General features: G+C 38.6%; 4 protein-coding genes, 1 long non-coding RNA gene and 2 pseudogenes across 7 annotated transcripts; 6 read left to right on the top strand and 1 right to left on the bottom strand.

The window, feature by feature from the left end:
* Positions 1–3586: 3586 nt before the first annotated feature.
* Positions 3587–11336, top strand: LOC146636134 (uncharacterized). Its single transcript, XM_085349468.1, has 8 exons — positions 3587–3641; positions 4258–4439; positions 4853–4986; positions 7541–8680; positions 8769–9005; positions 9104–9328; positions 9609–9672; positions 10264–11336. The coding sequence occupies exons 2-8, from the start codon at positions 4262–4264 to the stop codon at positions 11334–11336; spliced, it is 3051 nt and encodes a 1016-aa protein (XP_085205594.1). The 5' UTR covers positions 3587–3641; positions 4258–4261.
* A 3506-nt stretch (positions 11337–14842) lies between these two features.
* LOC146636133 (uncharacterized) lies at positions 14843–19725 on the top strand (annotated as a pseudogene). Its single transcript, XR_014905460.1, has 8 exons — positions 14843–15060; positions 15711–15841; positions 15989–17134; positions 17207–17443; positions 17537–17761; positions 17899–17950; positions 18148–19317; positions 19535–19725. The product of XR_014905460.1 is annotated as an uncharacterized LOC146636133 (transcript).
* A 4182-nt stretch (positions 19726–23907) lies between these two features.
* On the top strand, positions 23908–30905 carry LOC146636132 (uncharacterized). Of its 2 annotated transcripts, none has more exons than XM_085349463.1 (7): positions 23908–24126; positions 26109–26224; positions 26424–27563; positions 27652–27888; positions 27987–28211; positions 28466–28529; positions 28920–30905. In XM_085349463.1, the coding sequence occupies exons 1-7, from the start codon at positions 23991–23993 to the stop codon at positions 29990–29992; spliced, it is 2991 nt and encodes a 996-aa protein (XP_085205589.1). In that variant the 5' UTR covers positions 23908–23990; the 3' UTR covers positions 29993–30905. The 2 variants fall into 2 exon arrangements, with proteins under 2 accessions (XP_085205589.1, XP_085205588.1); XM_085349462.1 differs by having other exon boundaries at positions 23908–24165; positions 28920–30688.
* A 111-nt stretch (positions 30906–31016) lies between these two features.
* Positions 31017–36091, top strand: LOC146636131 (E3 ubiquitin/ISG15 ligase TRIM25-like). The gene is made up of 7 exons (XM_085349465.1): positions 31017–31714; positions 31990–32349; positions 32505–32600; positions 33068–33301; positions 33507–33654; positions 33759–33818; positions 33916–36091. The coding sequence occupies exons 1-7, from the start codon at positions 31463–31465 to the stop codon at positions 34443–34445; spliced, it is 1680 nt and encodes a 559-aa protein (XP_085205591.1). The 5' UTR covers positions 31017–31462; the 3' UTR covers positions 34446–36091.
* A 3943-nt stretch (positions 36092–40034) lies between these two features.
* LOC146636130 (uncharacterized) lies at positions 40035–41789 on the top strand. The gene is made up of 3 exons (XR_014905477.1): positions 40035–40080; positions 40459–40554; positions 41317–41789. It is a non-coding gene; the product is annotated as an uncharacterized LOC146636130 (long non-coding RNA).
* Positions 41790–43617: 1828 nt separating this feature from the next.
* Positions 43618–57993, top strand: LOC146636129 (solute carrier family 12 member 3-like). The gene is made up of 27 exons (XM_085350730.1): positions 43618–43849; positions 44165–44315; positions 44460–44576; positions 44697–44772; positions 45254–45349; positions 47539–47678; positions 47814–47924; positions 48062–48173; positions 48870–49000; positions 49095–49179; positions 49361–49518; positions 50383–50490; positions 51179–51302; positions 51395–51496; positions 51825–51983; positions 52123–52222; positions 52477–52588; positions 52765–52899; positions 54091–54197; positions 54688–54770; positions 54861–54929; positions 55028–55132; positions 55531–55642; positions 56037–56123; positions 56406–56541; positions 56637–56704; positions 57733–57993. Exons 1-27 carry the CDS (start codon positions 43773–43775, stop codon positions 57869–57871), a joined length of 3000 nt encoding a protein of 999 aa, XP_085206856.1. The 5' UTR covers positions 43618–43772; the 3' UTR covers positions 57872–57993.
* A 2267-nt stretch (positions 57994–60260) lies between these two features.
* Positions 60261–70586, bottom strand: LOC146636128 (uncharacterized; annotated as a pseudogene).
* Between the last annotated feature and the right edge of the window lie 201 nt (positions 70587–70787).

Below are 70787 nucleotides of genomic sequence, written 5' to 3'. Positions count from 1 at the left end.
GTGGAAATCCATAATGTAAAGTAGATTCCCCATTTACATGAACAAATTGGAGACTATTAGATAGATAGATTCAAACCACTGCAGCGTCGTACCTTCAATACCTACAACATGCTATAATCACTGTAATAAATTAACAGAGATGAGTCCACTGTCAGAGGCCATAAGAAGATCATTTATAACTTTGACTAAAGCTGTTTCTGTACTGTGATGAGCTCTGATACCCGACTGCAACTCTTCAAATAAACAATTTCTCTGCAGATGATCTGTTAGCTGTTTTACATCTACTCTTTCAACAACTTCTGAGATGAAAGGAAGGTTGAAAATTGTCCTATAATCATAATTAGTTTTGCATGTAGACATACAACTCATCTCGCAGGATCAAACCTTCAGTCTCATGAGAGAGTGCAGAGCTCTTACTAATTGCTTTGTATTTTATGAAAATATTTCCATATTCACCACAGTTTAGGAGACCACTATGAGAATGAGAGACAAAATCTACTTTACTGCTTTCAGAAATCAAAAAGATATGTTCATCATGCATTGTAATCCAATCCAACTTTATTTATATAGCACTTTAAAAAACAACAGTTGACCAAAGTGCTTTCCAATAATTAAACAGAGATAGCAGTTAAAAACCATACATAAAGCAGACAAAAAAATAAATATAAATAACAATGAAATAAATACATAAATGAAAAAGAAGATAAAAATAAATCAGTATATATATATATGAAATATTAAAACATTAGTAAAATAGGCAATAAGATCTACAATGAACAAAATTAACAAAATAAAAAGATTAAGAGACCAACAGCTGACTAAAACTGACTACAAGCTGACTCTGATAATACTCCTAAAAAGCCTTTGAGAAAAAGTGTGTTTTTAAAAGTGATTTAAACATTTCAAGTGTTGGGGCCAGCCTAATATGGAGGGGCAGTTTGTTTATGGAGGGGGCCACAACAATGAAAGCTCGGTCTCCCCGGTGTTTCAGTCTCGACATGGGGACAGCAAGGAGTGACTGGTCAGCTGATCTATGAGACCTTTGTGGAGTGTATCGGTGTAGAAGGTCTGCAAACAATAAAATTTTAAAATGAATTCTAAAATGGACAGGCAACCAGCGTAAAGAGACAAGAACAGGGGTAATGTGCTCATGTTTGCATGTCACTGTCAACAGGCGAGCAGCAGCATTCTGGACCATTTGAAAGCGTGATAGTGAAGCTTTATTATACAGGGAGTGCAGAATTATTAGGCAAGTTGTATTTTTGAGGAATAATTTTATTATTGAACAACAACCATGTTCTCAATGAACCCAAAAAACTCATTAATATCAAAGCTGAATGTTTTTGGAAGTAGTTTGTAGTTTGTTTTTAGTTTTAGCTATTTTAGGGGGATATCTGTGTGTGCAGGTGACTATTACTGTGCATAATTATTAGGCAACTTAACAAAAAACAAATATATACCCATTTCAATTATTTATTTTTACCAGTGAAACCAATATAACATCTCCACATTCACAAATATACATTTCTGACCTTCAAAAACAAAACAAAAACAAATCAGCGACCAATATAGCCACCTTTCTTTGCAAGGACACTCAAAAGCCTGCCATCCATGGATTCTGTCAGTGTTTTGATCTGTTCACCATCAACATTGCGTGCAGCACCAACCACAGCCTCCCAGACACTGTTCAGAGAGGTGTACTGTTTTCCCTCCTTGTAAATCTCACATTTGATGATGGACCACAGGTTCTCAATGGGGTTCAGATCAGGTGAACAAGGAGGCCATGTCATTAGTTTTTCTTCTCTTATACCCTTTCTTGCCAGCCACGCTGTGGAGTACTTGGACGCGTGTGATGGAGCATTGTCCTGCATGAAAATCATGTTTTTCTTGAAGGATGCAGACTTCTTCCTGTACCACTGCTTGAAGAAGGTGTCTTCCAGAAACTGGCAGTAGGACTGGGAGTTGAGCTTGACTCCATCCTCAACCCGAAAAGGCCCCACAAGCTCATCTTTGATGATACCAGCCCAAACCAGTACTCCACCTCCACCTTGCTGGCGTCTGAGTCGGACTGGAGCTCTCTGCCCTTTACCAATCCAGCCACGGGCCCATCCATCTGGCCCATCAAGACTCACTCTCATTTCATCAGTCCATAAAACCTTAGAAAAATCAGTCTTGAGATATTTCTTGGCCCAGTCTTGACGTTTCAGCTTGTGTGTCTTGTTCAGTGGTGGTCGTCTTTCAGCCTTTCTTACCTTGGCCATGTCTCTGAGTATTGCACACCTTGTGCTTTTGGGCACTCCAGTCATGTTGCAGCTCTGAAATATGGCCAAACTGGTGGCAAGTGGCATCTTGGCAGCTGCACGCTTGACTTTTCTCAGTTCATGGGCAGTTATTTTGCGCCTTGGTTTTTCCACACGCTTCTTGCGACCCTGTTGACTATTTTGAATGAAACGCTTGATTGTTCGATGATCACGCTTCAGAAGCTTTGCAATTTTGAGACTGCTGCATCCCTCTGCAAGATATCTCACTATTTTTGACTTTTCTGAGCCTGTCAAGTCCTTCTTTTGACCCATTTTGCCAAAGGAAAGGACGTTGCCTAATAATTATGCACACCTGATATAGGGTGTTGATGTCATTAGACCACACCCCTTCTCATTACAGAGATGCACATCACCTAATATGCTTAATTGGTAGTAGGCTTTCGAGCCTATACAGCTTGGAGTAAGACAACATGCATGAAGAGGATGATGTGGACAAAATACTCATTTGCCTAATAATTCTGCACTCCCTGTATGTGGACTGGTATCTTCACCTAAACATCCTACAGTGGTAGAAGTATGCAAATGACAATCATGAAATTATTATTATTATTATTATTATTACCATCTCAGTTAAAGACATGCCATGAAATATCCAAAAGAGAAGGTTTAAGCTTGAGTAACCGGAGCTATATGCAGATACAAAGCTAAATAAAAACGTGTCCATCCTGTAAGACAGGGCAGCCATACAAGTTTGCAGTTAATGACACATCACCTGCTATTTGCTGTTAGTTCCTGAGTGATCCTGTCTTTATTAATTCACAAAGTCATTTCGGTTTTCTTGTGCATAAATGCATGATGTTCCCTGGATTAGGAAAAGCTATGGAAAACTGCTATATGTAAAATGCTAAAAACAAACAAACAAACAAACAAACAAAAAAATCTAGAAGCAACAAATTAACCCTCAGATCGTGTTAATATTTATAACATGGAGTATAATCATTTCTGGTGAGTCCTGTTGATTCAATCAGTTACAAACTTTACAAACACAGACCCATGAGAATGACTCAAAACCCAGCGGACCCCCCCCACACACACACACACAACCCATATCTGGATGACATACCACTTACCATGCCAGAAGTCAGCCAGCAATGCCGGCTTGACACCAGATCCAGGCAAAACCTGTTTGCTATGTGGGCATAGGGATCAAGGTCCAGCGAGCCCCAGACCCAGGCCTACTCACACACACAGAAACTGCACAGACACACTCATCTATCCACATCCACCCCACGGACGAATGCCTCTCGACCATAGCCAGCAGCCCCGTTGTTCGAAATGCAGTTAACCCGTCCCCTGATCATCACTCCACCACAGCGTCAGGTAGGACGTAGGAAATAGGGATGTAAGGACCGGCTTGTCCATGTTAAAATGGTCTGTTGGGTGCATATGTTGGTGTGCGTGAGTGAGTGAGTGAGATGTAAAAAGTGAATATGACGTGTGAAGAGCGCTGTTAAAATTCAGCGGAGAACTGTGGCACGATAATGAATGGCTTTTCTAAAGAGAGAGCATTGTTCTTACCAAAACATGTTGATATCTTTGGCAAACTCTATTTAGAAGCAGCATGTGTTTACCTCTGCGGATGTCTGATTTTTTTTGTAGTATCCTGCTGTTCTGGCTCTTGTGAACAACTAGTTTTAAAAGTGTTAAAAAACAAAATTAGTAATTACAGAGGCATTTAATAAACGTACTTGGATGAAGAAACTGGTTTTAGATGGTTTCGGTATGGGGAGCTTTGGAAGACTGGTTTACCACAAAGGTGTAGTTATTACTGTTCTAAATTTAACATCACCTGCAGGCGCGTTTGTTTAGTCATGCGACCTTTATGACGCACAAAGGTGTTTGTGCACATTGAGGAAGCTTGCAGGATCACTCCTTTACTCCGATCAGAGAGTGCTGCGCTCTTACAAATCGCTGCTTATGTTTGGTTCATTTACAGCGGGATGATGGAGGATCAGACCCAGCACCCGGTTTTCTTTGAGTGTGAGAGTATTAAAGAAGAACATCTGACGAGAGTACAAAAATACTTCGGTATTCGCCGCAAATCGGGCGGAGGAGAGTGCGGACCGGTGACCACAGTGGACGAAAACCTCTACAGTGTTGCTTTCCGAAATAAAAAAGGTAGGTTTGTTATGAATTTTAATAGGTAAATATATTTACCTATGTTTATAATGTACGGACTTTCTTATGCACGAAATATCATACAGTAGTCGACGTCTCTAAATGACCATTTATTATTTTCATCAATAATTATATTTTGCCTCAGTAACCGTATCAGAAAGTTTTGGCTGTTTAGGAACTATTATACTTTCACAAGTGAGTTACTGGTGGCAATGGGACACGTAAGAAAGGAAAACAAAAGTCTGTCCGGAAAGCGAAACTTAATATTACACAACATTTGATGATCAGCCACCGACAGTGGGTGAAAAGATAAGATTAAAGAAGAAGGAAAAAAGAAACATAAAAACGAAAATAAGTCATATAAAAATAAATTCTACATGAAACTCAGTTTGTAACTTGAGATCTATTTATAGATCAGCAGCGAGTTCTTCAGAGATCAGAGCATGTTTTGGATCTTGAAGATTGTCGTTTGGTGTTCACTGTCCGAGAAAGTCTGCAAAATTCTACCTCCTCTCACTTCACCACCCCCACTTCTGCTCCAGCAGAGGTAAATTTCATGTTTTGATTTAATCAAGATCTTTGACAGTTTTATGGATCCATATAGAATCAGCATTGTCCATCTATCTATCTATCTATCTATCTATCTATCTATCTATCTATCTATCTATCTATCTATCTATCTATCTATCTATCTATCTATCTATCTATCTATCTATCTATCTATCTATCTATCTATCTATCTCAGAATCAGAATCAGAATCGTGTTTATTGGCCAAGTATATGTGCAGACACATACAGGGAATTTGGTTCCGGTAGATGGTGGCTCTCAAGCACAGCAATGTAAATCTCACACACACAAGTGTCTATATATACACATTACACATACATACACAAAGCTATGTAAACCAACTATAAATAACGAATCTAAACTTATATACATAAAATACAGAAATGAATGAGGTGGAATGAATACTACAAAATGTACATAAGGTGCAGTTGCAGTCTGGCAGTGGGAGCAGTGTGACAGGTCAACTGTTAAGAAGGGAGATGGCGAGGGGAAAGAAACTGTTCCTGTTTCGGGTGGTCCTGGTCTGCAGGCTTCTGTACCGTCTGCCAGAGGGCAGCAGATCAAAAAGTCTGTGTGCAGGGTGTGAGGGGTCTGTGATGATTTTCCCTGCCCGTTTCCTGGTTCTTGAGAGGTACAGATCCTGGATGGAGGGCAGGGGGGCGCTGATTATCCTTTCTGCTGCCCGTACAGTCCGCTGCAGTCTGCTCCTGTCCTGTTTAGTGGCTGCTCCATACCAGACTGTGATGGAGGAGCACAGGACAGACTCAATGACCGCAGTGTAGAACTGGATCAGCAGCTCCTGTGGGAGACTGTACTTCCCCAGTTGTCTCAGGAAGTACATCCTCTGCTGGGTCTTTTTGAGGATGGAGTTGATGTTGGTCTCCCACTTCAGGTCCTGGGAGATGGTTGTACCCAGGAACTTGAAGGTCTTCACAGTTGACACAGGGCTCTCTGATATGGTGAGGGGGAGCAGAGTTGAGGGATGTCTCCTGAAGTCCACTGTCATCTCTACAGTCTTAAGAGTGTTCAGCTCCAGATTGTGCTGACTGCACCAGAGTACCAGCCGCTCAACTTCCTGCCGGTATGCAGACTCATCACCATCTTGAATGAGGCCAATGACAGTGGTGTCATCTGCAAACTTTAGGAGTTTGACAGCAGAGTTATTGGAGGTGCAGTCGTTAGTGTAGAGGGAGAAGAGTAGTGGTGAGAGGACACATCCTTGAGGGGCACCAATACTGAGGGACCGGGTTTCAGAGGTGATCTCCCCCAGCCTCACTTGTTGCTTTCTGTCTGTCAGGAAGCTGGTGATCCACTGACAGGTAGCTGGTGACACGCTGAGCTGGGAGAGTTTGGAGGAAAGAAGTTCAGGCACAATGGTGTTAAAAGCCGAACTAAAGTCCACAAACAGGACCCTGGCATAAGTTCCCGGGCGGTCAAGGTGTTGCAGGATGTAATGCAGCCCCATGTTCACTGCACTGCATCTATCTATCTATCTATCTATCTATCTATCTATCTATCTATCTAATTATTTTACTGTATATTTTACAGTTTTGTACTGTTCTTCTAAAATATCACTAAATCTACATAAATAGGCTGTGATTTTACATTTCAAATGTAAATTAAAGTAAAATCACTGTAAATGCAATAAAACATAATTTTCTTGTTTTTTAAATGTATTTGTCTGTAAATATGCATATTTAGATTGTTAAAATACATTCACAAATCTATCATAATTTCACAAATATTTGTCCGTTATTTGAAAGAAACTGTTAAATTCAAATGTAATGCTATGGAAAAATATATAAAATTATTCTTATGAACTTTTTTTTTTTACATCAAATAATAATAATTATTATTGTTATTTAGGGCGATCGTGGCTCAAGCATTGGCAGATTGCCTTGTAATCAGAAGGTTGCCGGTTCGAGCCCCGGCTCGGACACTCTCGGTTGTTGTGTCTTTGGGCAAGACACTTCACCTACCACCTACTGGTGATGGCCAGAAGGGAATTGTAAAGCACTTTGAGGGTCTCAAAAAGCACTATATGAATGCAGTCCATTATTATTTAAACCAACTGGTAACTGTATATTTCTGTACATTTAAGTATTATTATTCATATTGCCGCATTCATTGACCTTGTTTATAGGTAATTTTATTGTTTGATCATGTTAAAATGGACCTAATTTAATGTTTAAAAGCACTTGAAAAAGGCAAAATCCCATGTATAATTAGGGCAACAAACTGTTTTGTCATTACTGAAAATAACCGTATTTTTATGAGAAAGTTATTTTCTGTTATTATTTTGGCGCCCCAGCTGCCGGAATATTACAGTTTGTTTAGTTTTGGGTTTTTTTTACGGTGTGTGTGTGTGTGTGTGTGTATGTGTATATATATATATATATATATATATATATATATATATATATATATATATATATATATATATATATATATATATATATATATATATATAAGGTAAGGTGGTCTTTGTTGCCGATTGATACCTCCTCTCATTTGCATTTCTTCCCAATCACAGACTCCTGAGAACATTCCCGCCTCGTCTCTTCCACCAAGTGATGAAGAGTATGAACTACACGTTGATAATTATCTCCTTCGTTACCTGAAAGAATGTCCACATGCTCAGCAAGAACTTGAGAACATGCTTGCCTGTTTAGCCTGCTCTGCTGATCTTTACTGTGAGGAGGGGAGAGTTTTAGTCAGGAGGCTCTCTCAACCTGGTGCTGCAGATGAAGTTAGCGATTGGAAAGCTGAGGTAGACGCTCTCTTTGGTGGCTACTTTTGCCATCATGAGGTAAACCCTGACAAAGTTGAAGCTTTGGTTCAGTCCAGCAGCTCTTGTCAGACTGCAGGTGAGGTGAAGGTGTACACAGATGAGTCTGGGATGGCTGTTGTTGTTGGAGAACAGTCTCTGGTTCATGCCAGGTTGTTAGACATTGAGCAACCTTCAAGTTTACGTGACGATATGGCATCTCTGAGTTTAAGAGAGGAAAGCACAACCATTGCTAGCTACAGCCTTTGTGATGGGCTCCAGGTGTTTGTGTGTCAGGGTGACATCACCAAGCAACACGCTGATGCTCTGGTAAATGCAGCCAATCAGGACTTGGAGCACTCTGCAGGTGTTGCTGCTGCACTGAGTCGAGCTGGTGGTCCTGAAATACAGAGAGAGAGTGATGAATTAGTGAAGTGTTTGGGGAAAATTCCCATAGGAGAAACAGTAGTGACCACAGGGGGTAACTTAAAGTGCAAGAAACTGCTTCATGCAGTTGGGCCTGTAGGTGGAAAAGCAAGTGACAGAGATAAGATGTTACTGGAGAAAACTGTGCATTGTGCTTTAAAGTTTTCAGAAATAATGGAGTTTCAGTCCATAGCCATTCCTTGTATCAGCTCAGGTGTGTCTGGGGTTCCTCTCACTGTGTGCACTGAAGCAACTGTTGCTGCTGTGAAGGACTTTGGCAGTGTGGGAGGTCGAAGTTTGAGGAAAATCATCCTGATTGATAACAAAGAGGAGGCAGTGAGGGCCATGCAGGAAGCATGTGACAGGCTTCTCCAAGGGATAGATGCACCTGATGAAGATACAGCAAGAGGAGCCACTGCCAGAGCTCCTGGAGGCAGAGTCCACATGGAGGTTATTCAGGGATCGATCGAGAGCCAACAGGTGAGAAATGTTGCTGTAATTAAAATAAACAACACCTTGCAATAAAACACATTTTCTAAGCCCACTAAATCTCCTGCTCTTCTCCTAGGTGGATGCTTTGGTGTCTCCTATGGTTGGCCATGATCCTCTCTCTACCCGTGTTGGAAATGCTTTGTTTGAAGTAGCTGGACCACAGCTGACCACAAGGTTTAGAAAGGAAGCAGAAGATGAAACAATGCCTGGTGACTCAGTACTGCTGGAGGGCTTACCTGGACTTCAGTCTAATGCAGTCTTCTTCCTCAATCTTGTTCCCTTTGATGGTGACCCAGAGGGTGTTGCAGTCCAGGTGAGATAGTAAAGGAGGGATTTTATTAGTCTGCCTGTTTGTGAGGACATTTTTTAATGAAGCCATTTGTCTTAATCCAATATTGTTATGTTCTATAGGTTCTTCGAATGAGCATCAACACAATACTGTCTTTTTGTGAGAAGAAAGGATTCAGATCTGTCGCTCTTCCCGTCCTCGGTGCTGGGATGGCCCTGCAGTTTCCTGTCAGTGAAGTGGAGAGAGTGTTAATGGAGGAAGTTTATGTATTTGAAGAGGAGCGAGCATGCATCACACCATTTCTGATCCGCATCGTCATTCACCCCGATGATGAGGAGACACACGAGGTTATGACATAGCACTTTTCCCTAAAAATCAACTATTGACAATTACGACGCTGAGAGTTGAAGAATGCCACCAACACCAAACTCTTATATTGATTTGTGCTTAAAAAAAGAAACTCTGAATATAGTAATCAAATATGTTCCAATAGTAAGCTCATTTACCATCTCATTTGCCAATATCAGTCAGCAGGGACAGTCTCATCTGACCCCAGTGTAATTCTTATGTGTAATAATATACTGTACAGAAATTGTTACTAATGCTGTTAATTTGTTGTCTTTACAGACATTTGGCTCTGTCCAAAATGGCAAATTCACTGAAGATTTTCACCACAAAGACCCAGACCAAGGTGAGTGTAGGAAAATATATACAACTAAGAATCAAAACTGGGTTTTTTTTTTATCTGTTTTTTCTTTTCTTTTCTTTTCGGGCACCTAAAAATCTCGAGTTAAAAAAGAGACAACATCTAAAACATCAACAGGGAATTACTACATCAGTTAGAGAATATAAAAGACATTCAGTCCATCACAGTGTACAAAATACACAGCATTTGGACAACAGCTCAAATACCTGAAAGTTTGGAGGATTCAGACAACCCTCCAAAGACTGAACAAAAGCTTGACCTAATTATCATTTAATGTTCAGGTCTCATATTATCCCTCCTGCTACAGACCCATCTGTTCTCATACCAACAGTGACAGTGGTCAACAACCTGAAACCCACAAGTTGTACTCTGGATATTTATAATAACCGACCAAAAGCTTGGCCTAATAGCAAACTGCATTCTCCTCTTATTCTTTAGTATTGACTCTGTGTCTGACTAAGCCTATACTGTAAAATCTGCTTCCTATTTTAAACCTCAAACCATGACCAAAAAATATTTCAAAGGCAGCAAAAGTAAGAAACAAATGTACTTAACAGAGTCAACTTTCTCCTCTAGATTCAACAACGATGAGGTTGGTCCTGCTGGGAAAAACTGGATCTGGGAAAAGTCACCTGGGTAACACCATTTTTGGAGAGGAGCTCTTTGCCACTTATGCCTCTCCAAACTCTGGAACAATGAAATGCCAAACAGAAACCAAAACAGTCAATGGAAGAAGCATCACTCTGATCGACACCCCTGGTTTCTTTGACACAGGAAGGTCTGAGGAAGATCTGAAGCCTGAGATAATGAGCTGTATGACAGAGTGTGCTCCTGGGCCTCATGCTTTTCTCATTGTGCTTCGAGTGGATAAATTCACAGAGCACGAGCAGGCTGTCATCGCTAAGATATGTCAGTGTTTCTCAGATGAAGCTCTAAAATATGCTGTCGTTGTTTTCACTCACGGTGAACAGCTTGACAAAAAATTTAAAATTGAAGATTTTGTCAGTGAGAACAAAAATCTGAGTGATCTGGTGTCAAAGTGTGGTGGTCGGTGTCACGTCTTTGATAACAAACACTGGAACAACAACCAGCCAAACAACTACAGGAGCAACCAGTTTCAGCTGGAGGAGTTGCTGAAATCAATAGAAAAAATGGTGGCAGAAAGAAACGGAGGTTACTACACAAATAAAATGCTGCAACATTTGGAGACAGTAATACGAGAACAGGTAGAGCACATTAGGCAGTCAATGCCAGATAAAACCCCAGAAGAGATCAGAAAGCAGGCTAAAACTAATGTGAGGAGTAGGTTTCTGATCCAAATGGCAGGGACTGGAACAGGAGCCTTGCTCGGTGCTTTTTTCGGTGTAGTAACATTGGCTGAATTTGCTATCAAAGCTGTGAAGAACCCACAATTGATGAATGTCACAACAAAGCTTTCCAGATTTGTGCCAGCTGCACAACAACAGAATGCATTAGTAGCTGCTGGAGCAGTAGGCTTGGTTGGAGCAGCAACTGCAGGAGGAATAATGGGAGGTGTAATTGGAAATGAAGCAGCTAAAGATTCAGAGTCACTTTCAGAAGCTGTACAGAAAGCATATAAGGCTGTACAGGAGGAAAGAAAATCTCTTACTCATGTAAGATTTTCATAATAACCAGGTACAGTAGTCCCTCGTTTATCGCGGGAGTTACGTTAAAAAAATAATAATAGCCAACTTTAATTTTTTACAGTTATTATAGATGTTTTAAGGCTGTAAAACCCATCACTACACACTTTATACACTTTTCTTGTTGTGTTTGACATTTTTGTGTTTGTTGGGAGAAAACTTACAAACACACAGGACAGCTCTTCAGAGTCACGCTGCTAGTGATCGAAGATTTATGTAGATTTGACTACCTGAACTCATTCTGTACTGTACAGGAGACACGGCACGAGATTGATTGGCAGTGGTCTACAGGACGCAGAACACAATGCATTGTTAAAATTTAAAAAAAGAAAAAAAAGAAAGCCATAAAAGGCGTTGCACAAAATTAGTATTTATTTGAAATCTGGTTTTTGGCAAACTATCATATATTTAGTCAGCAGTTTCCCTCCTTCATGAAGGAGATTTTGTTCTTCAGCCACTTTAGCATTTTATCTACTAACATTTTGTTTTTTCTTACTTCCCTTTGGTGGTGGGAACATATTGTTTGGTGTATTTATGTTCAATAGGTTTGTGATCCATAAACAACTAAAACGTTGAGCTTAAAGATTCTCACAAGATCTATGAGTGGGATAGCTGTGTTTATGGGGTTGTTGCTTGAACTACCTAGTGCCTTGATTCACTGTGATCATAATTTTTCATACAGATGTGACTAAAGTGGACGAATGTTTGAGACCATGAAACACATCAAACTTTAAAAACAATAACAAAACACAACAACACACTTAAGATTGAAGAAATTAGGTTTTGTTTGATTTTTCCCTGATATTGTCAAATCTCTATTTTTACTTAATTGTAAAGTATCTAATAATAATAGAACTACCTGATATGTGTATGCTATATTGCTGATATGATTGACAGATCAAAGATGTCTTATTAAGCAAATAAAAGCTATAATCTCTGACAAGGTTTCCCATTTCCCATGCCACGGTTTTGCTGTTGTAGTACTACACTTACATGTTGTGATCAACAAGAGACACTCTAAGAAAATGCTTTGATTCATGTGATGCCATTACCAGCATTAACATCAATTTTATTCATATAGTCCCAAATCACAACAGCAATCTCCTCATTGTGCTTTGTAAGGTAAAGACCCCACAATAATGCAGAGAAACCCCAACAATCAATGTGAGCAAACACATGGCAACGGTGGTTAGGAAAAGTTCACTTTTAACAGGAAAAAAGCTCCACAAAAACCCGGCTCAGGGAGAGGGCATCCATCTCCTGTGACCATTTAAGGGTTAGGAGAGGTAGACACCTATTAATAAGAGCCAGAGACTATTAATAGCTAATGATTAAATGCAGAAAGATGTATAAATTAGGGATGGCACAATACCACTTTTAATGTCTGATACCGATATCATAAATTTGAATATCTGCCGACACCGATATGAATCTGATGTAGTCTGTTTATGATCAATAAAAAAAATTAAATTTATTTTGCTGAATGTTGTAAAAGTTCATACTAAACAAAACACTAAACACTATTATACTTGTATTAAAAAATAAACTGCACCCAAAATATTTTACAGTTCAACATTATTAATCTTTTTATTTGAACTTTTAGCAGAACTTTAAATGTAAATATTTAAAGTAATATTCAAAAGTAATTTAAAATGTGATTTTATGCAGATTTCAAAAACTCTTTGGTTCTGAAAAAAAGTGCAATATTAGCACAAAATAATGTTTATATTCAACAACTTAGAAAAAAAAACAAGTTGTAGAATGGATTCTTTTATACTTACAGCTTAACATAAATAGACATCCAGAGTGGAAAGCAGTGCAAATAAATGCAAACATGGCTTATTGTGACACTCATCTTTTATCAAGATGGATGTCAGTGTAAGCTCTTTCTATCAAATTTAACCTGAGATTGAATTTTTTTGTAATTTTGATACAAAACTTAATACAAGTATGAAAAAAGTCTTTTGTTTTGTTTTTTATTGTTGTTTTTTGGAATCATGAAACTATTTAGCCTGCAACATTGCATTTTGCAATGTAAAACTTGAGTCTATCTATTGTAAGGTCAGACTTAGCAACCACAACGCAGAGACGTCCAAAATGTTGAGTAAAGAAGAAACACTGAGTGCGGGGCTGTGCAGAGATTTTTGAAGGGGCATGTGCTACAAGTTTAAAAGGAACAAACAGAACTGGGGTGACCCACATGTCCCAATGTGTGAAATGACTCTCAAGTCATAGTAACCTTAGGTTTGTCTGTCTGTGACCCATTGTTCTGCTTGGGAAGTAGACAGAGAGAGGGAAAAGGAAGGCATAGAGGTCAGAACATCTCTTCCCCTACAACGTCCCTAAATGGGTCAATGCAATCATTGAGGAAATGGAAATACTTTTAGGTTCTATTTCTCTTAATCGATGTTTATGGATGTTTGTCTATGTTTGCTAAATTCTTACTCAAATAAACTTTTTTAAAATGTTCATATCAATACACTAGGATGGACAGCAGCTCCAGATAGACTAGAGAAGGCAGCCAAAGGTTTGGAGAGATGAGAGGGGGCTGCACCTGTGACATCTAGTTTTGTGAATCAGTTTTCCTGAACACTTTTTAATCTTGCTAAACATTACTAGCTTGCTCAATCTAATAAAGCAGTGTTTTCGACACAAGTCACTGTTAGAATAATGTTCGAATGCCCGGTATGCCCGAAGACCAGTCCAGCCCTGACTCAAGCTGCATCATAGTGTAACGCGTGGGTTCACTAGATGGTTTGGAATCTCTCTGAATAATTAAGAACAGCAAGATGAAGACGGATAACTTTTTAGCAGCCTCTTTACTCTCGGCACACAGCAACAACCACCCACACTTCCTGTGTGCCGCCCTCATGAATATTTCACTGGCCTCTCAGAAGCCAGGAAATCTTATACTCAGATCAAAACAGGGAAAACAACCAGGTAGATATAACACATACTTATTACTGGTTTGAACATGCATGTCTAAACATTCAAACGTGTAAACATGTAAATATCAAAACACTAACCACCAAATAGCTACATAACTAGCTTTATGACCTTTGTAAACACCTCTTTGTATATCAAATTATATTTAAATTTACTTCTACACTTTACAATAGCAAAAGCTTCACAAGATTAATGTGTCACTGCAATTGTTAACTTAGTTAGTTTCTGCTTTCAATTAGATGAAATTGACTTTTTCATAGAAGGAAATGGAAAGTTGCACGGGTACAATGTGATGATAATAATAATAAATATCAGTAATTACAGTAATTACAGAAGTCCAGACTTGGATAAAAAAAAAACAACTGGTTTTAAAATGTTTTCGTACAGGGACCTTTATAAAGTCTTTAATGTGCAGACTAGTTTACCACAAAGGCGTTGTTATTACTGTTCTAAATGTATCATTAGCTACATGCACGGATGCTTAGTCATGCACCCCCATGTGACGCATAGACGAGAGAAACCTGTGGTAGACATACAATGATCAGTGAGTGCTGAGCTGCTTATATTTGGTTCAGTTACAGCGGGATGATGGGTGATCAGACCCAGCACCCTGTTTTCTTTGAGTGTGAGAGTCTTAAAGAAGGACATCTGACGAGATTACAAAAATACTTCGGTATTCACCGCAAATCAGGCGGAGGAGGGTGCGGTCCGGTGACGAGAGTGGACGAAAACGTCTACAGTGTGGTTTTCCGAAATAAAAAAGGTAATTTTATCATGCCTTTGAACGAACTTTGTTATGCATGAAATATCCTACAGTTGTCGAAGACTTACAAATGACCATTAGTTAATTTACTATTCTCTTTCGGTTAAAATAGCCGTAACAGAAAGGTCTCAGCTGTTTAAAAGATCTTATATTTCCACTGTGATGTACTGTTGGAAGTGGGTGTAGTGAAAAAGGAAACGTAATCGAAAGTTTGTCTGGAAAGCGAAACTTAATGTTATACAAAGCATTTGGTGGTCAGCAGCTACGAGTTCAGGAAAAACCTCTCATTTTTGAAGTCTTTCCCCTGTAAATGGGCTGTTTAGACAGAGGCAGAGAGCTACCCAGATATCTCTGCATATGCAGTTTTTATTGTATTTGCTGTTTGTACGAGTTAGTAGAGGAAGTAAAATAAGCTGTACAAGCCCTTAAGCAGAGGTAGACTTTGAAATCATCTGCATGCTTTCTCACTGGTGTAGTCAGGGAAACATTGTGCGTGTGACACATTTGATATTAAATTAGACGTTTTATATTTTTGTCACTCAGTGAGAAGAGAAGAAAAAACACGATGAAGAATGGCAAAGGAAGAAAAATAAAAAAATACTTAGGTTATATAAGGAATTCAGTCTGTAATTTGCAATATCTGTCTACAGATCAGCAGCGAGTACTTCAGAGATCAGAGCATGTTTTGGAGCTTGAAGATCGTTGCTCGGTGATCTTTGTCCGAGAAAGTTTGGAAAATGACACCTCTCACCTCACCAGCCCCACTTCTGCTCTAGCAGAGGTAAAGTTCATACATTAATTTAATCATGTTTTTTTTAATAGTTTTATGTATCCACATTAAATGAATGTTGTAAATTCGATTATATTATTAATGTAAGGACAATTTGCTATATGTTAATAGCCATTTGTATTTGCATGTCTTTCTCAGGCACAGACTCCTGAGAACATTCCCGCCTCGTCTCTTCCACCAAGTGATGAAGAGTATGAACTACACGTTGATAATTATCTCCTTCGTTACCTGAAAGAATGTCCACATGCTCAGCAAGAACTTGAGAACATGCTTGCCTGTTTAGCCTGCTCTGCTGATCTTTACTGTGAGGAGGGGAGAGTTTTAGTCAGGAGGCGAGCTCAACCTGGTGCTGCAGATGAAGTTAGTGATTGGAAAGCTGAGGTAGACGCTCTCTTTGGTGGCTACTTTTGCCATTATGAGGTAAACCCTGACAAAGTTGAAGCTTTGGTTCAGTCCAGCAACTCTTGTCAGACTGCAGGTGAGGTGAAGGTGTACACAGATGAGTCTGGGATGGCTGTTGTTGTTGGAGAACTGTCTCTGGTTCATGCCAGGTTGTTAGACATTGAGCAACCTTCAAGTTTACGTGACAATATGGCATCTCTGAGTTTAAGAGAGGAAAGCACAACCATTGCTAGCTACAGCCTTTGTGATGGGCTCCAGGTGTTTGTGTGTCAGGGTGACATCACCAAGCAACACGCTGATGCTCTGGTAAATGCAGCCAATCAGGACTTGGAGCACTCTGCAGGTGTTGCTGCTGCACTGAGTCGAGCTGGTGGTCCTGAAATACAGAGAGAGAGTGATGAATTAGTGAAGTGTTTGGGGAAAATTCCCATAGGAGAAACAGTAGTGACCACAGGGGGTAACTTAAAGTGCAAGAAACTGCTTCATGCAGTTGGGCCCTCAGGTGGAAAACTAAGTAAGAGAGATAAGATGTTACTGGAGAAAACTGTGCATTGTGCTTTAAAGTTTTCAGAAATAATGGAGTTTCAGTCCATAGCCATTCCTTGTATCAGCTCAGGTGTGTCTGGGGTTCCTCTCACTGTGTGCACTGAGGCAACTGTTGCTGCTGTGAAGGACTTTGGCAGTGTGGGAGGTCGAAGTCTGAGCAAAATCATCCTGATTGATAACAGAGAGGAGGCGGTGAGGGCCATACAGGAAGCATGTGACAGGCTTCTCCAAGGGATAGATACACCTGATGAAGATACAGCAAGAGGAGCCACTGCCAGAGCTCCTGGAGGCAGAGTCCACATGGAGGTTATTCAGGGACTAATCGAGAGCCAACAGGTGAAAAATGTTGCTGTAATGACGACACTTCACAATAAGACACATTTTCTAAATCTCCTGCTCTTGTCCTAGGTGGATGCTTTGGTGTCTCCTATGGTTGGCCATGATCCTCTTTCTACCCGTGTTGGAAATGCTTTGTTTGAAGTAGCTGGACCACAGCTGACCACAAGGTTTAGAAAGGAAGCAGAAGATGAAACAATGCCTGGTGACTCAGTACTGCTGGAGGGCTTACCTGGACTTCAGTCTAATGCAGTCTTCTTCCTCAATCTTGTTCCCTGGGATGGTGACCCAGAGGGAGTTGCAGTCCAGGTGAGATAGTAAAGGAGGGATTTTATTATTCTGTTTGTGAGGACAACTTTAACTTAGCTATTTGTAATAATGCAGTATTTTTACCCATTATAGGTTCTTCGAATGGGCATCAACACAATCCTATCTTCTTGTGAGAAGAAAGGATTCAGATCTGTTGCTCTTCCCGTCCTCGGTGCTGGGATGGCCCTGCAATTTCCTGTCAGTGTAGTGGAGAGAGTGTTAATGGAGGAAGTTTATGTATTTGAAGAGGAGCGGGTGGGAATCACACCATTCCTGATCCACATCGTCATTCAATCTAATGATGAGGAGAGACACGAGGTAATGTCAAAGAATTTTACCCTAAATATTGGCTCCTGAGTGTTGCGTGTTGAGAAACACTTTGGCAAAGAAAAGATACGTCCATATCAGTATTTTTTTAAAACTTTTCATTGAATGTTCGATTATTTTCTTCGCAGGCATCTGATGTTGTCCAAACTGACAAATTCACTCAAAAAGTCCGAGATCCAGGTGAGTATAGAATACTGAGAAAGAATGAAAAATAATAATACCCAAAGTGCTGGAGTAATGCATCTAAATTTACTAAATTAACAGCCTGAGGGCAATAGCTCAAACTCAAATTATTCAGACAGTCCAATATTTCATTATCCTTCCTAATGATTGCTTTTAGTTAAACCCCTTTGGCTCTAACTCTGTTTTTCATTTAGGAGTGGGGTTTTTTATTGCTATAACTATGAACCATGTACTGCTTACTGTTCAGAGTCAACTTTCTCCTCTAGATTCAACAACGATGAGGTTGGTCCTGCTGGGAAAAACTGGAGCTGGGAAAAGTCACCTGGGTAACACCATTCTTGGAGAGGAGCTCTTTGCCACCTACCCCTCTCCAAACTCTGGAACAATGAAATGCCAAACAGAAACCAAAACAGTCAGTGGAAGAAGCATCACTCTGATCGACACCCCTGGTTTCTTTGACACAGGAAGGTCTGAGGAAGATCTGAAGCCTGAGATAATGAGCTGTATGACAGAGTGTGCTCCTGGGCCTCATGCTTTTCTCATTGTGCTTCGAGTGGATAAATTCACAGAGCACGAGCAGGCTGTCGTCACTAAGATAGTTCAGTATTTCTCAGAAGAAGCTCTAAAATATGCTGTAGTTGTTTTCACTCACGGTGACCAGCTCGACAAAAAGATGAAAATTGAAGATTTTGTCAGTCAGAACAAAAATCTGAGTGATCTGGTGTCAAAGTGTGGTGGTCGGTGTCACGTCTTTGATAACAAACACTGGAACAACAACCAGCCAAACAACTACAGGAGCAACCAGTTCCAGGTGGAGGAGTTGCTGAAAACAATAGAAAAAATGGTGGTGGAAAAAAACGGAGGTTACTACACCAATAAAATGCTGCAACATGTGGAGACGGCAATACAGAAACGGGTCGAGCACATTTCGTACTCAATGCCAGATAAAACTGCAGAAGAGATCAGAAACCAGGCTAAAACTGATGTGTGCAACAGCTTTCTGACCAAACTGACAGGGATTGCAACAGGAGCTTTGCTTGGTGCTTTTTTTGGTGTAGCAGCAATGGTTGGATTAGCTGTCACAGCTATGAAAAACTTAATGTTAATGAACGCTGTAAAAAAGGCTCCAGCATTAATGGGAGTGTCGGCAGCAGCAGCAGGACAAACAGCATTAGTAGTCGCTGGAGCCACAGGTCTGGGGGCAGCAACAGCAGGAGGAGTATATGGTGGCTTGCTTGGATATGAAGCAGCTAATGATGCTAAGTCACCATCAGAAGCTGCACAGAGAACATATGAGGCTATAGTGGAGAAAGGAAAGTCCTTTATCCGGTTTAAGTGAGATTTTTTTAATAATTATTATCCAGGTAGTGAAAAGGAAAAAAGCATCTTATTTTTTCTTGATGTTCTTACACTACACATATTAGTACTACATACATCGAAGAAAACATTTTAATTATCTGGAGTCAGGTTTGTTGGCAAATAGCTGAAAAGATGAGAAACCAGGCTAAAACTTATGTGATGTGAATGATCTAAATGACAGGGACTGAAACTAGGCCTTTGCTAGGGTTTTTTTCGGTGCAGTAATGCTGGCTGAATTTGCTATCAAAGCTGTGAAGAACCCAGAACCGGTGAATGTTGCAACAAAGCGTTTCACATCAGCACATGTGCCAGCTGCAGAAAATCAAACAACACTAGTAGTTGCTGGAGCAGTAGGCTTGGTGGGAGCAGCAGCAGCAGCAGGAGGAGGTGTAATGGGAGGTGTTTGGAAATGAAGCCGCTAAGGATGCAGAGTCACTTTCAGAAGCTGTACAGGGAACATACAAGGCTGTAGAAGGAAAAAGAAAATCTCTCACTCAGTTAAAGTAAAATTTGTTTTTACAATAATCAGATATTCCTGTAAACATTTGATTATTTCATTTTCTTTTGATGTTGTTACATTACAATTAATGTTTACATTTTAAAAGGTGGTACACATTACATAACACTTTATTCAATAACAAATGTTTGCCTGATAGCGGTGGTGGGAACATATCGTTTGGTGTGTTTATGAGAAATTTTTGTTTAATATGTTTGCGAGCCATAAAAAAATTAAAACGACGAGTTTAAAGAGGCTCACAGGGTCTATAAGTATAGTTGTGTTTGTGAGGTTGTTCCTCAGTCCACTGTGATCATAATTTTTCATTCAATTGTGACTAAAGGAGAAGACTGTTTGGGACCATAAAACACATCAGGCTACTGAAGACTGAAGAAATTAGGTTGTGTTTGATTTTTCTGAAATTGTCAAATCTCTATTTTTACTTAATTGTAAATGATCTGATAATGATAGAACTACTTGATATATGTATGATATATTGGTGATGTGATTGAAGGATGAAAGATGGCTTATTAAACAATAAAAACACTAATTTTCCAAAAGTTTTCAAAGTTTTTCCATTTATCTATTTTCTTTTGTTTTCAGACAGGTTTTCCCAGGTCATAGTGTGTGTGAATTTGCATGAGCATACACTCTTTTTCCATTTTACATATCTATTTTTACACATATTCACATTTTTTTTAAAAGCTCTTTAGAGAGCTGTCGACAATCTTTAGGGCCACTTGGTGCCAGTACATGATTTTGAAGGTTTATAAAAATGTTGCCATGAAGTGCAATTTTTGCCTCTATTTGTTCCTGTTTACGGTCAAGTTCAATTTCTGTCACACTGTTGCATGACAGTGTAATGCAAACTGTGCAAGATTGAGGAACTAGATACCACTCAGGCTATTAGTTCTTTCCCGTAAATATAGGTGAGGCCAAGCACACACCTATTTATTATTCATGCTTTCCATATTCTTAGTATTGACAGCATGCAGCTGTCCTTTCTGTCCTTTTGGTAATCTACTGTAACCTTTGTACTGGTAATGAGGTTTTAATGTACTAAAACTAGAAGAAACTGAAGAAACTTAAAAGCTTTGTTTATGATGGCTTAAAAAGTGGAAGCTTTATATCTTCCAAGTGCGGTGGAAAATTCTTTCTGGAGTTCCCCTGATAAGTGTGTGAATGCAGCATGAACACTGACTCTTCAACAGCTTGGTTATAAGCGACACCTGTTCACTTAGTCTCTCTATACTTGCCTTCAGCTGAAGGAAGGTGATTCTTGGTGTTATGCCAGAGTGAAGAAATTATATCATCTTTGTCATATTTACCACATTGAATAACAGCTTTGAAGTGTTAATATATGCAGGTAGTTTAGTGATAGTGCAACAGTTCAATCTGTGAGTGCCACTGTTAAAGTTGATTTGGTGAGCTTGTTTCTATTCTTGTATTTACATCTAATTTTCAGCTGTGCCTCAGGCTTCAGTGTTTCAGTTCACTTTGTGTTTTTTTAACTGCTGATTGATGTATTTATTTTAGCTGTTACATGCACCACTGTGGTCGCCAGGCTGTTGATCCTCGAGTGTTAAATTTGTGGAACGTGTGCTTAAAGTGGCTGTTCTGAGGCTGTTCATCAGTTGCTATGAGCCACATATTCTTAGCACAGTTCAACAGTTTGCCTGATAAAATAAGTTAATAAATATAGCTCTTTTTTTTTTTCTTTGGGCATCAAACTTATGGTAGAACATTTAAAGACCATATTGTGATTAATATTTCATAATATATGGATTTGATGGAGATTGCAAAAATTAATTGGGTGAAATAAATCTTATCAGATATCCATACTATAGTACACACTGGAACACACACAACTTACTTTCCTAATTCTGAATGGCTACAGATGAATCCAGTCACTTTACCATATCCAAAAATAGGGGACAGCCAGCAGACTGTAGCCAACAGATCTGCTGTGTTGGTGTGGCTGCCAAAGACTAGCAGGGTGAATGCTTGCCAGTATGAGAACATGAACTCCTGTCCTTTCTCAGATTAGTCTGATCCTTGTTTTTGATATAGAGTCATTTGTCACTTTACATGTGTGCTTTCATAAATGTTGTTGGTTCAGGGAGCTGCTGATAAGCTTCATGGCTGGTTTGTGTTGGTGTTTACTTAGTATAACTGTGGTTTTACTCATGCATTCATGCTGCATCTCAATACAAGCGTCCAAAGTTTGTAGATGAATAAAAAGTTTACTTAAGTCTCGCCTTGATTTTTTTCCTGCTTCCAGTCAAGTTGATTAACTCTGCCAAGGAGGTTATATTATTGGCAGCATTTGCCTGTGTGTGTGTGTGTGTGTGTGTGTGTGTGTGTGTGTGTGTGTGTGTGTGTGTGTGTGTGTGTGTGTGTGTGTGTGTGTGTGTGTTTCATTCCTTCTGTCTGTAAATGCCATACCTTGAAAAGGTTTAAATAAATTCTGATAAATCCGTGTAGGAGTGTAGTATGGGGGGTCATGGTAACCATTAAAATTAGACTTCCGGCCCACTCTCCAAAGCCATCTTAAGGATTTATTGTTGGAAACTTAACCAAAATTGTTACAAATTAAAAACTATGTAACTAAATGTGGTGTGTATTGTTAACATATCAAAAGCACTATACAAAGATCTAAAATATGTCACATGTGATGTTAGACCTCTTCTTCAGAGTCAATAGACTGATCTGGTCAAAGTGAGTTTATTACTGCCACTGTTTAACAACACATGGCCATACAGGTAATGGGGGTTGTAAATATCACATTACTTTGGATCTCGGACCTCTTCTTCAAAGTCAAATAAGGTCCACCTTCCACAAAACATTAGGGAAATGATAACGATATATGAGGATTTTAAATATCAAATTATAATTTGGAGGTCACATTTGACCTCTGACATCAGTTTTACATTTCTCACATGCCTTTCTTTCAAGTTGACCCCAAAATGTGTTGCAGCTGTAAAAATAAAGAGAATGAGGCAGTTAAAAACATGCTATAACATTATATAACAAGCTCGAGTTATTCATGTCCACTTATTTACAAATAACTCATTTTATTTCAAGAAGGAGAGATTATTAGAAAGAAATGAACATGATTTATTGATGTACAGAATTTAGATAGCGGTATTTGGCGGTTAGAATTCAATGGCCCGTCTCGAAGGAAAGGAATCCCAGCGGTGATAGAGATTACAGCAGGGCACCCTGGAGTCTAGACGCTGGTGGTGGAGATAAAGATGGAGATGTAAATGGAGCCTGAGTGATAAAAGGTGGTGATGGGAGGAGGTGGGATGCATGAAGGCGTTTGCAAAGGAGAATGACAGAGCTATGCTGCGTGAATGCTGACTGACCTGAAGAAGGCCAGGAAAAAGATGATTGGACTAGACCAGTGTTATTGCAAACAGCTTGACAGTGTGGGGAAGAGGAAGTGATGTGAAGCTTAGATTTAGCAGGCTACACCTGAGAGCAGACAGATGTTAGAGGTTTCATCTTCCTTACTGAACTTACCCATAAGCTTCGTTACTAAACATTTAAGGAAAACATTTTATTGATATAAAGGAATGCCCCACGTGAACTATATTCACAAATAAAAATTCATAGAAATAACAGAATTATACTCAAATGAAATAACAAAAGCATGCACTTTTGCTCTTGTTTTTACTGCATTACAAAGTTTTTAAAGTATCTTTTAAAATCACAAAGAAACGAAAATGAATGTGTGCAAAACCACAATACCATTTCTTTAAAAGTAAATACTGCGCAGAGATTGAGCTGGTTGGTGAAGGTTTGCGCAGCTGTACAAGGCAGAGAAACAACACAGTGTAGGGCATCTGACCTTCAAACAGTTGTTTCTCTTAAGGAAAAAAAAGTGAATAGGCTTGAAGAAGGGAAATCAAAGTGAAGTTTAAGAAGGCTTAAAGGGTTTATTATAACTTCCACTGCTTGCCAAAGGCTACGCATTCAGTCCAGTGATGTGCCCTGGAGCTGTTTACTTGCTGCTGTTCTAAATTTATCACGAATTTGATGCAGTTGTTAGGTCACGTGGCCCCCGTGACGTACCAGCACTCATTTTGCGCCCGTATCATAACGGCACAACTCATCTCTCAGGATCAGCTGTAGATCTGATGCCTGCTACACGCTCTACATAACTTTAGTTACAGCGGGATGATGGGTGATATGTACCATTACCCGGTTTTCTTTGAGTGCTACGGTCTCCGCGAAGAGCATATAAAAGGAATAGAAACATATTTCCGTCGCGCCATCTCGGGCGGAGGAGACTGCGGCCCACTGATAAGACTGGGTGAGGACGTCTATGGTATTGCTTTCAGATATGAAAGGGGTAGGTAAATCATTAATTTTAATATGGGTACATATATTTAAATATATTTCGTATGCTTTTTCACGAGACGTCATATAGTTGTCGAAGTATGCAAACGGCCAGTCGTAATTATTTGTTTATTATTTTCTTTTTTGCTAAGATTTGCTAAAAACAGTCAGAACAACGAGGTTTAAAATTTTGAGGGAAAACATAATGATGAGCTGCATGAAAGAAAACCTGAACAGGAAGAGTCTATAAGGGTCTATCGAAAGTGAAAGTTAACCATTCAGTTAAGGCTGTGCGACAGAACTGAAACGACCAGTTATTATGTAACTGGTGGTATCTTCTTCTCTATGGATGAGCTGTTAAGGAGAAGACTGGAATATTGCAGTACACTCAAATACAAATGCAGTTTTTGTTGCATCAGTGGAACAAATGTGGGTTGACCGAGGTAGTAAAATCAGCAAGTAGGGGAGACCGGGGATAGTTGTAACATTTTTGACATTTCTGTCTGTAAATTGGAGCTCTTTTAAGGTGGTGGATTCAAAATGTAATGCAAAGTATTTACATGTCTCTGCTATTAAACAGTGCAGCTATTTTCTCTGCAGCACAATTACCCATTGCATGGTGTGGCCTCAAACACGAAGAGTGAAATGTTACAATTAACCCCGTAGTCTGGGTGAGTTGTAACATATCCTGGGGTGAAATGTAACACAATGAAATAAGGGTACTAACAAAACATTAACATGTAATCTTTTTTATTCAACACATGAATGCACTTAGAGCCATTTGTGTAGCTATGTGTGTGTGTGTGTGTGTGTGTGTGTGTGTGTGTGTGTGTGTGTGTGTGTGTGTGTGTGTGTGTGTGTGACAGAATGCAGAAATCTAGCTTTTGAACATATTCCAACCCCCCAAAAAAGACAAATTATGGAATTTTCTGCAACTGAATATTTCATTAATTTTGGTTGGTCTTCCTTGAGTTTGGCCTCATTGGCTCAGTGGGCATTATAACCTACAACTCTTGCACCAATTTTGAACATAACAATGAAGCTGAAAAAATGTAGTTGTTCACCAGCATCGCAATTCCATTACTTTTTATCATGGCTTACCTTGGTGTGGTTTGCAAAGTGCTTCAGAAAGATGAGGAAATCTGTTTCTTGCACCCATCCTGATTTATTTCCACTACCAGTACTTCCTACTGGTCCATCTCTGACACAGTGGTCTGCATAATGTATGTGTGGGAACACAAACAGTGAAGTAGTTGTGTTGCTAATGGCATTAACCGCATATACAAAAGCGACCAGTGAACCTCTCTCTGCTGATGTCATTGCCCCAACTTGTTTAATATAAGTTAAAGTAAAAGTGTGGTAAGTTGTAACATCTGCATTATTGTTACAACTAACCCAGACTGTTGCTGTTACAACTGACCCAGACTCCTATAGCCATGAACTAGCTAACATTACAGCCAACGGCTAAAACATTAGCTCTATAGACCTACACAGAATATATCCCCATAGACATACAAATAACATAATTTAAGTTTGATGAGTTTAACTGCAAAGCAGATAATGCTATTAGAAATTGAAATAAAGTAGAAAAACTTACTTTTTGGCATACAAATTACTTTTTTTCATGTTAAATTGTCTGTGTTTGACAAAATGTGCTGATTTTTCACATGTGATAGCAGAACTGAATTGGGCATGCACAGGATGAGTCACATCATTTGAAACTTAGCCCTGATTGGAGAAATTGGAAGTGTTACAACTGACCCATGTTACAACTATCCCAGGTCAAGTAAAATCGGCAATAAATCCAAGGGCAAGTTGTTGAAAGGCATTTGTAACATATGACAGGCATGAGATGTAAAGAATAAAAGGAAGGAGGCTTTAAAGAAAATAATTTACTATATATATAATTTAAATGTAAAACAAATCCACTGTATAACTCCAGATGTCTGTCTACAGATCAGCAGCGAGTCCTTAAAAGATCAGAGCATGTTTTGGAGCTTGGAGATCGTCATTTGGTGATCACAGTCCGAGAAAGTCTGGAAACTTACACCATCCCCACTGCTACAGTAGCGGTACATTTTGTATATTAATTTAATCAAGGTTTTTAAATGTGGAATAGCTAATAAATTTATAACTATAGGAACACACACAACACACACACACATCATCAAATCATCAATTTATATATACACACATATATATATAAGGTGGTAAGGTGGTCTTTGTTGCCGATTGATACCTCCTCTCATTTGCATTTATTCCCAATCACAGACTCCTGAGAACATTCCTGCCTCGTCTCTTCCACCAAGTGATGAAGAGTATGAACTACACGTTGATAATTATCTCCTTCGTTACCTGAAAGAATGTCCACATGCTCAGCAAGAACTTGAGAACATGCTTGCCTGTTTAGCCTGCTCTGCTGATCTTTACTGTGAGGAGGGGAGAGTTTTAGTCAGGAGGCGAGCTCAACCTGCTGCTGCAGATGAAGTTAGTGATTGGAAAGCTGAGGTAGACGCTCTCTTTGGTGGCTACTTTTGCCATTATGAGGTAAACCCTGACAAAGTTGAAGCTTTGGTTCAGTCCAGCAGCTCTTGTCAGACTGCAGGTGAGGTGAAGGTGTACACAGATGAGTCTGGGATGGCTGTTGTTGTTGGAGAACTGTCTCTGGTTCATGCCAGGTTGTTAGACATCGAGCAGTCTTCAAGTTTACTTGACAATATGGCATCTCTGAGTTTAAGAGAGGAAAGCACAACCATTGCTAGCTACAGCCTTTGTGATGGGCTCCAGGTGTTTGTGTGTCAGGGTGACATCACCAAGCAACACGCTGATGCTCTGGTTAATGCAGCCAATCAGGACTTGGACCACTCTGCAGGTGTTGCTGCTGCACTGAGTCGAGCTGGTGGTCCTGAAATACAGAGAGAGAGTGATGAATTAGTGAAGTGTTTGGGGAAAATTCCCATAGGAGAAACAGTAGTGACCACAGGGGGTAACTTAAAGTGCAAGAAACTGCTTCATGCAGTTGGGCCTGTAGGTGGAAAAGCAAGTAACAGAGATAAGATGTTACTGGAGAAAACTGTGCATTGTGCTTTAAAGTTTTCAGAAATAATGGAGTTTCAGTCCATAGCCATTCCTTGTATCAGCTCAGGTGTGTCTGGGGTTCCTCTCACTGTGTGCACTGAAGCAACTGTTGCTGCTGTGAAGGACTTTGGCAGTGTGGGAGGTCGAAGTTTGAGCAAAATCATCCTGATTGATAACAGAGAGGAGGCAGTGAGGGCCATGCAGGAAGCATGTGACAGGCTTCTCCAAGGGATAGATACACCTGATGAAGATACGGCAAGAGGAGCCACTGCCAGAGCTCCTGGAGGCAGAGTCCACATGGAGGTTATTCAGGGATCGATCGAGAGCCAACAGGTGAGAAATGTTGCTGTAATTAAAATAAACAACACCTTGCAATAAAACACATTTTCTAAGCCCACCAAATCTCCTGCTCTTGTCCTAGGTGGATGCTGTGGTGTCTCCTATGGTTGGCCATGATCCTCTCTCTACCCGTGTTGGAAATGCTTTGTTTGAAGTAGCTGGACCACAGCTGACCACAAGGTTTAGAAAGGAAGCAGAAGATGAAACAATGCCTGGTGACTCAGTACTGCTGGAGGGCTTACCTGGACTTCAGTCTAATGCAGTCTTCTTCCTCAATCTTGTTCCCTGGGATGGTGACCCGGACGGAGTTGCAGTCCAGGTGAGATAGTAAAGGAGGGATTTTATTATTCTGTCTGTTTGTGAGGACATTTTTTAATGAAGCCATTTGTCATAATGCAGCATTGTTATGTGTTATAGGTTCTTCGAATGGGCATCAACACAATCCTATCTTCTTGTGCGAAGAAAAGATTCAGATCTGTTGCTCTTCCCGTCCTCGGTGCTGGGATGGCCCTGCAGTTTCCTGTCAGTGAGGTGGTGAGGGCTTTAAAGGAGGAAGTTCATGTATTTGAAGAGGAGCAGGTGGGCATCACACCACTCCTGATCCGCATCGTCATTCACCCCGATGACGAGGACTCACACAAGGTAATGACAAAGCACTTTTCCTTAAATATTGGCTCCTAACCATTAGTGTGCTGAGTGTTGAAAAACACTTTGGAAAAGTAAAGTTACGTTCCATATCAATATTTGTTTCATTTTACTTTGTAATGAATCGTTTTTTCTTCACTCTATTACATGAACTACACAAGATAATAATAATTACTTTTTTCATCTGCATTTCCATCTGATGAGTTTTTACAAGGATTGCTGTTGATGTTGATACTTTGTTGTCTTTGCAGGCATTTGATGTTTTCCAAAATGACAATTTCACTCAACATGTTCACCAAAAGGTCCACAATCTAGGTGAGTATAGAATACTGAGAAAGAATGAAAAATAATAATACCCAAAGTGCTGGAGTAATGCATCTAAATTTACCAAATTAACAGCCTGAGGGCAATAGCTCAAACTCTTAATGGAGTGGATTATTCAGACAGTCCAATATTTCATTATCCTTCCTAATGATTTCCTTTTATTAATTACCAGATACTTCTTCCAGTAAACCCCTTTGGCTCTAACACTAGTTTTTCATTTAGAAGTGTGTTTTTTGTAAGTAAAACTATAAACTATCTACTGCTTTCTGTTCAAAACCTCAAACCACAAAGAAACGTCTCTCTTTGCAGCAGCAAAAAAAAAAAGAGAAAAAAAACAAGAGAGAAACAAATGTACTTAACAGAGTCAACTTTCTCCTGTAGAGTCAACAACGATGAGGTTGGTCCTGCTGGGAAAAACTGGATCTGGGAAAAGTCACCTGGGTAACACCATTCTTGGAGAGGAGCACTTTACCTTTTATGACTCTCCAAACTCTGGAACAATGAAATGCCAAACAGAAACCAAAACAGTCAGTGGAAGAAGCATCACTCTGATCGACACCCCTGGTTTCTTTGACACAGGAAGGTCTGAGGAAGATCTGAAGCCTGAGATAATGAGCTGTATGACAGAGTGTGCTCCTGGGCCTCATGCTTTTCTCATTGTGCTTCAAGTGGGTAAATTCACAGAGCACGAGCAGGCTGTCATCACTAAGATAGTTCAGTATTTCTCAGATGAAGCTCTAAAATATGCTGTCGTTGTTTTCACTCACGGTGACCAGCTCGACAAAAAGATGAAAATTGAAGATTTTGTCAGTCAGAACAAAAATCTGAGTGATCTGGTGTCAAAGTGTGGTGGTCGGTGTCACGTCTTTGATAACAAACACTGGAACAACAACCAGCCAAACAACTACAGGAGCAACCAGTTCCAGCTGGAGGAGTTGCTGAAAACAATAGAAAATATGGTGGTGGAAAAAAACGGAGGTTACTACACAAATAAAATGCTGCAACATGTGGAGACGGCAATACAGAAACGGGTCGAGCACATTTCGTACTCAATGCCAGATAAAACTGCAGAAGAGATCAGAAACCAGGCTAAAACTGATGTGTGCAACAGCTTTCTGACCAAACTGACAGGGATTGCAACAGGAGCTTTGCTCGGTGCTTTTTTTGGTGTAGCAGCAATGGTTGGATTAGCTGTCACAGCCATGAATAACGTAATGTTAATGAACGCTGTAAAAAAGGCTCCAGCATTAATGGGAGTGTCGTCAGCAGCAGCAGGAGAAGCAGCTGTAGGAGTTGCTGGAGCAGCTTGTGTGGCAGTAGCAGCAGCAGGAGGAGTATTTGGTGGCTTCATTGGAAATGAAGCAGCTAATGATGCTAAGTCCCCATCAGAAGCTGCACAGAGAGCGTGTGAGGCTATAGTGGAGAAAGGAAAGTGTCTTATCAGGTTTAAGTGAGATTTTTATAATTATCATCCAGGTAGTGGAAGGGAAAAAAGCATCTTATTATTTCTTGATGTTCTTACACTTCACATAATAACTGCATAATAATACTACATACATCGAAGAGAACATGTTAAATTATTTGGAATCAGGTTTGTTGGCAAATTGTTGAATACTTATCTAGCAGTTACCTTTTTTGTGGACTTTTTGCATAATCTTCTGAGGGCCTTAATGCATTGTAGTCATATTTTTTTTCCTGTGGACGAATGTCTCAGACCGAGAAGCATCACAGACAAACAAGTCAACAAGTAAGTCAAAAAATTGTGGTGGGAGTTGGTTTTGTTAACTTGTCATGGAATATTTAGTCATGTTACATATTTCTAAGATATTGTTGACCCTGTTTTGTCCCTGTTGCTTTTAAGCAATAAAAAAAACTAATTTCTGGGGAGTTTTCCATTTTGTCCAGTTCTTCTTTCGTTTTGAGAATACTGCTTTTAGGCAGGATTGTCATACTGCACTTACATGCTCTGATCAATGGGGGGAACTCTAGCAAAGAAATGTATGTGTGTCATGAGATGCCACTACCAGCAATAAGAAGGTCTATTAAGTATGTTTGCATATGTGAAACACCCACAAGGCGGTGAGAGGTCAAGTTCTGGATCTTAAGAGTAAAGAAAGGCAAGAGCAGTGTGTTAGTACTACATGAAATGTTGGATGTTTGTGGTTTGTACTCGTAGTCCATATATTTACTGTGCAAGACTTGGATAGTTACCTTATTTTATTAATGAGCAAATCTGTCCTGGATGTACAGTTTGGGTCATCCCGCATTTACATTGTTTTATTGTATTTTTAGCTTAATCTACCAGCATTTAATCTCATTGCAGATTTAGTTTTTCTCCAAATCTGTTTTGCTAGCTTTTTTCACCCTTACAGACTTGGCAACCGTCAGTCTTTAGAACGACTCCTTTGTGAACTTGAGAAAAAAAAAGAGCGAGTTTGCATTTTTTGCATTTTCTTGTTACACATGTTTTAAAAACATGCAGTTGATTCTTGGTTATTTTAAGGTTACTTTGTGGTTAATAGTAATGTGTAGGAGATGACACAACGATGAATGGACAATACAAACAAGGCAACAAACAGTACTACAGTGTAAAACTACAATGTAAGCCTTGTTATTCTTCCCCAAGAGCATTCCTCAGACTCTGAAAGATGCAAATGCAGCAGTGAATTATAGACTCTGTATGCTCGCTAGTCTCTATGACTGATAAACTGATTTGTTCTATCTTCCCCTTTAAAATGAATCATTAACGCAAATGTGACGACAATTAAAGTGGGTGGACATTGACTGCACTTCAACACTTGACCTGTTTCCACTTCTCCACTTCTGCTGAAAGCAGACAGTTGCTGCTTTCTTTGCCAAGATCTTCAGAGATATGTCAACTCAGGGACAGTCCAGTTCTGTTTCTTAATAATACCACAATTAAAATGTCTTGCAAGCAGCAAAGTCAGCAAGATGAGCCACATGGAGTTGACCTGGACTGCATTCAGTTTTCCTGTTCAGTGTGTTTGGATCTTCTGAAAGAACCCGTCACCATTTATTGTGGACACAGTTATTGTAAAAGCTGCATTGAGCATTGCTGGGATGGAGAGGAGGAGAAGGGTGAATACAGCTGTCCTCAGTGCAGGGAGACATTCAGCCATCGGCCTGTTCTCAGGAGGAACAACATGCTGGCCGAGGTGAGGGGACAGAAATGAACTTAGCACAGACTCTGTAGTTCACAGATAACGTATTAGTCGTATTGTTACATAAGAAATCATCCCCCCCTTTTTCCTGTAATTGTGTAAATAATTAAACAAGTGGAACTGGTTTTGTACCAGTTTGTACCAACATATTTATTTGAACTCCAGAGTTTAACCATTTTTATGTGAACACACTTCCTTATGAAGCCAGCCTCAAAAACATTCTATTTCTATTTACAGCACATCCTAACAGTTTCTGTCTTTCTGTCTAGGTTGTGAATAAGCTAAAGAGCACAAAGTCAACATGTCCTTCTCTGGTCTATGCCAGCCCAACAGATGTTGCCTGTGACTTTTGCTGTGGGATCAGAATCAAAGCCACCATGTCATGTTTGACCTGCTTGGCATCTTACTGTCCCACTCACCTCGAGCCTCACTACAGTGTTGCTGTGTTGAAGAAGCACGAGCTGGTGGCAGCTACAGTGTCAATACAGGAGAAAATGTGCACGAAGCACAGCAAGTTAAAGGAGCTCTACTGTGAGCAAGATGAGCAGCTTGTTTGCTCTTTGTGCACAGTGGATGAGCACAAGGGCCACGGATGTGTTTCCGCTTCAGCACTCAAGGATAAGGCAAAGGTGGGGGCAAGGAGTCGAGCACATAATGCTACCTTTCAAAGTCCAAATGTTTCTGTGCTCCCAAACGACACGTGGCCATCAGACGTACTCATTAATTACATTACTGATTACTAATATTTAAATGACTCACTGGATGCAACCATGCCTTCTTGCAGAATCAGCTGGCTTTAAATCAAAGGAAAATCCAGGACAAAGTCGAAAAGAAAGAGAAGAAGCTGAAAGAACTGAGCCAAGCTGAGGAGAGTCTCAAGGTGTGGAAAAGCAATGTTTTCAGATCTGATATGTGCATTCAACTGCTGGGTGAATGAGATAGCTGCTGAAATGAGCTTTAGTGTGTTAACATAGTCTCAGTATTTAGCTCTGATCAAACTTGCAATAAGATTTTTACCCACTTGAGGGCACAAACAAGCACTGCTCTCAGCATTTGTTTTTGATTTGCTCTTTTTACCTTTACTTTGAGAGACGTGCTGTTGATCTGCAAATTCATTAGCATCATCAACAAACATGAATCCTCTCATCTGATGACTTTTAGTTTAGCATTCTGTCTTTAGGTGTGATTTGTGCACCACAGGTGGTTGTTAACTTAGCGTCTTTTAATGCTTAACATATCCTCTACAATTGTCTCGGTCTGTGGGGTTCAAAGATCAAGTCGGGTTGTTGTTTTAACTGAATAAAGACAAACTTTTAAACTAAAAACAGATCTGCGATGTGCCAACAGAGTTCTGCTCTGATTTCCCTGAACGACTGTGACAAGATCTTCGATGAGCTCATCTCTTCCATGCAAAGAAAACAGAGTGAGGTGAAGCAGCTGATTAAAGCCCAAGAAAAAACTGCCACCGCTCAGGTGGAGGACCACCAGTCTCAGTTGAAGGAGGAGATTACAAAGCTGAAGAGAACATACGCTGAACTGGAAAAAGCTTCGGATGCAGATGACCTCATATATCTGATGCAGGTATAGCTGCTTACAACATAGCAAAGGTTTTCCTGTAAAATACCTGATTTCAAAGGCCTAAAAAAAGAGAGAACTGAACACAATTCAATCCAAATGGCCAAAATGAACATTACACCAGATATTCTAGACCTGCATGAGATCGTTTAGATTTATGATGGGTTGCTTAAAAAAATTAACATTTTTGTCTTCTCCTTATATTTCACAGCATCTCTCCACTTCCTGGGATTCTCCAGATGGCTCACCTGGAGCTCCTCCTCAACGCTCCTTTAAAGACATAACCGAGTGTTTGTCTGAGCTCAAAGATAAACTGGAAATGTCACTGAAAGAAACATGGCCCATGATCTCAGCCACAGGTAACAGTTGGAAATGTAAAAAGGAAAAAGAAAGCATTGTGGATGAGTTGCTTCATAGATACCCAGTGATTTTTTTTTAATAACTCCAGTTTGTTTCTTCACAGTTTCATATGTTGACTTCTCACTACCTCCGGCCCCCAGCAGCAGAGAAGAGCTTTTACGTTGTATGAAATTCACTTGAAACATTATAAAATCATATAGTAGTCCGTTACAGTTGAAAATAGTGGTAATATTGATCGTACTTGCTATATTTTTTGCCAGATGTTTATCCCCTCACACTGGATGGGACCTCAAACTATCGTTATCTCCACCTGATATGCGAGAATCGCAGGATGAGGCCTTCACCCGGCCAGGCTTCAGCGCATCTGGACAGGTTCACTAAATTTCCCCAGGTGCTGTGCAGAGAGGGTTTGTCCGACCGGTGTTACTGGGAGGTAGAGGGACATGCTCGCATTTTGTCTGTAGCAGTGGCTTATAAAAACATCAGCCGGACATCAGATGAGTCACAGTTTGGCAAAAATGACAAGTCCTGGAGTTTAGATTGCACTGCAGATGGCTTTTTATTCTGTCACAATAATGTAGAAACCAAGGTGCCCAGCTCTGGTCTCTGCAAGATTGGAGTCTTCCTGGATTATAAAGCAGGTACTCTGTGTTTTTATCGTGTCTCTGACCCAATGATTCTAATCCATCAAGTCCAGACTGCATTCATCCAACCTCTTTATCCTGGGGTTGGGATAAATTATGAATGGTATGATACTGGAGTATTTGCACAGCTGGTTAAGTTATGGTAAATCTTTTCGAAGTGATAGAGATGTTAAATATTTTAAGATCCCATCTCTAAAGGATTTTGTCATCCATCGCAAAAGCGTAGCACACAGAAGTGGGAAGTATAAAAATACAAATTCTTCGTTACTATACTTAAGTAGAATATTCAGGTATCTGTACTTGAGTAGTAGAGATACCTGTACTTGAGCTTCAACTTTTTTAAACAAATATTTCTAGTGTAATTTCTAGTCTTATACTCAGGGATTAAAGCCGGAACGAGTGCAGGTCCTCGTAAATTGTGGCTGTGGTACCTCAGCATATATTTAGTGCTACTGAAAAGCAGCAAATATAATGAAAGTATTTTTTTAAGTGGTAGGTAATTTCAAATGCAACATTTCTATTAGCTCAACAAACGTCGGCAAAACACACACAAACTGTTTTAGCGCAGTGTGTTAACCCTAAAGGTTCAGCTGCTGTATCTCACAGTGTGACAAAGTGGGTTAACAGTTGGAATACTCATTACTTGTCTCATAAGTATTAACTTTTTACACATTAAGCACATTATTCTCCACATGTTAGTGATGGCCATATGGCACAGATTCAAGTGGCTCTGCATATTTTTGGCTGCCAGATGGCACCAGATAGGACTGTGTTGAAAAGCTTCTAGTGTTGAATCATGTTTTGATAAAAGCTTCAGTTTTTTTTTTGTTTTGTTTTTGAAAAAATAAATAAATAAACAAATAAATGCCTGTCTAGAGTTTCTGGACTTCAAAGGGGTGATGAGGTCATGTCTGATGTACCCAGGCTAAACCAACACGTGCAGCATTAGGAATGTTTTCTTTTGTTTGTTTTCAGGTAACGAAGTGATTTTTCAAGACTATCTTTAACTTTAACAGAGCCATTTAGCTGTATTTATTCAATTCAATTCAATTTCATTTAAATAGCACCAAATCACAACAAAAGTCGCCTCAAGGTGCTTTATATTGTACAGTAGCTCCTACAATAATAGATACAGAGAAAAACCCAACAATCAAATGGCCCCTATATGAGCAAGCACTTTTGTGACAGTGGGAAGGAAAAACTCCCTTATAAACAACTGAATCAGGTGCTGAGCCTGTGATATACTGAATGAAGGTTCAGACGTCACTCATCATGTGGCTCTCGCCAAACGAACCAAGCCTCGACACAGTGCTTCTGAAGGAGTGTGTTATTTTTTTGGACACATGCGCTTCAACTTCAAATGGACCATCACTGCTGTAAACCCAAAATGTCTGCTGATTCTTCTTATTTACACCCTTCTTTGACACTTGAGCCAGACTACTTCCCACACAAGGAGAGAAAAGAGTGTGAGAGAACTTTACTCAGAGATAGAGAAAGATGTAACAAAAGAAAGGACAGGAAAGGAAGCCGAGAGCTTAGATTTAAACGTAAGGAGTGCTCATTCATGCTTGATAAACTGCAGACTTAAAGATTACATGTCATGTTGTCATTTGTAATCATATACTGGATCTGTATGTGACATGTGTTTAACCCTAAAAGATCGTTGGGTTTCCCCACCTGTGAATCGCACTTTAACCCTGGACTATACTAGTTTTGTGATTAGATGAGGTTTAAATCAGACAACAGAATCTTTTTGTTTCTTTTACTGCTTGGTTCCTACATAACGCTTCACTCTGACCACTTTCATTAGAAGTACAATCCAGATTTAAATAACATTTGTATTCTTGTATACTAAAATTGTTTTGTTTTTATATTAATATAGCACAAGTTTCACATACATGTGCTTAAAAACAAATGGTAAAAATACTTTTAAGGAGCTACTTTTTTTTTACTTGGAGTACATTTCAGAGGCTGTTTTTTTCACTTTCACTTTTACTTAAGTTGACGCATGTATCTCTATCTCTAAAGTTTTAACTTTTTAAAGTTAAAGAAAAAATCTGCACATAAGCGGCTTCTGTGGGGACCCCTTTCCCTTCTTGAGACATATCTCTCTCTTTTGATTTTCTTTTCTCTCTTTTGAATTTGATTTAAACCAGGAACTATATTTTCCTCATAATGGTGGCCAGTAATGAACTGTTCATGTTCCACCTTCAATAAAAATCAAATGAGCTCACCTTAGGCACATCTAGGCAACATTGGGGAGGGAGCTGCTGCTGCTTCGCTCTCTCTGACTGTATCTGAAATTAATAGCCATACATCTATTTGGATAGACATAGTGTCACAGCTATCACTGGCTTGCTGTCTTTAACAGCTGCCGATAGCTAAACTATTCTTAATCTGTTAATTGTATTCTGTTCACTTTTCTTTTGAAAAAAAAATATTATACCTGACTGCTCCCAGTTTGCTTTTTTGTTGGTCATTTTCATATCTATAATTTGCCTGAGAACTTGCCTTGATTGGCAGCTGTAGCCAATCAAAATTACTCTAAGAGTGCATTGATGATTTATCTACAAGGTCACAAAAGAATCTAGAACAACATCTAAAGAATAGCAGGCGTCACATTTCTTACTGAAGGTCAGGGTTAATGATTAAACAACAACAAGGAGATCAAATAACCATCCTCTGTCCTTTTGAACAATACTTTTTAAAAACACTAACTGGAAATGCTCTTGGCTTTTACATAGAAAGTTCCTTCTGATCAAACCAGTACTGGAGGTGACATTTTTGTTATTATTATTATCTTTTTTATTATTATTAATAATAACTGTTATCCTGTGTATATATATATATATATATTCTTGAACCAAAAATACAAACTGGAATTGGATGATTTTTGCACTGTGTGCATTACATAATGAAACAGTGATTCATCTTTTGAGGAACTGCACCCACAAAAAAATCTCCTGGACTGATAGGATGACCTTTGTTCATGAAAATGTATTGCCATGTCAGTGCAATGCAGTGTGCATTTTCCCCCGTTATGGAAAATGTGTCATTCATACGATGGCGTTTTCACAACAAGGACTAACGTTTAGCGTATTTTTAGTCTTTATACAAATAGCATGAAAGTTAGATGTAATCTCAAAGGAAAGGTATCTCTGGCATTGCTTGTGCTCTTGGTTTATGTTAAATTGGGTAAACTGTCTACATGAATTAAGAGATTCTAAATTCCTGTTTCAATTGATTCTCACTTCCTGATTTTTTTTTAACGTAATTTAAATTTTTGACTTTCTTTGCAGTTTCTCTGTAGGGAACACCTACATTTTTAAATATTATAAAGGTCTGTCTCTCTTCAATTGTTAATTGTACAAATTTGTCCTTTAAAAAGATGCTGATGAACCTGAAAAAAAATAATTCTAACAGTCCAGGACATTCTTGTTTGGGTGCAATTCCTGAAAGATGAATCACTGTTTCATAATGAATTTTATAAAGCGAATCTAAGATAAGATAAGATAAAAAAAAATCTGAGGGTGATCCGAGCAAGCAGGAGGACAGGCAGGTTGCAGACGCGAATGCTGGATCGTAACCACTGAGGGGTGATTGACGGACAGGCGTGGAGCATCCGTCAGCGCAGGGTTAAACGGTCCTCCAGGTAATTGTCCAGAATGGAAAGCAGGTGTGCAGGTGATGGCCCAGCCCGGGGGTGTGGCCACCAGGGCATCACACACACTCCTCAGACACAGGGCCACAGACCATGACAGTTCAATTACATTTTTTTAGCTGAGTCTACATAAAATGCCACAGATGGGATACAGTTTGAGATGCATCAAATAATATGACTCAGCTGGGTCTTAGCTGAAGACTTGGCATATCTTATGGTGTGCAGTTCGTCCTTAAATATAAAAATATGACACAACGCCATTATTTAACACGTGCTGTTTGCTGAAGCTTCACAAGAAATGGTTTAATGGAAGTATGGCAGTCAAGAAGATAAACATAAGGTAAACAGGGAGAAAAAAAAGTTATTCCGAATTACCAACAGTATCCAATACCATCTAGAAATTAAGATTGGCAACAACTTAATTTTTCAACATGTTGTTGATCCCAAACTGAGCACATTAAAAAAATGCATTCCACTACTAAAGCAAAAGCAAATCAATGACTCCCTAAATCGGTTGCTCACAAATTACATGGAAGAACTGGTCACAGCTGTTTCCTGATCCACAGCTTGAAGGGAAAAAAGGTATACAACAAAATTCTAGTGTTTGTCACAGAAGATGGTACTTGTCTCCTGAAGCGAACAATAATTATATGTTAATAAAGAAAGATTAATATACATGAAGATAACAACAAATAAAAGTGAAAATAGTTGCAGTGCAATAGAAACACTTTATTTTACTAAAGTGATTTAATAATAAAGAATAACTTTAAAATTAATCCTAGAAACAATAATGTGATTCTTTGTCGGAGTTGTGTCTCTGTGTTCAGTCTGTGGATTTCCTGTTTTATTTTGAAGGTTCATGTCTTATGTCAGTGTTTCCAGTTTCGCTTCCTGTCTCATTAGGTCTAATTTCTCCCGGCTGTGTTCCCACCTCTTCCTCATTCCCTCATGATCTTGCCTGTGTCTTTATAGTGTGTGTCCTCCATGTTCAGCGTTGCGTCTTACCCTTAATGAGCTGTGTGTTTTGCTTCCGTGGTCCCTCGTTTTCAGGTTTTTCTAATGTTTTATTAGCCTCATGTTTTCAGTTTAGGTTTGTTCTTGTGAGTTTATGTTTGGAGTTTCTGCCACAGCACAATAAAGCTGCCTCTCTTCGTTCACTGTGAGTCCAGTGTTTGGGTCCTCTTCTCCTGTCTGCGCACAGCACACCATGACAGCAGCACTATCAGTCACCGATTTACCTCTTCAGTGCTTGTACACTGTAAACCCCAACAGTCTACCTGACTTATAAAGTTTGTGGATATAACAATTAAAATTCCTCACAAAGTTGAAACAACTTAAAACTTTTCTGTTCGGTTAACGATTCAAACAGTTATAATTGTACATGGCTTAGAAGTTAAGAGTAAATACTGCTTTCTTAATTATGATTTTTGAGTAAATGTTTTTTTCCGAGCTCCGCATGTGGACGTCATGACGTCATGACGTCTTCTCTCTAACCTGAACGACGTTGACAGAAAATTCTGTTCAATATGGCTGCCCTTCTCGAGCGACTGGAGAACACATTTGGAGAAACTTGTAAGTAAAACGGAACCTTCGTTATGTTTATTTTTTCCGTAAAAAAGCAAGTATATTAATATGTTGCAGCCAATAACTTGTTTTCGAATGCGCTGTTGTGTTAAAAAGCACAGACCCAGGTGGTGAATAGTTGTTCGCGGTTGTTCGCGCTCTTTTTCAAACATAGATTATGTCGTCAGTTTTACAGTTTTAACCGATTAAAACACAGTTTTACGAAGAATCACACATAAAGAAAGGGTCTTAGTGATATTTTAACGACCCCTTGCCAACGCAAGAAAGTTGGCGTTTTTACAACAGCAGCCTCATTGTTCGGCAGGTTTTTTTTTTTTTTTTTTCTTCTCATTAGCACCATTCAAAAGTGACTTAGCTAGCAGTGGCAACTTCTATCTAAAACAATTGAAATATAGCAAGGTGTTGTATATTTAGTGTGCTGATAAGGTTTTCAATATTTTTATTTTTTCTTCCAAGGCTGAAGGCCAAAGACAAAAAGACAGAAGAAAAAAAAAATTCAGACTGCAATTAATTTCAGGTGGAGACAGTAAACACAGGTGAGTTGAAAGATCTATTGAAGAAACCATTCATTAAGTCCCTTAAGGTGAAGATTTCATATATTGATAATGATAAAATTAACACAAATTAAAAGTTTCACTGATAAACACACAATTTTTCCTTGCTTTGAACCCCATGTTCTATATAGATCACAGCTCTGATCTGGAGAACACTATTTTAAAATACTGTGTAGGGTTTTTGTCAAATGATTAAGAAACATACTCTCTGTCACAAGAGACAGAAAGGTTGTATCTTAAAAGAAAAGTCTCCAAAATTTAGTAGAGTCTGATGTCATGCAGTTTCATAAACATGTATTCTCCCCAAAGAATGACACCTGAAAACTTTGCGTTAAATGAACTTTTCTTTTCCCTTTTTAGGAGGCGCCTGATATCAACGTGAAACGCACTGCAGTACTTCGTGCCCTTCCTGTATACCTGCGGGAGGAGGACCCAGAATTCTTTTAGACATGTAATGTAAGTGTATTTTTGCATTACTTAAATTCTGCCAGTAAGATAAAATGCTATGGATTTTTTTAAATACAATTTAATACCCTAGCAGCTACCAAATTGTACAAACAAAATACCCTCTCTGTAGAAAACCCACACACACACAGGTCAGGAGCAGGGCACAGGCGTATCACAGCACTATGGCTATGCTGCAGGTGGCCCAAAAACCAGGCTGAAGTCAAGATTTAGTTTCTTTTTGAGATAAAGTCATGAAATAAAAAATTACTTTTTTTTTTAGAAAAATAACAAAAATACAAATTATGTAATGCAAGAAGCTAACACGTTAATGTACATTTTTCAAAAAAAGTAGAGTACCCTAACTCGTTACAAAGTAACCCACTACACTGCTGAATGTTTTGCTAGATTACAGGTCATGCTTGTCACATTCTCTCAAACCAACCTTACTTATTTAATTGGGGCGATCGTGGCTCAAGAGTTGGGAGTTCGCCTTGTAATCAGAAGGTTGCCGGTTCGAGCCCTGGCTCCGACAGTCTCGGTCGTTGTGTCCTTGGGCAAGACACTTCACCCGTTGCCTACTGGTGGTGGTCAGAGGGCCCGCTGGTGCCAGTGTCCGGCAGCCTCGCCTCTGTCAGTGCGCCCCAGGGTGGCTGTGGCTACAATGTAGCTGCCATCACCAGTGTGTGAATGGGTGTGAATGTCTGGATGACTGAATGTGTAAAGCGCTATACAAATACAGGCCATTTACCATTAATACTGTGTCTATTCCAGGCGGACGCATTGGATGAGTCGACCCTCATTGACACTCCAGTTGCCCTTCTCACAGTGGTTACCGACGGCGCTTCCCAGTCCAGTCCATTTTACTTCCTCAAGCATGGCTGTTTTGGTGAAAGGCGACTAGGTGATGCGTGATATTCCCAGATTTGCAAATGCATTTGCTTTATTGTTTGGCTTGATCTATGCTCTGCATTTAGACTACCCCAGGAAGCTGGTTCACACATTTGCCTTAGTCCAAAATATCTTCATGGGGCTTGATGACGGCAAACCCCTGAAACCCCTGCCTACATGCTCTTAAGGAATATAAGGCAATGTTTGTTAGGACACGCACTCTGTTACTGAGCACTTTGTTTGAAGCACTTTAAGCACTTTAAGTTTACTACAGGCTTTGGGTGGATTTAACTCCATCAGTTTACCTAATTTTCCTATACTTGACTGCCTTATCTGGTTATTTGGAAGCTGATCGTCTTTGTACCCATTTTAAAAAATTGTTTTTCATTTCTATTTTAAAAAAAGTGATTAGTATTTTACTTTTTGTTTTGCATTTTTGTGTATTTTGAGAAAGATGCAATTAGGACTGATGTCGTCCTTTGTGAGTTTATAAAAAGATAAATGTTCTACACAGAATTTATAATGCTCACTTTATGGTGCCGATGTCCATGTTAGTTGTTTTATAAAAACATTTGTGATGTTTTTAAATTTTCATGAAAAAATGTTAAATAAACAAAATGTAAAGTAACTGAATTTCCGTACTTTTTTTTTTTTTAGTAGTCTACACTCACAACATAAATATCTTTTAATTAATAATCAGATAATTTGAGTTTAGGTTGTAATATAATTGCATTGTGTTGCATCAAAATAATAAACTACAAGAAACACAAAAATATTGAAATTAAAGTATACAGTCTTTGAGTAAAGCTCAATTAATAAAATATAAAATATAATTTAAAATTTTTAGGTTAACAATAAATACAAATTTTGAGTACCCCATACTTAGAAGATATGAGTTTTTGTACTTAAATCTTTTGAGGTAATCAGTTTCCACAAAAGTTTTAAGTTCAGTCAACTTGTTCGGGTTTACAGTGTATCTGAAAGTTGTTTAAGCAGCGCAGGATCATCTTGAGAAATCCCTGTGAAAAATAAGGCTAGACTAGTATTTAAAAGCACCTGCCTTGAAGGTTTTTAGATTTTTCGGACGTTCGTGATGAAACTATTGACATTAGTGTCAAACAATGTTTATTAATTCCAACAAAAGATATATGAACCCCCGATTTTTCCTCTCAAATAAAAGATGGTCAGGATGCAAGGGCAATGGGACATGTTTTTTCTGCTATGTGGAAAATAAAGTGTTAGTAATGTAATGTCAAATGTGCAAATTAAAGTCCTCAAAAAACAATTCAACCTAGGGAAATATTAGACACACGAGCAGCACATAATTCATATTTTGGACTAAGAGGAATCTTTGGTAAGGATTTGTTCAATTCATTTCAATTTTATTTATATAGCACCAAATTACAGCAACAGTCGCTTTATATTGATATCTCATTTTAGATTAGGTCCCGATATACATCTACCTACCTTATTCTTGCTTGTGGTTGTAACAAATAATTTTTGACAAGGGCACAATGACCTTATGAGAATGCTGATTGCACAAGAAATCAAAGCAGGGTCAACTATAGCATTGCACTGCCACAGTGAAGGCCATGCTGCCAAAATTTTGTTTCAATTTTAAAACACTCAGGCAGCTCTTAATCACAAAGTCAGTAGTGTATGCAAGAAAATGTTGTATATTTATGAATTACAGGCAAGGAAAGAATACCAAACTGTTAATAGCTTCAATTTTGATTGAAGCTGGAAACACTGCTAGCTCATGAGGTCCCAACAATTCTGAAAAACTGTAGGGTGATTCAGGTTGGTCAGGTATTACTCATGTTAAACTTAAATAAAATAAAAATAATCATTCATTTATGTTTATATTTCAAATGTTGGTGAGAAACATGACTACATATTTTTGTTTTCTCTTTTATTTCCTACCAATATTATAAATAGATCTTTTGTTTTTGTTAGATGTCACACTTCCTGTAAAGCAAATTGCGTAGATTTCTTTTTCAGAACAGAGGGAGGGGATGTCACATATCCCACCTATTTCATGCAGAGTATAAAAGCTGAGCTATGAGATGAACAAAGGGACATTTTTGACCTGTTGATTCTTTTATCAGGGGAAAACTGTAAGTATTGTTTTTTGCTTGTTCTTTTTTTTTTTTTTTAGATATCTTCATTAGACATTATTACATTATACTTACATGATTTAAACAAAAGTCTTTCTCCAAGATTTCAATTTCATTAAAATATTTTTGTCTGTGCAAAATAAATAAATAAATAAAAATGAATCAGTCTTTCTCATTCATCTTTTCTTCCATAATCTCCAACAGGCATAAGTGAGACTATCAATGGGGCAGCTCAAGTCTAAGATTACAGGGTCAGGCCCAGGTATTCACCAGGCAAATCCTGAAGAAGGACCTCCCAGGTACTCCTCACACCATTTTGATAGCAGTATAAATCCAAACTCCACCATCTCAGGCATGTCAAGGTTTGTTAAACGCTAGATTTTTTTCTTTATTTATTCTCTCACTTGTAAGTCTTACATGATACTATTATATCACACTGATCCTACTTCAACTAGCTAATCTATAATCTGTTAAATATGTAAACATAAACAAAGTAAATTAATAAATAAAAAAAGAAAGAAAATCTAGCAATCACTGAAGGAAATGCAGTTTCAAACAGTTATGGTTTCATTATTTATTAACTTTTTCTTTCTTTTTTTCACTGGAACAAAAAGCGAATCAGGACAGAAGGACATGGAGCTGCGAAAAACTTCTATCTATAACACCATAGACATGGCACCACAGTTAGATTATTATGCAAATACACTGCCCCACCAAGAGATCAAAATCAGACCTTCCCTTGATGTTCTGCGCAAAACATTTGAGGTGAGATTTCCACCTGTGGAAAAAAGATCTCACTGTTGTGTTTTTTTAACTTTGCAACTAGTTTAATCAAAAACTGACATTTTATTATATTTCTATTCAGAAAACTAGCAGATCTATTTTCTAAATTATTTATTATTGTTTTAGGAAGTGGAAGCAGAAAAGGCTGCCGCAGATGATGCCGCCGCAGAGGATGAAAATGAAGAACCCCAAGGTCCTCCAGGGAAACCGCCTACTAGATTTGGCTGGTTTATTGCAGTCTGGGTGAACAAAGCTTTTGTGTATTTAAGTCTACAACATACAAATGGATAGAAGACTAACTAAAAAAAGGAACAATTAAAACAAAACAAAAAAGACATTTCTTTTCTTTTCTTTTTATCACAGATGCGCTGCATGCTGAATATCTGGGGTGTCATCCTCTTTCTCCGGCTAACATGGATTACCTCTCAAGCAGGCATTGGTGAGACAACATTCATTCATTGTTCAGCATATTGGGTCCTTTTCATTCCTGCTTTCTGCTGCCAACTCTGGTATATATAACATTGATTTAGGCTGTTAATTCTTGATAGTAGATATACAATCAAACAGAAAATGATAATTTGGGGTTGAATAAAATACTCACCTTGATTAAAATTTGTTCCTTTTCATCCTGCAGAAGGTACTTCATACTATTGGCATGAGAAATGTAAAAAATCAATAAATAAAACAAATTTATATACGTTGAGAGTACTTACCTAGCCCATTTTTGTGGATATATGACAAAATAAATACAAAATGTATCATAATAACAGAATTGTATAAGATCTGTAGACAAGAAAATTGATACACTACATGTAAAACATTCTTATTCAAGCCCTTTAAACAGGACTTTGATATAATAATTAAAGACCTCCATGATCATAATATTATAATACTGAGTCCTAACTTGTTTCTTTTTTTAGTGTTGGGCTTGGTTATCATAGCGCTGGCTGTGTCAGTGACCACAACAACTGCCCTCTCTATCTCTGCCATCGCAACCAATGGGAGAGTGAAATCAGGTGAGCCCATGTGCAATTTAAGAATTCCAAACAAACCGTCTGAAGTAATCTGAAAGTATGAATACTCTGGATTCCTGTTGAAAAATCGCCATTAAGTCTGTAAAAATGGAAATTTTCAGTTGGGTTAAATTTTTAATTTATTTATTTGAATATTGCATCTTAATAACTTTATTATTAACTGTGTATTATGTATATACACTTAGCATTCAAACTAAAAACTCCTAAAATCACAAATTGAATAAATGCTTTTAAAATGGAATGACACAAGTATACGTGTGAGAGGACGCCGCTCAATCTTGCCTTTTAAAATCATCCCTTGAATTTCCAGCTTCAAACCCACAATCCTGTCTGACACTCTCTTTATCTCTATAACACTTTTAAGAAATGTTTCCTTTAGGAGTATTCTCACTACATTTATCTTCACATCAACATTATGATAGAACAGCTCCAATGCTCCTGGCATTGCTTCCCTTCTTCCTGGTCCCCATTCACACACAATATTTTTAGTATCCACCATTCCATCATATCAGTGAGCTCTCTTTTTTTGTGAGATTTGCCCTTAACATTCTATTCTAGAATACTTATCCCATTTGAACTACAAATTTAAATGGAAAAGGTTTTATGCCAGATGCCCTTCCTTATACAACCCTCCACATTATCTGGGCTTGGGACTAAAACTATAAGCAGATTGATTTGTTGCTTGTTTCCAATTAAGGCAATTCAAATAGTCTTCAGAGATACTTCTCCAGGCCTCTAGAGGGACATCCCAAAACATTTTTGTTTTGGGATGGTGAAATTTCTTTTGATCCATTTCCAGCCAAGATGTTTTTATCACTGTGCACGTGTTGCTTGTGCACAACATCAATCAATCAATCATATTTTCAGCCGTAATGGAGCCCAAGTGGACGGTGAATGGTTTTCTTCAAATGCTCTCGTCCAAAGTAGCTCAAGTAAAATAAAATTGGAAACCAGCCAATTCTGGTCTCTAACTAGGAAGTTTTTGCATCTTTGAGAAATAATCAACCCGTTCTCACTCCCAAAGCGTAACATTTTACGCTAGGTGACAAATCGTCACCATATTACGTTTTCGGCTACCCACCACGTTCCTAAATGACGACCTCGGAAAAAAGAGGAAATATGAGAACCGTCTGGACTGAATCTACACATGTTTGCTCTTTTTCTTCAAATCGCTTAGAAACACGCTATTTAACATCATTAAAGGTAAGGGCTAGGGATAAGGTTAGGTTTAGGGCTGGAATACAGGGCTGGAACGTCTATTACCGCGGGAGCGTCATTGCACTGGATCCCAGTCATAACCCACCGCGTACCATAAGAACGCCGAAGGTCTCCTTTCGCGTTCCTCAGGAACGCCGCGGGACGTGACAAAACGTCGACATGTTATGCCCCGGGAGTGAGAACGCTCTGGAAATAATATATCTGTTGGTCAAGATATTAATCCATTTCAAAAAGTTCAAATTAGTGTTCTGCATCAAATAAAGAAAAAGGAAAATCCATTTGTTATTTGGGTGTAATACTTCTTAAATAATGATAAACTTAGATAATTCAAATGTTTGGTTAAATACAATCATTTTAAAATATCACAGTTATGTTGGATATTGAAAATAAGTGCTTTTCCACAGTCAGAATGTGAAAAACAGAAAACTCATGAAAAAAAGCCTCATCAATGATATATATATTTTTTTTTAAACCTGAAGAGTAAATATGCGTTTGCTAGAAAGCATAATTTGATGTGATGTAAATTTAGATTTAGTGTTTTCAAGAGTGATGGGCACATCACTAAAAGAGAGGTAAAGTAAAAAAAATAAAAGAGTAAAAAGACAAAACAGAGTCACGGCACATGCCTGTATCATTAGCCAGAGTTTTCTTAGATTAAATTTTCATACTGATGCTCAAAAAATGAAGTCAGCTGATTGATAAATCTAACCCCATTGAGAATATTTGGAAAATACCGAATACTTTATGTAGCTGTTTGATTCTCCCATAATCATAAGAAGATGGTAACAAATAAAAAAATATTTGTGGACATAAAAATGATATTCCATAAGCTTATCAAAGTTATGTTAGAATGAAAGGTGTATCAAAGCTAAAGGCTGTCCAATGACATATTAGAGAGCGTGATTTTTTTTTCACTTTAACAGCCTTGTTTCTGCTTATTTTTAAATATTTAGGTGGGACATATTTCATGATCTCTCGCACACTCGGTCCTGAACTAGGAGCATCAATTGGGTTGATCTTTTCCCTTGCCAATGCTTTGGCTGTTGCGCTCCATACTGTTGGCTTTTCAGAGGTTGTACGCGATCTGATGAGGGTAAACAAATAATAATATAACTAATAATAATAATAATAATAATAATAATAAATAGGTAACCACATCTTGTAAAATAATGCATTCTAAATCTTTATACTTTCATATTCCTGTTAATAACTTGTTGATTTTTTTTAGAGCTATGGTACCATAATGGTGGATTCGCTCAATGATGTCCGTATTATTGGTGTGGTCACGGTGACAATTCTTTTGTTCATTACGTTCGGTGGAATGGACTGGGAAGCCAAGGTAAGCAGACCCAAACACATTTCACTTTGTTTGCTGGACATGGGTTACAAATATTGTTGTTTCTTATTAATGTTTACTCTTCATTACACCTGTTTCAATTATCCCTCTATATTCTTTTTTCACTTTCACTCTCGTAGGCTCAGATTTTTTTCTTCATAGTTCTCATGGCTTCCTTCGTTGATTACCTTGTGGGAACACTGATACCTCCCACCCTACTGAAGAAGTCACAGGGCTTCTTTGGATATGACAGTAGGTTTATTCTTCTCACAACAATCTATTTTCCAAAATGTATCTTTGAAAAAATCATTTTGATTAAATTACTTTAGTTATCAGTACTTCTAATAAGTTCTGCCTACCAGTTCTAATACACTAATCTTCATTCTCTGATGTCAGTTATTCTGGACTGTCACTGACAATATTGAACACGTTATAGGATTGACATGAATTAATTATTGGAAGTAATAGCTGAAAGAGCAAACTTTCAGCTACTTTACAAAATCCTGACGCAACTGAGTGTGCCTTTCATATGCTGGAGAAGAAATCTAAAAGGGCAAACAACTGAAACAAGTACAAGTTGAAGGTGGCTGCAGTTTTCACCAGAGAAGATTCTCAGCAACTGCTATTTTACATAAATTGTAGACTTCGAATACTCCTTGTTTGCAAGGGATCTGCAAAGAAGTACCAAACATGACTGTTTTAACATACGTAATATTACATTTTGTCAAACACTATGGTGTTCTGTTACTTTGAATCAAAGTGTGGAATGTGCAACTGCACTTTAGATCAATTTTCGATTTTACACTGAGGAACATTTGTTGCTCATGTGGGGTTACTCAAAGAAAAATATTTATTTGTCCCAAACATCATATGTGTTTACAATAGGGACATGTTTTTAATAATTTAAAGTTTAATACTATTTAAGCTAATATCTCGTATCTTCTACAGGGGATATATTCATAGAAAACCTCACACCAAGCTGGAGAGGTCCTGATGGCAACTTTTTCCGTCAGTTTGCAATTTTCTTTCCTGCATGCACTGGCATCCTGTCTGGAGCCAACATCTCTGGAGACCTCAAAGTATGACAAGCATCAAGAAAGCAAGATGGTTCTTCCACTGAACCCACTAAGGTTTATATGTGAGTGATGACTCTAAAAATATTTTCTTTTGTAGGACCCTTCTACTGCTATCCCCAAAGGCACCCTAATGGCCATATTTTGCACCACTCTCAGCTACGTTGTGATTGTTATCACTTCTGGTAATTACTCAGTTTCCTTTTTTTCTTTGCATTAGACATGGCTGGAATCTAAACTTTAAAGCTTCATTCAGATTCTGTGGTATACAGGCATTTTTTTTCTTGTTGAAACCACCCGTGAGAAAAAGGTCAGACACTATGAAACTGTTTTTTAACTCTGTTCTGAAACTAAAATTGACTGCAGGCGCAAGTACAGTGAGGGATGCCTCTGGAAATATGACTGACCTCATGACTGGAAACAGCACAAGTGGCTGTTTGGGACCAGCATGTAAACTGGGCTGGAACTTCACAACCTGCGTCCAGTCACAGGCTTGTTCACAGGGTTTGGCAAACTACTCGCAGGTACTGGTCAGCTAAGAGATAAATAGCATTTATGTTCATTGAAATTTTAACCAGTTTTTTTATTTATTTAGGTAAAATAAACATTGTTATTGGTTGTGAAAGGTTGGATCAGGTCTTAAGTTATTTTTTATATTTACACGTAAAATAATCCCATGGATGGTTTTCGATTCTCATCTCACCTTTGGATCTAAAGATCTGAGTTTGAAACATATTGAGATTACCATGCTTTCATGTCTTCTATTATTGTAATGATCTTTTAACAGGTTAACCCAAAAGCATTGAATTGACTATAAATTAAATAAAATGATGTATCGAGGTTCATTAGAAGAATCAATTAAAATGAACATGTTACATTGTTTTTAAGGAATTTGTACTGACTGTCCACTACTTTCAAGATTTAAAATTGATTTACTAAAATTGATTACTTGTTACTTTTTAAATTGTCATTTCCTAGCGCCAGAATATATAGTTCGCCTTCTTTGCCCTTATCAAACAGTGTGCAGCTTTCACATACTTAGAAACTGTATTTTGGCTTCTTTGGTTCTAGAATGAGCTGCATAATGAAATCTAGCTTGCCTTATTAGTATCTACTTTTAAGTTATTCTTATTCTCACTATAAAATTGCCCTTGACTCTTTCATGGTCTTTTTTTGTAATCTTTTTTAATTTCCTTATATGTTGTCTTTTGTTCGTTTAGTGTTTCTTTTCTGGAACTGTCTCTTGTAATGCTGGTTCTATTTAAAAAGTGCTTATTTATTGCTTATTTAAACTGTACTGTTTATTTTTGTGAGCATTTATATTAAATGTGTTGTTTTGAATACATTATTCCAGTTTTTAACAATTTCATTTTGAAACTTTTCTACAGGTAATGGGCCTGATATCTGGTTCATATTACCTCATTGTTGCTGGTGTCTTTGCAGCCACCTTGTCTTCTGCTCTTGGATTTCTTGTTTCTGCCCCTAAAATTTTTCAGGTGAGAACCACCTGAAAAAAAAGATACATCACAATGACTGAACCATATGTTTTATTTTTTAGACAATAAAATATGGATTGTCTTAACCAAATTTTCAGCTTGTGCAGCATAAAGTATTAATTTTGCAGAGTAGAACAGTGATAGACAAACATCTGACACTAGCTTTCACAGTTCTACTATTTCTGCCATAGTATTTATAAAGATGATCATAGCATTTGAGATGGAACTCAGTTCTTAGCCACATTCATCTTAGCTTTTATTTTGTTTTAATTCAACCTGAATTAATTTAACAGAAAAACTACGGGACACTGCTACCTCATGGGCTCGTGACTTGTCAGTCACATGGGGAAGCACATTGTTTGTTATCACCTTCCTGGAACAGATGGTGACCTTAATGACAAAGAAGCCACATACTTTTTTCCACATACCTTTACACAACTGGTTGCCTTTTTGACACAGATGTCAGAGAACCGATGATTATTAGAAATAAATCAGATTTCCGTCTCTCCAGCATTGCTTCAGCAAGGTTCTGCAAAAAAGAAAAAAAACTTAATTTTTTTGGTGCAAATTCCTATATCCCAACTAGAATAAGCAGCAAAACAATGAAACATGTAATATAGTCATCTGTAAATGTAGTAAAGTTATTATTGTTAAAGAAATGATGTTTGTATTTTATTTCATCCCTCAGTGTCTGTGCAAAGACAATGTATACCCGTATATTTCATTCTTTGGAAAGGGTTATGGCAAAAATAATGAACCACTTCGGGGCTATATACTCACCTACCTCATTGCTGTGGCCATCATTCTAGTTGGTGAGTGTAATTCAGAACTGTCCTCCTACTGTTATTTGAAATATTGTTTCATATATGTGCTGATCGTTTTTTCCCCTTTTGTATTATTACAGCTCAACTAAATATCATTGCACCCATTATCTCCAACTTCTTCCTGTGTTCCTATTGTCTCATAAACCTAAGCTGCTTTCATGCATCAATTGTCAACTCCCCTGGTAAGTTATGTACTCAACTATCGCACTGCACTAAGACTTGATAAAAGCTCATGCCTATTCACTAAACAAGAAATTAACTATTTCACCAGGTCAAAAGTGATGTCTAAGATAGGTGATACTTAACAAGCTGATAAGAAATAATGTGAAGATATATTCCTTTGAGCATCACTTCAATATTTTTTGTGCTTATGCTTAGGGAGGGCAAAAAGAGGGGTTTATATTTCAGGTTTTTTTTGCATGCTGTACTGGACACAGTTCTAGAGATCTAAAATCAGAACGTTTGCATTATGCTCAGATCTAACTGTCCTTCTCTTGTCATCTCTTAAAGGATGGAGGCCAGCATTTAAATACTATAACAAATGGACAGCTTTGTATGGAGCAATGGCATCTTTTGCTCTGATGTTTGCGTTTACCTGGTGGGCTGCTCTAGTCACCTGGTTCGTCATCTCCCTCCTGTTTCTATACATTACATACTTAAAGAAACCAAGTGAGTCAAAATCAAGCATAGGTTGGAAGTCAATGTTGCTTTAACAAGAAACATGTCTCAGATGGACAAGTGAAATGCACTGTATTACCTTTCATTTATACTGCATCCGTTTGCATAATGTTTTTTATTACATCAACAGATGTAAATTGGGGCTCTTCAATACAGGCAAGTTCATACAACATGGCTTTGTCATTCTCTGTGTCTCTTACTGATGTGAAGGACCATGTCAAGAATTTTAGGTGAGGGATCTTAAACGTTAAAATGCATTTGTCTGTTTTTTATTTCATGTGTTCTGTTTTCAAAGAGTATTTGTGTGATCATTGTTTTATTTAAAAAAAAAAACTGTCAAAATAAATCCTGCTAACATATGCAGAATGGTGAAAGAAGGACATATCAACAAGTGCTGATCACATATCTCAATTAAACATTAGGATAATTCAAATAGACAGTAACTCCCGGACATTATCTTTGTTCTCTGATGTCCTTTTATTAGACCACAGTGCCTTGTCATGACTGGACCTCCAAAACAGCGCCCTGCACTGGTGGATTTTGTTGGCTGCTTCACTAAGCAAGTAAGCCTTATGATCTGTGGAAACATTATAATGGTGAGTTTCTTTGTTTCATGTTTATTTATAAGTTATAAATGACAACTGATTGACATTTTTGTATCCACTTATTAAAAGTCCTCACAATGGCTTTTTGTTAGAATTTTTTTTTTTTTTTAATTGCACATGCTCAGTTCCTTCTGCTTTTCATGGAAGGTTGAAATTGCCTTTTCCAGGAGCCAGACAAGCAGACCCAGTTTCAGGATTCCACAGATCAGTATGTTAAATGGCTAAACAAGAGGAAAGTTCGCTCGTTTTACACTCAGTTTACAGCTAACACCCTCAGAGATGGAGTTCGATATCTGATGCAGGTAGGTCCTCTATTTGACAAGCAATTGTTGCTCACTACCCAAAAGAAACTAGAAAATGAATAATGGCTTCTTACAAGTTATACTGTATGAGTCTCATAATGTTAGATAATGTTAAACCGTTTTTAATCAGCATGTGAGTGGCTCTATTTAGCCTGAAAAATTAAAGGTTTCTCATTGAGTTGCAGAAGACACAAATACCTATGTGGATGTGTCAAGAATGGCATTCTACTTACAAATCAGCTTTTGGTTTGTAATCATGGTGTCAGGGCTCTGTGTGCGGGCAGGTGGAGAGGAGGACCCAAGCGCAGGACTGGAACACAGAATTGTAAATCAAAACCTCAGCTTTATTGCTGACATGAAAACCAAACGTGAAGTGCCATGAATACAGAAACCAAAAAAACCCGCACAGGCATAATCTGAGGGTACAACGCGACACTGGGTTGAGGACAACACAGGGCTAATATACACAGGGTGGTAATCAGGGAATGGGTAACAGAAGGGAGACACAGCTGGGGGAGATCAGGGCTAACGAGACGGGGGAGCTAAGCTGCACACACTAACATAAGACAAAGACTTTCACAAAAAGACAGGAAACAAGAAACCACTAAAGATGCAGACACGACACAGAGACAGACTAGACACTGAACAGAAACTGCAATACACATGAGAACCCAAAACCTAAGAACTGATACCTCACCAAGAATAACTGAAACAGATCTATAATGATAATAATAAACAAAGCACCAGAACATCAGAAAACAATCCATAATGCAAAAATAGACCAAAATATAAGAAACTCAAAATGCTGGGTCAACACTGACCCAGAACCGTGACACATGGCATATCATTCCTTTTTTAAACTATAAAATGTTATCAAACATTTCAGTACTATAATACAAGTGAAGCAAAGGGTTGTGTTTAAATGGTCTGTTTAAAAAGAAATGCTATAATTTATATTCTTGTTTAGGGGTGGATTTATGTGTTTTTCCTGCATCTTATTTATGGTGTCATTTTAAAATTCCACTATCTTGAAAATATTGTAAAGTTTTTTGACATTTTCAATATAGATATCCAAGAGTTTAACTCAGTTTAACTTAAAATGTAAAATGCCTGAAATCCCTAAAACTTTTGGATGTTTCTGACAGCTTATTATTATTATTATTACTATTATTATTATTTTTTTAATTCAAGGCTTCTGGTCTCGGCAAGCTAAAGCCTAACACGCTGGTCATTGGCTTCAAGTCAAACTGGATGGAAAGTTCTCCTACAAGCATTGATGATTATATCCACACTATATAGTAAGCTTATCATTTTTTTCATATTCTGTATGTGTGAGCATCATTCTATTGTAAACATCAAAGATTACATCTTTGAATCAATTCTGAAAAAAACGTTATGGTGTTGTTATGGTTTTCATTTTGGGAGATGAAGAAAACATGAAGGAAAGCCGTGATGCGTAGGTTTATTCTATTTTAACCTCTGTTTTGGTATTTGAATTGACAATATCTGTATTTTTGAAAACTGTTATTCATAGATAGGTAGGGTGGGGTCACGTTACCATCCACGAAAATTTGGCTTACATACACCGTGGTCTTAAGGGTCAACTTAATGATTTGGTCTAAAATTCATAAAAAGCCTTTTAACGATTCTTTTAAAAGTGTGGTGTGCATTTTTAGCATATCGAAAGTACCATACAATATTATAACACCTTCTACTTAACACTGAAATGAGTAAAGAGTCCTTAAAAGTATTTCTGTTGCTCACACACTCTCTTTTACTGTTCTTCAGTGATACATTTGATGCCAACTACTGTTTGTGTATCTTGAGGATGATGGATGGGCTGGACATCAATGACCATGCTGATTTTAAAGGTTGGATACATGGCCTAGAATTCTTTTAGGCATCAATTCCCAAACGTATATATGTATAATTTATATATATTATTTATTTTTTAACGTTAGAAAACCAAGGCTTTGAGCCTGATGAAGCCATTGAAAGCAATGACCATCAGCTTCCTGAGAAAAACTCTGGTAAGCACTTCTAATACAAATATACATTATAATTACTGCTTCTTAAGTACGAATATGGAGTAATCTTTATGATAACACATATCTATTGCTTTTTGCAGCTAATGACATTTCTGAAAACAGCAAAAGCGATCAGGTCAAGACTGTGTTTAAGAATGCTGGGGGAACAAAGACTATCGATGTCTATTGGATAGCTGATGATGGAGGTGAAACATGGCACACGGGTTACATGACAATTTATTAATATGTGTGTAACACTTAGTTGAAACACTGAGTTGATATAAAAGTGTGTGGATTGGGTATCTGGTCAGAATTCCGGGCCACCAGTTTGGGATTCTGACCACTTACTTTGGTCATCTAACTATGATGTCTCTTGGACACATTGTGAATGTGAATCAAAGGATGAGTTGGTCTGTGAGCTAATCTGGAAACACCTAGATCAGTCAGTAGCCAAAGACAAGGAGGTCTCAACATTTCAACTTAGACTGGTGGATGGATAGTTGATAGATATAATTTTAGTGCCAATATTGGCTTTAGTCAAAACTGAATCTTCACCTATCATGTTGAATATAAAATAAACCACCGCTATCTTGCTCTTCTCTAGGACTAATTCTACTGGTGCCTTACCTGCTCACCAGGAGAAAATGCTGGCGAAGCTGTAAGATTAGGGTATTCATTTTGGGAGATGAAGAAAACATGATGGAAAGCCGTGATGCGTAGGTTTATTCTATGTTATCCTCTGTTTTGGTATTTGAATTGACAATATTTGTATTTTTGAAAACCCTTATTCATAGATAAATTGAAATTGAAAGGCGTGGAGGTAAACATTCTTCCAGTAAGTTTTTATTTGTGATCTATTTCTTTATTGTTAAATAATGTATTGATTAAATTGATATAATTTTTTCCTTTAGAAAAGTTTAAAACTGTATATTTTAGATGTACAACACACAGTCGGCGATCAAATTTGAAATAGCACCAGGACTGAAAGAGCGTTTCCCTGCATGCTGTTCAGATTGGGGTGAAAATGTTTAGGAATGTTTCAGGTTATATGACATGGTGTTTGATTTTCAGAAACTGAAGTGCTTTAAGGTTGTTTTTGATTTCTTTCAGAATGATGGCCCTGCTGAAGAGATTCCGTATCAATGTTACTGATGTTGTCGTCATGACAGACACTGAGAGGAGTCCCCAACCCAAAAAGTATGAAAATCTTACCATCTTTTTCAAATAAGACAAAATATACACTTTTACAAAACTCTGTGAAGCTTTTAACCCCATAAACAAACGACAGGCATGGAATTTCACCTTAACGTTTCAATTATGAGTCCCATTTTTATTTAGTGAAAAAGATATTTTTAAACATGATGTTGAATTAACTGTAATAGAACACTGGAAGTAAAATTATTTAGAGCATGTTTAATTCTAGCAGGGTGTTTCTTTCCTTGCCAGCAAACTCATTTGTGTCTTTTTGATGCCTTGCAGTATGAATAGGTTTTTGGAGACTGTTGCGCCCTACAGGCTATATGACGAACAGCAGGAAGATGTCTCGGTTCAGGAACTAAAAAAGAAGGAACCATGGAAAATATCTGACAAACAGTTTGAAGCTTTTAGACTTAAGGTCTGTCTCTCTGTACCTCATTTCTGACTAAAGGAGGAGATGACATGCATATGATTGTCCACCAAATTAATTAAAAAAAAAAAATTTATTTACAGTCTGAGAGAAAAGTAAGGCTGAATGAAATCATCCGGAGGAATTCACAAAATACCACCCTCGTGCTTGTGTAAGTCGACTGTTTTTATTACCGGTGAAATTCAGAGCCTTTTTTGGTGCAAATTTGTTAAAACTGTCTATTATCTATAACATCGTATATGCTGCCATTGTTTTGGTGTATATTTAGTCCCAGAATTTAGGCAGTTTTATTATACATGCATACACCATTTAACATTCCCTAGATGGTTTGTATTATACTATAATGTGGTGTATAATATATAATATGAAAATGCAGATCAAAAATAAAAGGGGATAATTGTAATGGATTCAGCAATGCAACCTTCAGGAACTAAATGACTTTACATCTGTTTACCATTATAGTATATGTTTAAAAATTTTAAAACATAAATTGCATATTTTAGCTATAAAAACATGATAATAATAAGATCTAATATTTAATAAATATTTTTAAATACACAAGGGACAGTAAAAGGCATTATTAGGATCTCAACCCACTCTGCCTAATAGATATTGGAAATTATATATATACGTGTGTGTGTGTGTGTGTGTGTGTGTATTCATATATATATATACATACACACATACACACACACACACACACACACACACACACACACACACTATTGGTCAAAAGTTGTTTCGTTTTTAACTGTAGTTGCTGATTTGTTTCTATGCTTTCATTTCAGAGTACAATTAAACTGCATAATAAAAAAACTGTGGTGTTCTAAAACGTTTGACTCGTAGTGTACAGTTACAATTAAAACAAAAAAGAAAAGAAAAAAAAGATAATTTTATGCCAAACCACTTTGTTCTTTAGAATGTAAGATTTCAAATACAAAACAAGAACAGTCTATTTTTTTTATGGTACTTCATTTATTTTAATGCTAAACCACAAAATACAGTGTGTTTATAAAAAGAATAAATAAATAAAAATAAAAATAGAAGAAGTGTATTTCTGTAGTTGCTGCAAAAAAAGTCCCCAAGCAAGGTTATTTTTAATTTATTTTGCCATTTTTTTATGTTGATTGTAATTCAATAATCTTTTTTTTTTTTTTTGTTATAATTGAATTCTTTTAGGAGTCTTCCTGTGCCGCACGGCGACTGCCCCAGTGCTCTGTACATAGCCTGGCTGGATACTCTGACCTGTGGCCTCCACTGCCCTGCAGTGCTTGTACGAGGAAACCAAGAGAATGTCCTCACTTTTTACTGCCAGTAAATCCTATGTTAGTGCAATGAAATCTACAGAAACAATATTTTTGATACTCTAAAACGATGTCCTGACAATAAAGGAGAAAAAAAATCACACAAGACAAATAAGTAAATAAGAAAAAGCATAAATGCGTGTAAATGATGTGCAGTTGTTACAATGATTAACAAATCTGATGAATAATAAAGAATGATCAAAAATGGAAGATAACACCATTGTGGTTATTCACTTTGTGCTGAATAATTTCAAACTGTGTATTCCACAAATAATCACATACAGAGCTTACCCAGTGTATTACACTAATTCAGTGCCACATCACAACAATATATATATATTAGGGGTGCAACGATACACAAAATTCACGGTTCGGTTCGGTTCGATACTTTGGTGTCACGGTTCGATATTTTTTCGATACAAAATAAAATGTTCATGCCTTTTTAATTTGTCATTTATTAAAATTATAAATATATATTTTAACTCAAAAGTACAGTTTTTAAATTTAACCCTAACCCTTGTGCATGTTTTTTATTTTGACAGCGAATGCGCACCTGCGGACCACTTATGTGCAGCCCTGGTTATTTAGCTCATCATATTGCAGCCACAGAAATTATTTTGTCCATGAAACCATAAAGCTGCACTTTCTTTTTGCCTTATAGTCTGATTTGTCATAACTTCTCCGTTTTGTGGTAAGCTTTTCTTTGGCTGTCACTTCTTCACCCTGACCTGTCTTATTTGGCTCAGCAGAACTGAAATATATATCTGTCTGTGAAGGTTCTCAGTCATCCAGGTCATCTTAGTCAAATATAAATCCTGCTGCTTTTACACACACACTCAAATAAGCTCAGCGATTCTCTGCGCGATCAACCTCTCACATGTTTAAGCTGCGGGAGATTTCACTTGTCATGTTTGCATAGTAAGCTAACGATTAATAAAACGATGTCAGAGGAATTGGTGCACAAATTATCATCACTCACAGATCAGTGCTGTCGCTCTCTATACACAGTTCGCAGGATTGCAAAGTGAAAGCAAAAAAACAAGCGCAAATTCAAACGCGATTTCAATATGTCACATATTGACAGTGGCTCACCGATGCCAATGACATAATTACCCAGCTACATTTCTGAAAGAATGCAAAAGCATTGACATATATTTTTCCTTCCTACAATAGCCCGACGGGCAGGGAAGAGATAGATTTTGGTAGCCCGACTGAAAAAAATCGCTAGCCCCGGGACGTCGGGCTAGCGATATTGCAAGCCCTGTATCTGATTGAGGAATCACTCATCTTTGGAAAAGAGAGTTTATTACAGAGAAATGTCTCTTTCCAAAATAAAAGCTATACTATCCGCTTCTTCTGGGCTATATTCTCAGCAGCATAAGGAGAATCATGTGCTAACAGCTGTCTAAATGACTCGGCTAAAGTTAGTAGCATGCTTGTTGTTTTTGTCTTTGCACTAGGATGATGTCGGCGTAAATGTGCAGTCATATTCGTTGTGTTCCCACTAGTGCTTTCAGGTTAATCTCGTTGAAATGACCTTAATGCCACAACACGGCAAATCTCCGTTAACGAGCTACCGCCGATCGCCCCGTGCATGGGGCTAGACGGCCAACACGTTAACGAGCTAACTGCGCTAACACACTAGCTCCCACCCATGTAATTGAGCATTGCGTGGCACATCCAACATACTGTTTTACTTTAGTCCATGACTCGCTTACCTTCAGGGTCATACGTCACATGAAAACCAAAATAATTCCAAACGCCAGATCTGAATGAGGGTGGGGGAGGTCCATGTTGCAAGGAGAGCTTAACTTCTGTCTTGCTAGCTTGCCCTGTGCTCTTCCTTCTGACTATGCTGTCTGTGTTGAGCGCTCAGTGGATCTGCGCTCGACAGTGCAGCCTAGGCGGAGTAGTCGAACGCAGATTCACTGAGCGCTCAACACAGACAGCATCGTCAGAAGGAAAGTTGATAAAATAAATTACAAATGTTGTATTGTTCGATACATATGCGTACCGAACCGAAAGCACTGTATCGAACGGTTCAATATTGATACGAATATCGTTGCACCCCTAATATATATATATATATCTGTCCCATCTGTAACAACTGAAAATAAAATAAAATAAATAAATAATAATAACAAAGGTAAATCAATTGGACCAATACGGCAAGGTTGTGATGATCCACTTGGTAAAGTAAATCCGTTGGGCATCTTCTTTGGCCTTCGGACAGTAATTCTGACAGCTAAAGAACCAAACGGGACAGGCCAAAGGAAAGAAAGAAAAAAAAAAGCAGCAAATGAATTTTTCATGCTAAGTAATAATCTTATAAATTTGTGACACGCCATTTCATCTCTGCTTTAAGGTGCACATTTGAGAGTTATACAGGAGAGTCAAATACTTCTAATTTGAATAATTGTTTTTAACAGGAGCTACAGTCTCCAGAGACGTATGTAGTGAAGCAGTAAAATTATTAACAAGATAATCGACCTCTGTTGGGGTAGCATTCAGATAGCTTCTCTGCTCTATGTTAGTACAGGGCATTGAAGATGATAACAGTGGATGGATTACATTCATAAACTTAGTTACAGCACTTTCAGAAAGACATCTATTGTGATAAAGTCTACTCTCCACTGCTGTGTAATCAATTATTGTAAATGTAAATGTTATCAGGAAATGATCAGACAGGAGAGGGTTTTCAGGAAACACTGTTAAATGTTCAGTTTCTATGCCATATGTTAAAACAAGATCTAGAGTGTGATTAAAGTGGTGGGTGGGTTCTTTTACATTTTGAGAGACGCCAATTAAGTCTAATAAAAGATTAAATGCCATGTTGAAGCTGCCATTTTTAGCATCTACATGGATGTTAAAATCACCCACAATAATTATTTTATCTGAGCTCAGAACTAAATTAGATATAAAGTCTGAGAAATCAGACAGAAACTCTGTGTAAGGCCCAGGTGGACGATAGATGATAACAAATAAGACTGGTTTTTGAATTTTTCAGTGGCGGAAAACGTGGACAGGGCTAAGCATCAGACTTTCAAACTAATTAAAAGTCTGTCTTGGTCTTTGGTTGATTAATAAGCTTGTGTGGAAAATTGCCACCCCCTCAGCCTGTGCTTCAAGGATTCTGATTGTTAGTATGACTTGGTGGTGTTGATTCAGTTAAGCTAACATAATCATCCTGCTGTAATTGCAGTGCATTTATTTGCAGTGTATTCAAAATAGCTAGATTTTTCATTTCACAGTACAATACACATTTTCTCACATGCCCTCTTAATGTCCATTTATACAGTGGCTACAAAGTGTACACGCTCAGGGCGACCGTGGCTCAGGGGGTTGGGAAGCGCATCTGTAACCGGAAGGTCGCCGGTTTGATCCCTGGGCTCTCTGTCCTGGTCGTTGTGTCCATGGGCAAGACACTTCACCTACCGCCTACTGGTGTTGGCCAGAGGGGCAGCCTCGCTTCTGTCAGTCTGCCCCTACAACTGTAGCTTGCCTCCACCAGTGTGTGAATGTGAGAGTGCATGAATAGTGGAATTGTAGAGCATTTTGGGTTCCTTGAAAAGCGCTATATAAATACAATCCATTATAATTATTACTCCTATTTATTTAGGGATGGGTATCGTTTAGGTTTTATCCGATACCGGTGCCAAACCAGTACTTTTGAAACGGTGTCGGCGCTTAAACAGTGCTCGAACCGGTGCTTAAAGAATGGAGAACACAAAATTGGTCCAAAAACCTCTCATGTTCAGCTGTTTTTTTTGTAAAAAGATAACAATGTTAGCCTTTTTTGCAGCTATAGGGCATATATGGTATCACTCTTGGCTGGAAGCAGTGCTTAAACAATGGAAAAAACACAAACTTTGTCCAAAAACCTCTCATGTTTAACTGTTTTCCACTTTTTCTTTGGTCATTTTAGCCTTTTTGGCCAGGGTGAAGGGAGTATCTGCCATCAAACAAGAAGACAGCCGCATGTAACTACGACGGTGTTTGCTAGTTCACCTTACATGCATTAATTTAATAACGTGGTTAGCCTATTCAATGTAAATTACACACGAACAACATTAAGCTACTCACGCAGAGAAGAACGGCTGCTGCTGCATCATCATCCGTCATCATTTCTGCTACACTGGCAGGGCTAGGGGCCAGGACTCTCCTCTTCGGGTTTTGGGAGATGTTGCTAACTCTGTGTTCGATAACAGGCACCACACCCGCAGTAGATCAGTGTGAGGTCTTGCAGCAAGCTATCAAATACAGTTCATTTCTCAGCTTTTAAAAAAAACGCTATGCGTCGCCAGTGGCGGTCCTAGCCTGTTTGCCGCCCTGGGAGAACACTCCATCCATCTTCGATTGGTTTTAATTTTGCACTCCAGTATGAACACAAATCCCCCAACTTGAGGATCAGCACAACATAACCTAATAGACCTACACCTTAGTTCACAGATTCACTTTGTCTAAAGCAGGGGTCGGCAACCTGCGGCTCCTAGTGCGACTCAGCGTAGTTTGGGAAAATAAATTAGAATATTTAGCTGAAGTGTATTTTATTTATGTTAGTTCTTTTTTAACTTGTAGTTCTAGAAATATAAAAATAAAATTATATTCTATTATTTTTTCATCGCTCAAAATAAGAGTCACATTGCGGAAGCCGGTATACCCGCCGAAACGCCGTGCATTTATCGAGACTTTCAACCCCAGGTAGGCCAATTATGGATCTTTGGATCCACATTATGTCAGCAGCTATTCTCCACTGTGAACTATGTTAAAAACAAACACCGCTCACGCCTCACAGATGACAGCTTACAGTCCTGCCTAAAGATGAAGTGACTTCTTACAGATTTGCAGACGCTGTGCGCAGACTGCGGGTGTCGCTCAGCTCCCCTACAGCGGCGCTGCAGACCACGCCCCACCACACACATTAACCAGGTAAAATACATATTTAGGCAGAATTTTACAAATATCTATTTTTCATTTTTTAGCAGCAATAATTCTTTTTTTCCAATTATTTTTTAAAAGTCAGGTCAAGGCTCCAAAAGCCCAAAGGCGATATAACAGTTTTTGTTTGCTACATGGATCATTTTAGTTCAGCTGGGTGTCTTTCCTTTTGTTATATTTTTTTAAGAGTTCAAAATGTGTTAATTACATAAATAAAATGTCATTTTCTCTGTAGCACTTCATGGATTTCATAAGAAACACACCTTGTTTGTTCACACAAAGCATAAAGGTAAAAAACAATATATACAGTGTTATCTTCATTTTAGATGTGAAAAAGTATTTGCGGCTCCCAGTGTTTTCTTTTGCGTGGAAACCGGGTCCAAATGGCTCTTTGGGTGTTATAGGTTGCTGACCCCTGGTCTAAGGCGTATTTCTGGGATTTCACACAACCCAGGATTCAAATCATGAATACATAATGGGCTTGGATTTACATCATTATGAATGAAATGCGCTCTATTTGGAAGCAGCCGCCCCCCCTCCCCTTTCGACGGCTTGTGTGTGAGACTTTAAATCATCAAACTGTAAATTTTAAATTGTTATTGATCCCTTTACCCCGAGTCCTAAAGTGTATATTTATTTTCTTTCTCTTCTTATATTTATTGTTTGTTTACTTGCACTGCTGTAACTGGAACCTCGTCGTCTTGTCTCTCTATATACTGGACTGTATGTAGCGGAGATGACAATAAAGTTTACTTTGACTTCAGCAGTGAGCAGGCGCACCGAGGGCTCTCGAGAATTTCGAAAAAACATCGGTGCAAATTATAAGTCTGTATCATAATGTCCGCTGTTTTAGTGTTTGTTGTTTTGTTTTTATTTTGTTTTATTTTGTGATTTGGTATTAGATGCCGCTCCAGCCAGCCAGAGAATCCCCCGCCGCCCCGCCCTCTCCTCCCTGTGCTGCAAGCAGCAGGTGCACCTCGCAAACGGAGGGCGCCCTTACTCCCAGCAAATGGGCGATAGAAAACCGATCAGTGCCTATGCCATTCCCAATATGCGCTGGCTGATGTCGGGGCAGCATGAGTACGAGCAATTTTTTTTTTTTTTTTGCCGATGCCCGTGATGCCGCCCCCCACCACGATGCCACCCCGGGAAACCGCCCGTGTCGCCTGTATCAAAAACTGCTATGGTGCGTCGCAAGGTGTTTCATCAGATTCGAGGTGTTACCTCCTTAAATCACCTTAAAGCACCTGTTGCAGGCTGCTGAGTTTGCATCCTTTGCTGTGAAGCCAGACTTTTGACCACTTTGCGTTGGGCATTTTTAATCTGTAGCTCTGCTCTAAAAGAACGTAGGTACCTGGGCCCGCCTACTATCCTCGGAAAGGTAAAATGATTGGCTAGAATCCAAAGTGTTTGACATCTCAGGAAAGAAAAGCACCGAAATGTGCGCTGCTTTTCGTTCTGGTTACTACCGTTTATGTCAGAACCTACCCATCCCTATATTTAATTGCCATTTTTATAGTAAAAATTAAGAATGCAAAAAAAAATCCATTGAAAAACATAAAAACATGTACAGTATAAGTAACACCCTTAAACGAATACATTGTTAAAGCACATTTTTAGTTAATCATAAAATTTAGTTTTTTGGGTATACAAACCCCATCATTTAGAGACTGATTTTTCTGACATTTACTCTCTTAACTTCTAAAATAAAAGCCATGGTTTTGCATATAGGTTTCAAAGCATCAAAGAGATATCAATATTACATTAAGATCTCTTAATATTGAATCAATATTAAATTAATAAATAAAGAACAATTTGTTTGGTGCAAAATGAACACTACACCTCACCAAAAGAACGTACCTACAACGCCCAGACTGAAGCACGGCAGTGGCAGAATAACGTTTGGAGGTTGCTTTTCGTCAGCCTCAACTTTTAAGGTGGAGGAAATTTAAGTTTCCAAATAAAAGTCACTTTTGATCCAAAACCAGGCATCTACTAGAGAGATGAAAATGAAGAGCAATTTCACCTTTCAATGTAGCAATGATCCAAACCTTCACCAGAAGAACTTGAAGGTTTTGAAATGGCACGGCCATTGATTGGTTCAGACCTAAATCCAACAGAAAATCTGTGGGGTAACCTGAAGAGGCTGTCCACAAGAGATGCTACACTCTGCATTAGTGATGTGCAATACCCCTGATTTCTTTTCCGATCCGATACCAAGAAAAATTCAGGGTGGTATCGGCGATACTGATCTGATACCGATATTTTGTACAAAAAACTTAATGTTTCATTGTATTTCATATATATTTGTATTGTGTAATTTTAATAATAATATAATAATATCGCTTCATAATGATTAGAGGACATCAGACTACTTGTTCTTATTGCTTAATAATGCAGAATTATCATATAGAAATAAAAAAACTTGAAGTTGTCCGCTATTTGAAAACGCTGCCTGCCTGCCTGCAGCACTAAAGTACTCCGTGAGAGACGTCTGTCTCGCCCTAGAAGCACCCTCTCCTATCCCTCTCCTCCTCTTCAGTAGTGATGTGCGATACCACTGATTTCCTTTCCGATCCAATGCCAAGTAATATTCAGGGTGGTATCGACGATACTGATCCGATACCGATATTTTGTACAAAAACTTATTTTATTTATTGTATCTCAAATTATAGCGTCATAATGATTACAGGACATCAGATTACTTGTTCTTATCACTTAATAATGCAGAGTTCATCATATAGAAATAAAAAAAACAGAAGTTGTGCGCTATTTGAACACCTTGCCTGCCTGCAGCACTAAAGGACTCCGTGAGAGACGTCTGTCTCGCCCTAGCAGCACCTGTCCCTCTCCTCCTTTTCAGTTCGTCTCAACATACATATTCTGAGCCCGTTCTCACTCACGAGGCGTAACATCCCGACGTTTTGTCACGTCCCGCGGCGTACCTGAGGAACGCGAAAGGTGACCTTCCGCGTTCTTATGGTACGCGCCGGGTTCCAGCCCTGTATTCCATAACCTTATTTCTAACCTTAACCAGCACTTTAATGACATGAAATAGTGTTTTCCCAAGCGATTTTAAGGGAAAGAGCAAAGATGTGTGGATTGAGTCCAAACGGTTCTCACGTGTCCTCAGTTTTCCGATGTCGTCATGTAGGAACGCATTGGGTGCCTGAAAAAGTAATATGTTGGTGATTTGTCACCTAGCGTAAAATCTTACGCTTTGGGAGTGAGAACTGTTAGGATGCCTGGGTCGTTGACCCAGGGTTTTTGAATTTATTCAGAATCAGAATCAGAATACTTTATTCATCCCGAGGGAAATTAGGGTTACAGCAGGCAGCACGCTAATGGCGCATGCGCACTTACAAAGGAACCTTCTGACCAACTTTACACAAACATCACATTGGGCAGACATGTCAGAAAGGTAGGCTGATAGGAAAAAACAACGAAAATACACTACATGAGGTAAGAGGAGAAAAAAAACTCCACTCAGACTGAGCTCCTAGTGGGAGAACAGTTTGATAACAGAAAAAACACCTCAGCACAAAAGCACATGACTATCAATACACCATAGAAACACAAGACAAGCAACAGGGGCGGGTAAAGGGTAAGAGAGAGCCGGTGTAGACAGCGCATCCGGTCCTGCAGCATCTGTGCTGGTCCAGTTGACTGCTATTTTCCCCGTTAGGGCACAAGCATCGAAGGCGTTGGAAAGGGAGGGGGGATGAGTGAGTGCTTATCAGTGTAAGTGTGTGTGTGTGTGCGTGTCCATAGTTTAGCTGAGACAGTGTCCTTCAGCCTATCAGGCTAAGTAAACAGTCCTCCAGCCAATCCAGGTGTCCTTGCATGGGATGGGAAGAATAGCCGTAACACAGTCATTATCAGGGAGTGATTGTTCGGCTCCAGCCTTGGGCCTGCAGCTGGCGCCGTGATGGGGATCCGCAATGTTTATGTTGGTTTTGTTAATTTCCATGCGAGCAGCCCAGGAGAATTTTTCAGGCTGCTCTTTAACACACTGGCCTCTCGATCTCCCGTTGGAGAGTCGCGAGCCTCCCCATGATGGTATCAAACTTCTGTTCCATGGTGTTATCGTTCTTTTGATTCTGAGACCTCACAACTGCAGTAATCCGTTCCGCGATGTTTTCCAACTGTCGCTCAAGGGTCTCATTTTGAGCAGGCCTCTCTCTGATGTTTCCCCTCATACGCTCAATGGTGTTGTTTTGAGCCTTCACAGCAGCTGCAAGCGTCTCCAAGGTGTTGACCATATTACAATTATTATTATTATATTACAATTATTATATTATTATTATATTATTTATCATTTCTAGTCTTTGGTTTCTTTGAGTTCTGTCTTATGGTTTATGTTTCTGTCTTCTCTAGTTGCTCTGTCTCCCCTGTCAGCTGTATCCCCTTGTCAAGTTCGCGTCTCTGTGTATCCTTAGTTGCTATATCCCCGTGTCCAGTCAGTGTCTGTCTGCCCTGGTCCCGTCTCTGTTCCCTCTGTTGCAGTGCCTGCATGTGAGTCTGTGTCTTTAGTTCAGTCTGTGTTATGTTTCCTGTTTTACTTTGAAAGTCCGTGTCTCATGTATATGCGTCTGGTTTTGCTTCCTTTGTCTCGTTAGGCCTGATTTGCCCCAGCTGTGTTTCCCTCCTGTTACCCATTCCCTGATTGCTCCCCTGTGTATTTAAGCCCTGTGTTTCTCTGTCTGTGTTGTGGTCTACCCTCATTTAGGCTGTGTGGGCTGCTTGCTCATGTAAGTTTAGTTGGATTTTTGTTACGTTTTGCCAGCAATAAAAGCTGAGTTTTAAAATACACTTTTGCCTCCGAGCGTCTGCACTTTGGGTCCTCCTTATCACCACTCTTGCCTGCACACAGCCCTAACCTGACAAGAACGTGTTGATATTCTATGATATGATTTACACTGAGGTGTTTGACAAGATTAGTGATGTTGCCACAACCATACATGCCAACCCTCCCGATTTTTCCGGGAGAATCACGAATTTCTGTGCCCCTCCCGAAAAACTCCCGGAGCCACCATTCTCCCGATTTTCCACCCGGACAACAAAATTGAAAAACCATATCGCAGAATTCATAGCGCGGCCCAGCCAATTCCAGTTTCCAACAATGGCGGCAGCTACTTAGTTTTAATATTGCTCTTATTTCTCTTTCTGGGTCGCAAAATCTTTTAACATATTTTCAGGTGAGAATGTAGCTGTGTAAACTTCAAATATCTGAGCTGACCGACACATCGTTTTCAAACCCCCGCGGTCTTTCACTACTCTGGTTGAACATGATATATAACTCACTTTGATAACTTAAAAATGTTGTTTGGCTTTTTCAGTGTTTTATTTGTTCGTGAGTAAATCGGTTTGGCTGAGATTAAAGTTATTAGATTAGATTAAATTAAATTTAACTTTATTAATCCCTCAGGACGGTTCCTCTGGGGTTTTCACACAGCTGAATAAACGTCAAACAGAAAACTGATTAAACAGAAGTGTGAGACGGTCGAGAGTTTACGTCAGCGCCCGGTTATATTTTAGATAGCAAGGAGCAGACGGCAGAGTTTCACTCCACTGAGGGAGCTCATGACGTACTACCCGGGTTTCTTTAGACCACGAAGGCCGGGTCCTCAGGTGGAAGCAGCCTCTGAATTTGAACACCCCCGCGGTTTCCGGGCCGGCCAATAATAACGGTGACATTTAATGTATTTTATCAGATAAATAAACACTGTAAAATGTATTTATCACCCCCCCAACAGCCCTTTTGAATGTCTCCCTAATTCTGAGGTCTCAAGGTTGGCAAGTATGGCCACAACACCTCACTTTTTTGCCACATGTATCGCAAACCACGTCTCAGCTGTTTGTGGAGGTAAAATACATCCACACAATTACGCTCAGCCATTGTTGTGAGTGCGCACGCCAAGGGGCTGCGACACATTTATACAGCCGTATTTCGCACAGGACTATAAAATCATATATAGTTTATAGTTGAAAATAGTGGGAATACAGCACTCGCTGTATTTTTTGCCAGATGTTCATCCCCTCAAACTAGATGGGACCTCAAACTATTGTTATCTCCACCTGATATTAGAGAATCGCAGGATGAGGCCTTCACCTGGCCAGGCTTCAGCACATCTGGACAGGTTCACTAAATTTCCTCAGGTGCTGTGCAGAGAGGGTTTGTCCGACCGGTGTTACTGGGAGGTAGAGGGACATGCTTGCACTCTGTCTGCAGCAGTGGCAAAAATGTTTGGCAAAAGTGACCTATACTACAAATATTTAGCACAATGCTCCATGAGAAATCAAGGGACATATGCTAGATGAGAAAACCAATTAAAAAAACAAACAAAACAAAAATCCTTCTTAAGCTGTTTGTTAGACACACACACTGATTTTGTCTGTTTTCGCACAGACAAATTCAGTGTGTCTGTGCGAACGTAAAATGAAAGCATGCAGGTTATTTATTTTCCATAGGGAAAAAAAAATGTTTGTGCTGGCAAAAAGATCCAAAGGATTGTCATCACTGAAAAGAAAAAAAAAAAAAACTTGCAAGTTATTACAGGCCCTAAATCCTTGCAGTTACTCGGATTTGGAAACTTTGCCACTGTGGCTTACTTTATAAAGCCGGACTGTCAGCTTTACTTTGTGGGGAACATAAAGCCCAACTGAAAGTATTTTAACATGTAAAAAAACTTTTTTTTTTCATTTTCTTTTCTCTTAGCCCAAACAGTTAAAACATTGTAAAAACCTGCAATTCATTTATATCATTGTTGATCCATCCATCCATTTGCTTCCGCTTATGCTTTCCGGGTCGCGGGGGGTGCTGGAGCTTATCCCAGCTGTCATAGGGCAAGAGGCAGGGTACACCCTGGACAGGTCACCAGTCTGTCACAGGGCTAACACATAGAGACACAGACAACCATTAGCATTCACATTCACTCACAGATTCACACCTATTGGCAATTTAGATTAATCAATTAACCTATCCCCACTAACTGCATGTCTTTGGACTGTGGGAAGAACCCACGCAAACACGAGGAGAACATGCAAACTCCACACAGAAAGACCCCGGCCTCATGGTGGAATTGAACTCAGGACCTTTTTGCTGTGCGGCAACAGTGCTAACCACCATTGTTAGCATTGTTGATAATAATGGTAATAATAATAAATCAGTCTGGATGTCTTAAAAAGAAAAGTGGAATTTCAAAAAAACCCAAATGACTTTATTCTTTAGATCAATGAATTATGGAGTTAATATTTACACTTTTTTTTTTCAAATAACTGCATTTAACAAAATAAAATAAATGAAAAGATACACTGCATATAGGGAATACATCATTAAATTTTATGCAGAAGCTGCTGCCACCACATGTTGGGCCTGCATGTGCATCTGTGAATGCTCAACTTCCCCCTTAATCGTCAACAATGTGAAAGTTTTTCTACTTCTGTTTTTAATTATAATTTCTTAATCACTTTTAAGCACAGATTCACTATCTCTAATCCCAGTCGTTGTTAACATTATGCATTTGCCCTTTAAAACAATGGCAACATGCCCAGTTTTCACCAGGCACATCTGGGTTTCTGTTGACTGCAGAAACACTGCTCGAGTGAGTTCCACAGAAAAGTGTCAGTGATTTCTCTACCAGAGGAAGTAAGACAGTTATCTTTGTGTTTTAATGTTTCATTTCTAAAGGATGTTGTAATCAGTGCTTGAGGCGTAGCACAGTACTCTGTGCCCTATAAATAAGCTTCTTTGGGCCTTTCTTCCTTCCTTGATCTATATCTCTCACGCATCTTTTGATTTTTTTTTTCTTTTGATTTTGAAGCAGCAAACCAGGAACCTTGTAGTGCTAACAATAAATGAACTGTTTATATAAAATGATGATGATATTTGAAAAAAATCGATGATCCATCCTCACATTTTAACTCTAATTTCTCAACACGCTGCACAATTATTCCACACTTACTTGAAGATTTGCTTAGAGTATCAACCTT

Source organism: Diplotaxodon limnothrissa, linkage group LG3 (assembly GCF_057381915.1).
Source record: "Diplotaxodon limnothrissa isolate DT_005_m linkage group LG3, D_limnothrissa_male_GT1.1, whole genome shotgun sequence".
Taxonomy (NCBI): Eukaryota; Metazoa; Chordata; class Actinopteri; order Cichliformes; family Cichlidae; genus Diplotaxodon; species Diplotaxodon limnothrissa.
Note: the sequence above shows the minus strand (reverse complement) of the source record. Positions and strands in the feature narration are given on the sequence as shown.

Coding starts and splice junctions, on each gene's coding strand:
- LOC146636134 (XM_085349468.1), top strand. CDS start 4,262: ATGATGGAGGATCAGACCCAGCACCCGGTTTTCTTTGAGTGTGAGAGT. Junction 4,987..7,540: donor CCACTTCTGCTCCAGCAGAG/GTAAATTTCATG, acceptor TCCCAATCACAG/ACTCCTGAGAACATTCCCGC. Junction 9,006..9,103: donor CAGAGGGTGTTGCAGTCCAG/GTGAGATAGTAA, acceptor TATGTTCTATAG/GTTCTTCGAATGAGCATCAA.
- LOC146636132 (XM_085349462.1), top strand. CDS start 23,991: ATGATGGGTGATATGTACCATTACCCGGTTTTCTTTGAGTGCTACGGT. Junction 24,166..26,108: donor TGCTTTCAGATATGAAAGGG/GTAGGTAAATCA, acceptor GTCTGTCTACAG/ATCAGCAGCGAGTCCTTAAA. Junction 27,889..27,986: donor CGGACGGAGTTGCAGTCCAG/GTGAGATAGTAA, acceptor TATGTGTTATAG/GTTCTTCGAATGGGCATCAA.
- LOC146636131 (XM_085349465.1), top strand. CDS start 31,463: ATGTCTTGCAAGCAGCAAAGTCAGCAAGATGAGCCACATGGAGTTGAC. Junction 31,715..31,989: donor GGAACAACATGCTGGCCGAG/GTGAGGGGACAG, acceptor CTTTCTGTCTAG/GTTGTGAATAAGCTAAAGAG. Junction 32,350..32,504: donor CACTCAAGGATAAGGCAAAG/GTGGGGGCAAGG, acceptor GCCTTCTTGCAG/AATCAGCTGGCTTTAAATCA.
- LOC146636129 (XM_085350730.1), top strand. CDS start 43,773: ATGGGGCAGCTCAAGTCTAAGATTACAGGGTCAGGCCCAGGTATTCAC. Junction 48,174..48,869: donor GGGCTTCTTTGGATATGACA/GTAGGTTTATTC, acceptor TATCTTCTACAG/GGGATATATTCATAGAAAAC. Junction 56,124..56,405: donor AGGAGTCCCCAACCCAAAAA/GTATGAAAATCT, acceptor GATGCCTTGCAG/TATGAATAGGTTTTTGGAGA.